This window comes from Mauremys mutica, chromosome 9 (assembly GCF_020497125.1).
Source record: "Mauremys mutica isolate MM-2020 ecotype Southern chromosome 9, ASM2049712v1, whole genome shotgun sequence".
In the NCBI taxonomy this organism is placed as follows: Eukaryota; Metazoa; Chordata; order Testudines; family Geoemydidae; genus Mauremys; species Mauremys mutica.
The window spans coordinates 380,327-450,749 of NC_059080.1; the positions used below are offsets into that span (position 1 = coordinate 380,327).

At 48.7% G+C, this 70,423-nt stretch overlaps 2 protein-coding genes across 5 annotated transcripts; both read right to left on the minus strand.

Moving 5' to 3' along the window:
- Positions 1-7,857: 7,857 nt before the first annotated feature.
- ITGB1BP2 (integrin subunit beta 1 binding protein 2) lies at positions 7,858-35,991 on the minus strand. 3 transcript variants are annotated; one of them, XM_045030443.1, is made up of 11 exons: positions 35,817-35,991; positions 26,318-26,367; positions 26,039-26,095; positions 22,058-22,206; positions 21,807-21,925; positions 21,459-21,517; positions 20,359-20,429; positions 19,800-19,902; positions 17,031-17,150; positions 14,606-14,668; positions 7,858-8,816 (listed from the first exon to the last, which is right to left on the minus strand). In XM_045030443.1, the coding sequence occupies exons 1-11, from the start codon at positions 35,878-35,880 to the stop codon at positions 8,562-8,564; spliced, it is 1,110 nt and encodes a 369-aa protein (XP_044886378.1). In that variant the 5' UTR covers positions 35,881-35,991; the 3' UTR covers positions 7,858-8,561. The 3 variants fall into 3 exon arrangements, with proteins under 3 accessions (XP_044886378.1, XP_044886376.1, XP_044886379.1); XM_045030441.1 differs by having other exon boundaries at positions 17,031-17,210; XM_045030444.1 differs by lacking the exon at positions 35,817-35,991 and having other exon boundaries at positions 17,031-17,210; positions 26,244-26,335.
- Positions 35,992-38,703: 2,712 nt separating this feature from the next.
- On the minus strand, positions 38,704-58,266 carry LOC123377476 (mitochondrial ornithine transporter 1-like). Of its 2 annotated transcripts, XM_045030445.1 has the most exons (6): positions 57,099-58,246; positions 54,231-54,489; positions 53,749-53,889; positions 52,357-52,529; positions 40,539-40,697; positions 38,711-39,624 (listed from the first exon to the last, which is right to left on the minus strand). In XM_045030445.1, the coding sequence occupies exons 1-6, from the start codon at positions 57,166-57,168 to the stop codon at positions 39,497-39,499; spliced, it is 930 nt and encodes a 309-aa protein (XP_044886380.1). In that variant the 5' UTR covers positions 57,169-58,246; the 3' UTR covers positions 38,711-39,496. The 2 variants fall into 2 exon arrangements, with proteins under 2 accessions (XP_044886381.1, XP_044886380.1); XM_045030446.1 differs by lacking the exon at positions 40,539-40,697 and having other exon boundaries at positions 38,704-39,624; positions 57,099-58,266.
- Positions 58,267-70,423: the final 12,157 nt, after the last annotated feature.

The following is a 70,423-nucleotide window of genomic DNA, read 5'->3' on the forward strand; positions in this document are numbered from 1 at the left end:
AAAGCCAGCACCAGTCGGCCGGGAGCCCTTTCCTGGAGGGGTGCCTGGATACAAGGTAATCAGGGCTGAGGCAGGGAAGCCAAAGAAGCATACTTGGTGCAGAGTAAGTGTTGCAGGGAAGTGCCATAAAGAGGGAAACCAGGAACCCAAAGAATCATCAGCCACAGTGACCCAAAAAGCAGAGTCTAACTAGGTCTGGGGAAGGCTGAGAATATACTGGCAGAATCATGGGACAACCAGGGGAAGGGGTGGCAGAAGCCTCCAAACATCAGGGCCAGTTACACCCTCAAAATCCTCCCAAATGAGGATGTTTGTCTGATGGAGCATACATCCCCTACTACTCCAATCCAGGACCCAGGGCTCCCTACCATCAGAGCTGGAGCTCAGGGCTTGTGCTAAAGTGTCTCAATGTCTTGACTCAGTTGGGACACCTTGTTCTTCTGGTTCTACTGAGCCAGATTGCAGCATCTATACTGTAGGGTATGCAGACCGCAGCTTCTGGGAGGGCCTCAGAGCAGGCTGGGTGTTTAATCTCTGCTGTGAGCCAAGGTCAGTGGAGCTGGAAGGCACCAATAGAATCAAGGACAGCATTCTGGCTCGTGGGGTATGTGCATCCACGTTGAGCCCCTAGAAATGCAGGCCCCTTTGGAATCTCATAAATTAGAAAGACTTGAGGCCATCACTGGTGCACCTCTTCATGGTCCCTTCCTTCCTTCCCTTCCATCCCCTCTCCCCAGACTGCTTCCCTGCTTCTTGTCTCTGTTCCTCTCCTCTCTCCAGCTATAGCTTGAATGCATGCTTGTTTTTCTAAGGCTGAGCTGTGCCTGGGATGCTTCCATGCTCTGGGTCTCCCAGTGAGGTTGTAACTACACCAACAGTTTTCTTCCCATCTCCCTCATGCTGCAGCCATTCCGCTGATGTGCAGCTGTGCGTGTAGTGACCAGTGTTTTGCTCAGAGCAGGGGTAGACTGCAAGGTGGCTAAAATGCCCATCTACACTAGCACTCCTAAAGCCATTCCCAGGGCTGGACCTATTGAGTTCTCAGGAGCTTGCACCCACCCACATCTGAAGACCCATCCCCTAGCCCAATGGGAGGAGACACTAAAACCAGGGCTCCAATAAAGTTTGGAGACAACAAATGATAAAACCAGACAGAAGTGAGAGTTACAGCCAGAAGGGGACACTGAGCAGAAAATTCCGGACAGTGCCCACTGCTCCTCGAAGGCGTCCAGGGAGCCAACAGTCACCGCCCAGAGGAATGAGCGAAAATAGGCACCACATCCCTCCACCTCCACTTGGTATGGTGGACAGTCACCTTGGCCAGCACCAGGAGGAGGTTGATGAGGAAGTCTCGCAACTTAATGGGGCCATGGATGGAGTGAGTGTAGATCAGGAGGTGCAGGGGAAAGTGCAGCCAGAACCAGAGGAGAAGGCTCTGGAGGAGCCAGAAAAGGGGCTGCAACCTGGCACATTCGATGTAAATGTGCACCAGGGTCTCCCTCTCACCACAAACGGGGCAAGTGCTGGGAAGATGGGTGAACCCTGCCAGGTACACACGTGTGCTCATGGCTCCATGAAGGAGTTGCCAACCAATATTCCCAGCAGGTTGGGGGACAGGGTAGAATACACACTGTCCCATCAGGGCTCCTCCCCCTCCACAGGTGGTAGATGCTCCTGCCACTTGGTGTCGGGGCGGGAGATGAGGGTGAGGAAGTGAAAGGAATGGAGCACAAGTGTGTACAGCTGTTTCCTAGGTATGGTTCAGAAGTGAACCATCTGCAGGTCACGCAACTGGCTTGGGTGCTGCTGGGGAGGTTGGCTAGGGAAGCTCACAGTGCAGGGGCCCAAGGGCAAGTCTGGAGGGCCAGGAGTGAGGGGCAAGTGGGGAGCACCCTCCTGCAGGATCTGCTCAAGAAAGGCCTGAGAGTAGGGTTGCCAACCCTCCCAGATTGGCCAGGAGTCTCCTAGGAATCGGCCTCGATCTCCAGTGGCCATTGAAAGAAATCTGGGAGATTTTTAATAGGCTGCTAAAAGTCCAGCTGGCAGCACAGTGGGGCTAAGGCAGGCTCCCTGCCTGCCCTGGCTCCGCACAGCTCCCGCAAGCAACCAGCACATCTCTCTGGTTCCTAGGCGCAGGGGTGGCTAGGGAGTCTCTGTGCGTTGCCCCCGCCCCGAGCGCCTACTCAGCAGCTTTCATTGGCTGGGGTGGTGCCTGCAGGCACGGGTAGCGCGCAGAGCCCCTGTGCCTAGGAGCCAGACATGCCAGCTGCTTCCGGGAGCCACCCAAGGTAAGTGCCGCCTGCCTGGAGCCCACACCCCACACCCCAAACCCTGGCCCCAGGCCTGAGCCCCCTCCTGCACCCAAACTCCCTCCCAAAGCCTGCACCACCTCCCACACCCCAACACCCTGCCCCAGCCCAGTGTAATGAGTAAGGGTTGGGGAGAGCGAGTGACAGAGGGAGGGGGATGGAGAGAGTAAAGGCGGGGCCTTGGGAAAGGGGCAGGGCAAAGGTGTCTGGGTTTGTGCAGTTAGACAGTTGGCAATCGTAGCTGTGAGATGGACAGTAAGGCTGCCCTCGCCTCCTAGAGTATGCGGGGGTGGAAAGACCCATGCACTGGCCAAGCACCAGGGGATTCACCCAGTCCCTCTGGTCATAGTCCAGGAGGGCTCCAAGCCGGGGGGCACCTGCCAGGACCAACCTCTGGCACACGAAGGAGACGGAGGAAGGGTTCGATGGCCAGACTGTACAGTTGGCCTGACAGTGTGCAGCCTTGATGCACCCGTTGCCTGAAGCTGACGGGTTTGGTCAGGGTCCAGTTGAGCTTGGACTGGACTTGGACTCCCAGGGCTAGAGCTACAAGAGCAGGAGGAGGACATGTGAAGAAAAGTGCTGGAAGCCAAGGCCCCTAAGCAATACCACCCAGGTACTGTCTTAGCCACTCTGCAGCACAATCTAAACAGCAAGAGCTTTACTGCCAAGCATTCTCCTGCCTCACTGTGCTCACACTTACTCTGCCTCTCAGCCATACTGCTGAGAGAAAGGGGAGGCAACAACCCACTCACCCTTCTCACCACAGACAAAGGACAGGTGAACCTGGAGGAGCAACAGCTCTGCGGCCCTGAGCAGGAACTGAACAACAGGCTCAGGGACTGCTCCAAACACTTCCCAGCTGGTGATGAAAAGAGAGTGACTAACAGAAGCATCTCTTACTGAACTGGGAGCTACTGGATGGGTCCTCACTCCCCTTCTCTGCTGGGGAGAACATGCTCATGGCTTCTTCTGCTCTCTGGGGCTAGTCCCTTCCATCCAGATTCTCTTTGCCCCAGCAACTTATCCATTAATGGGGGTTTCTTCAGCACAAACGGTAGATCTACACTGCTACACTTTTAGAGAGAGTGCGCTAGAGATAGCAGTCCAGGTGTTGCAATTCTGGCAGAGACCTGTGGTAGCTACCCAAGCTCAGACCAAGGGGATTGCATGGACTTGAGACCTGCTGCCTGAGTCATAACATGCACCCTATTTTTAGCACATTAGCTCCAGACCCACTAATGCAAGACTGTCTACTTGGGTTGGGAGGCTTGGTCCCAGCTGCAGTGTGGACATACCCAAAGAGGGAAACCAGAGCAGGGAGAGGCACCTCATGCTGCCTGGGGGAAGGAAGGGAGAAAGAGGGGCAGAGGTGCAACTACAGTCTGCTGGGAACTGGGGTCGGGCTCCTATTGGTGGCTTGTTACAGTCTCTGCCCTATGTGAACACAGAGCCTGGGGCAGAACCCACTTTGTTGGTGCTGGCCCACCTCTAATGACCAGATGGCCTGTGTCTAAATGTGCTCACCAAACGTAGCTTACGCAGTAAAAACAAAGGCAATGGGGGGCAGTGGAGAGGAGGGTTGGAATATGGCAGGATAAAGAAACTGAACGTCATAACTTAACCCCATCCCATGGCAGCAGTCAGTAGCCCCAACACACCCTACCCTTCTGCTGCTGGCAGAGATGCATTTAATCACAGACTCATAGAAGCATAGGACTGAACAAGACTTCAAGAAGTCATCAATTCCAAACACCTGCACTGAGACAGGACCAACAAAACCTAGACTACCCCTGACAGGTGTTTGACTGACCTTTTCTTAAAAACCTCCAGTGAGGGGGATTCCACAACCTCCCTTAGAATCCTGTTCTGGAGCCTCACTACCTTATAGTAAGAAAGATTTTCCTAGGCCACGTCTATACTTACCCGCCGGGTCGACGCGGCGAGTTCGACTTCTCGGAGTTCGAACTATCGCGTCTGATCTAGACGCGATAGTTCGAACTCCGGAAGCGCCGCGGTCGACTCTGGTACTCCACCGCGGCAGGAGGAGTTGCCGGAGTCGACCTTGGAGCCGCGGAGTTCGCTTCTGCGGCGTCTGGACGGTAAGTCATTCGAACTAGGGTAGTTCGAATTCAGCTACGTTATTCACGTAGCTGAATTCGCGTACCCTAGTTCGAACCAGGGGCTATGTGTAGACCAGGGCCTAGTGTCCCTAACCTAAATCTCCCTGTCTGCAGATTAAGTCCATTACTTGTCCTACCATTGATGGACATGGAAAACAATTGAGCACTATCCTCTCTCTAACTGCCCTTAACATATTTGAAGACAGTTATCAGGTCTCCCCTGAGCCTTCTTTTCTCAAGATCTAACATGTCCTGTTTTTTTAAACCTCTCCTCACAGGTCAGATTTTCTAAACCTTTAATCATTTTTGTTGCTCTCTTCTGGATGCTCCAGGTTATCCACATCTTTTCTAATATGTGGCACCCAGCACTGGACATCATATTCCAGCTGAGGCCTCAGCCGTGCCAAGAAGAGTGAGATAATACCTCCTGTGTCTCACAAGCAACACAGGCAGAGAATAGCAGGGACTGAGGCGCACCCATGCCCCTGCAATGGCAGGGAAATGATTAAGTAATGGTGCTGAATGTGAGTCAACAGTAAGTATAGGCAAGACTGAACCATGTTCAGTGCCAGCTCAGAAACTTTGGTTAACTCTTGTTCCAAGCTGAACTACTGTTGATTGTAATTTGGTCCTGTCTACACTTACAGTTAAACCACAATTTGCATTGGCTTAGCTGCACTTGCTGCCTCAACAGCTACATTCCCTGGTGTAGACCAAAATTTTTACTAGAAGATTTGGAGAGCAGGTCGGTGCTTCATGAACATTGGAGACTGCAGGCTGCTTCCTGCCCCATTGTACATGTTCCTTTCCCCCTCTACTGCACAGCCTTCTTAAGCAATGGGAGAGAAGGACCCTAATCCTAACCCTAACCTTTCTTGCCTATGTGTGACTTGCTTTAGCTGTGCCCAGAGCTCCCGTTAGTCATCTGCTCTTCAGATGAGTGTTGCAGGGCTGCAGCCCTCACTGATTTCCTGGGGCCCATCCAGAGTTAGCTCACGCTTCATGTATCCCTCTAATGCAGCTTTATGGTGCCCTTTGTGTCAGCTTCTGGCCTGTTTCTTGGGGCTTTCTGTGTTGCTGTTCCCACTGGTGACACACTCTCCAGGTTGAGAGGGCAAGGCAGGTCTCACCAGCCACCTCTTTTTTGATATCACTCTTTGTCGTGTCTCTGGGTGTTCGTTTTGAGGAGAGCTGGTTTTTTTCCCAAGTATCACTGTTCCTGTGTGAGGGATGGGGGATGCCGTCTCTTGCTCTGAAGGGATGGGGGATCAGGTGTTTGACTAGTACAGGCTACTCTTTTGTGGGCAGGGAGCTCTGCAAGCATGGGAACCAAACCATTGTGGGAATCTCCACAGACCTTAGTAACAGCAAAGCTCTTGGGCCCAGATTCACAAAGGTGTTTAGACCCTTAAGTTTGGGGTTTAGGCTCCACTGCAACCCACACAATTGCCACCAATCCCTGTAGGTGTCTAAACTCACTCAGCACCTACATTGTCAGGGTAAAAGTTCCTTAAGTACCTAAGTTTCTGCCTCTGGGCATGTGCACTGCTGTCTCATTCTGGGTGTCCAGTCACCTGCCTCCCACCTAAATGCCAGAGCGATCCATGAACCTGCAGAAACTAGGTGTTCACCCACCTAACTCGGGTGTGAGGGCCAATCCAGCAGGCATGGCCAGAGGCCACCACTAGATTGGGTCCCATTCAACATGGAGAAGGAGGAGTTGCTGCCACTTACCATATAACTTGTAGTCATAGATACATCCATGTTGTGATTTGTGCCTCTCCTGTCAAAAAAGTCACATCCCACCACTGGTGGACACTAGCCTTGGACGCAGTATTCCAGTAATGGTCAGACCAGTCAGGGGCGGCTCCAGGCACTAGCATGCCAAGCGCGTGCCTGGGGCGGCAAGCCACGGGGGGCGCTCTGCCGGTCGCCGCGAGGGTGGCAGGCAGGTTGCCTTCGGTCGCATGCCTATGGAGGGTCCGCTGGTCCTGTGGCTTCGGCGGACCTCCCGCAGGCGTGCCGCCAAATCCGCGGGACCGAGGACCTCCCGCAGGCAAGCCGCCGAAGGCAACCTGCCTGCCGTGCTTGGGGCGGCAAAATACCTAGAGCCGCCCCTGAGACCAGTGCCAAATACCTGGTAAAATAACCTCTCTGCTCGTACTTGAGATTCCCCTATTTATGCATCCAAGATTCACATTAACCCTTTTGGCTACAGCGTTGCACTGGGAGCTCATAGCCAGCAGATTAGCCACCATGACCCCACTCCCCACTAATCTTTCTTAGAGTCAGTGCTTCCCATGATAGAGCCCCCATTGTGCCAGTACCGTCTAGACTCTTTGTTCCTAGCTCTACACATTTACATTTAGCCATGTTGGATGTTCTTCTGAAAGCTCTGCTCTCAGAATTACTTTGGGGCAGTTCCATGGGCTGTGTTATACAGGAGGTCAGACTAGAAGATTATCACAATGGTCCCTTCAGGATGGTCACCCCGCTCCAGCCCTGAAGGGGTTAAAGCAGCCCTGGAGAGGGCTGCAGGTGGGAAAGCAGCCACAGCTGTGGCCAGCTTAATAAGGGCCCAGCTGGCCCTTATAAGAGGGCTGTGGGCCAGAAGCTAACACCCATACTCTCTCCAACTTCTTGAGAGAGAAGGGCCTGGCTGCCTTGGAGTTGAGAAGGGTACCTGAGGTGGAGCAGTGCTGGGGAAGGGCAGAGGGAGCTGTGGAGCTCCATCCAGGAAAAACCCCAGGCTGCAGGCCTTGCTAAAAGGGCCAAATAAGTACTGGAGCTACAGAGGGGTAGCCCAGAGATAGGCAAAGGCAGCAGGTCCTAACCCCCTTGCAGACAAGGAGTGGTTTACAGGCTGCAGTTGGCCCCAGGGGGTGGGGGCTAGATGATGACTGGCAGTAGCCACTGAGGCAAGGTAGGTTTAGAGGGTTGGGGGTTCCCCAGGGAGGGAAGACCCAGAGCAAGGGGGCACTGCTGGGGCAGAACTCCAGGGTAAAGGGCACTGGGGTCCGGGAGGGACCTGGGGGCCAGTGGCAGGTGAGACACTGCCTGCAGAGGGTGCTCTGGGCTGGAAGAGCTAATTCCCAGGACAACCAGCAGGAGGCGCCACACTGGTGAGTCTCACCTTGCTACAACATGGAATCTATGAATATTAAAATATATATTGTTTGCTTGCACCCAGTTTACCAAGCAATGCAAATTACTCTGTATCAGTGACCTCTCCTTTTCATTATTGACCACCATCCCCAATTTTTGGGTCATCTACAAACTTTATCAATAATGGTTTTATGTTTTCTGCCATGCCATTAATAAAGATATTAAATTGTGTAGGGCCAAACACTGATATTTGCACGACCCCACTAGAAACACACCTGTTCAATGATGATTCCCCATTTACAATTAGATGTTGAGACCTATCAGTTAGCTAGCTTTTAATCTGCTTAATGTGTGCCATCTTAATATCATTCCAATTTTTTTAAATCAAAATGTTATGTGGTACACTATTACCTTTATCAACAAAACTTGTAATCTCATTCAGGAAAGATACCAAATCAGTTTTGACAGGATCTATTTTCCATAAACCCATGTTGATTGGCATTATTAATAAAAAAAAATTAAAGGAGAGTAAGAGAATTAAAGTCCCATATCAGCTGCTTCTTTATCTTTCCTGGGATCAATGTCATACTGGCAGGCCCATAATTACCCAGGTTATATGGTTTACCCTCTTGAATACTGTCACATTAGCTTTCTTCCAGTGTTTTAGAACTTCTGGGATTTTTCAAGACTTAATGAAAATTAACATTAACGGTCTAGTGAGCTCCTCAGCCAGCTCTTTTAAAACACCTGAATGCTGATTTAAAAATGTCAAACTTTAGTAGCTGCTCTTTAACTTCTTCCCAAGTGTACAAGAAATATCCCAGTATAGACACTGCCAGAGAGACATAGGTGAGCTGAACGCTTTACACTTGGGAGGCAGTGTCTCTAGCAGCTTTAAATCCAGAGCTGGCTCTCAGTCTCCAAGGAATTCAATCTGCTCACCTGGAGATGGTTCTGGGGTCCCACATGCTTGTCTTTGAAAGAAAGAGGCTTCAATCTCTGTTTTGAAGACACTACATGAATGTCATTTGCTTACTGCTCCTTCCTCCCGCTCCTCATCTGCCTCCTCTGACCAGCTCAAGCTGTCATCTGACTCCTCCCATTGCACTCCTTCGGGGTCCTCATCATCCACAGGATCTTTCTCGGTCTGGTCTTGTCTGGGCTGAGAGCTGCTCTGGAGATGCTCCAGTTTGGCCCAGGTCATGGGGCTAGCCTTTCGCAGGGTGATTTCCACCTTTGTGGGCACCATGTTTACAAAGCTCTTCTGTACATCAATGACCTAGAGAGAATGGGGCAGGCATGTCACAGTAAGGGTTCATCAGACACACTCTCTGGCCAGACATTTAGTATTAGCCATTATTTTTGCCCATGGTGCTTTCCTAGAGAAGCAAGAAGGCAGTGTAAAGACGAGGCAGAGCAGAATGAAAACCAAAGCGTTTGCATGGAGTTCAGTACCTGGGACACTAACACCATGATTCCTCAAGGATTTTCTGATGCTCCATTGTAGGGGGGCTGATCACATCCCCACCCCCAATTTCGTGAGCATTCATGGCCCGCCATACAATTTCCACACCCAGATGTGGCCCTCAGGCCAAAAAGTTTCCCCACCCCTGACCTAGATACTCAGGAGCTAGTGGGGCAGGAGGCGCAAGAGGTTACCAAAGAGAATGTTTCGGCTACATATTAGGATTGAGCCAAGAGCTGGGAGTCAGAGGCCCCGAGTCTAATCCTGGCAGTACTAGACTTACCATGTGACCTTGGTTTAGTCATGTCACTGCCCTGTGCCTCAGTGTCTCTCACTGCACAAGAGGAGGAATGACAGACCTGCCCAAGGATTAGTTACTTACTGATTGCAAGAGTACAGAAGGAAGCTGTGAATTATGAGCAAAATCGCACCCTGGCTGAAATGCATGGCAGGTTAGTGGGCATGTGGGCACTCTGCTGCCCGATGCAGGAGGAGACGGGGTGACCCAAGGATGCTGTATGATTGCACAGAGAAGAGATAAACAAAACATGTTACAGCACACCAAGAGACGTGTAAATGGTGTAGCTACAGGCCCCGCTGTCACACTCAGCCAGTTTCTGGCCTTTTACTTGTTATTCACTGTCTGAATTACAGGTAGAACTGGGCATGCTGGCTATACATAAGATTGGCCAACACTCTCCAGCATAAGACCCTGTTTTCAGCTGTATATAACCAAATTGTATTGTATTTGCCAAATTGTAACCATTTGGGCTGAAATGTTCTCTGCCAAGTGTCTGCATCAGGCTTGATGTTTATCTGGTTGTTTAAAGTTTCAGCAAAAAATGTTCTTAGAATGAGCTATGGGAAAATATACGTTGTTTTGCCCAGGTTAAAAACATTCATACAGTTCTTTGGTTGAGAAGTGCAAACACGTCTCTGCAGTCTGCAGGGACGGACGGAGCAGGGCAGAGGGGTTACCCTGGTGTGAGGACGTGCCTTTTGCAGTTCCTAGGAAACATGCCCACATTTGGTCAATGTCTGTGTCTTTGAAAGCATCTCAGTCTGCAGGTGCTCAGCAGAGACTTGCTAGCGTTTGGCAGTTAAATTCACTGAAAATTAACTGCACTGAGGCTGGTTCAGTCCCACACGGCAGGGACCGAGCAGGACGTTCCCTGCAATTGCTACTCCCTGCTGTTGTGGGCTGCTCTGGGGCTCGGTATGAGCACTGAGAGCATGAAGATGTTCTCTCTCTCTCGTGCTCGCAATGCCAGGCAGTGAAGGAGAAATCAGACAGACTCAAACGTGGAGGGGACAAGAGAAGGCCTGAAGGTAGGGTCGTCAGACTGAAGGAGGAGAGAGTAGAGTGGGCCAAGGCACCTTGGACTATGAGCTGGGAGGGGTGAGACTGGGAGTGGCTGGGCCAGGAGAGTGGGAGCCAGTGGGGGATGGAGGGGCAGGCAATAGATTGGATGAGGAATGGGAGGGGATACTGGAACTGTCTGGGGAAGGAGACCGGGCCAGGGAGTGTGTGTGTATGTGGATACTGAGATCAGATGAGGAGCCTGGATTGTGGGGGGGAATGGGACTGGCTGAGCAAGGAGCCAGAAGGGGGACATGGAGACCCATGCATATGGGTAGTAAAGCATCAGCTTCAACCCAACATGTAGTTGTCTCCAGATCACAGACCTTGTTGCTGGCAGCCATTAACCCCTTCTCCAGTAAAATACCCTCCCCATTTCTGCTCTGCCCACCGACCCAACACAGGTTTAAAATAGAAACAGCCTTAATGATTTCTTTCTCAGACAGGAGAAAAGCAATGAGGGGTGGAAGGGAAGAAGAGGGTACCCTGGCAAGGGGACACACTGAATCCCTTGCAGGACAGGTAAGGGGGGCACCCAGAGTCCTTGGCATGGGGGGGAGAATGGGAGACCATAGTATGGGGGAAAGGAAAGCTGGGGGATACAAAGAGTTCCTGACATGGGGGGGACTGGAGCAAAAGACGGGAGACAGAATCCTTGGCATGTGGTGAAGGGGAGAATGGGAGACACAAAGGCCCAGACATGATGGGGGGAAAGCATTGCTGTGAGTCCCTGAAACACTGGGGGATGGGAGGGTGGCCCACAGGGAGCCTGTTGTAGGGAATGGAGGAATGCAGGGAACTCCTGTTGTGAACATTGTGTTCATGCTCAGCCTACAGATACTACAAAGTGTATGGCCCTCTAGCAAATCGGGCACAAAAACGGTGTTAGCAGAATGCTAAGATTACAAAGTCAAGCATTCCAAAGTTAGGAAATGCTAGAAATAAGGCTGCCAGTGCACCCTTAATTTGGCCCCTTTGTGGGGATGCTCCATGATACAGTCTCTAATTACATGATCACTAGTATTTTTTCCACATGACCCATGACATTCAGTGCAGAGGATGCAGCTAGTCAATTAAAGTTAAACTCTTTAAAGCCAACAGGACCAGATAACTTAAACTCAGGACTATTAAACAATATAGCCTAGGAGCTCTCGGCATCATTAATGTTGATTTCTGAAACTTTCCCAATGTTCCAAGACTGGGAAAATGCTAATATTGTGCCAATATTTAAAAAGCATAAATAAGATGACTTGAATAACTATAGGCCACTTAGCCAGACATTGATCCCAGGGAAATTGATCCCATTGTTGGAAGGGCTGATGTGGGATGCCATGAGTATAGCATATTTGATGCCACTGAACATGCTTTGATGGAAAATAGGTGCTCCTGGGATGAATCGGAGCTGGGTGGATAGTACAATGAGTGCCATAGAAAAGCCTATGAGAAAATTAAATTTTATTTGGAGCAGAGTTTGAATAGTGTGCTGTAAAAAAGGCCTGGGGTCACACATTAGACAATGTGGAGAAAAACTGTTGAATGAACACCGGCCATCCTTTTGTGCACCGAATGAGGCAGGAACCCTGTGGAAAAAACCAGTATGTGATTGCGTAATTAAGATGGTTTCATAATGTGTGCACCCAAGAGGGCTGAGATAAGGTTGCACAAGCACCCTTTATTCAAGCATTTCATAACTTTTAAGTGCTTGACTTTGGAATCTTAACATTCTTTTTTTTAAATTGGCATATAGGATCTTTTTGGGCATGGCCTTGCTCTTTTCTTGTTTCCGTGAGCCACCCAGCACACTTCTAAACACTTTATAAATCATAGCAATAAAAGTCCAATGGATTTCCTGGAGCTCTACAAAATGGCAGCTGAGAAACCTCTTCCAGGAAACTCAGACTGCCTCAGCTAGCACAGCACTTGCAGCTGCCCATATCCCTCCAGCTACAAATGAAAAGAAAATTAAATATCAAAATCTGAATGGAACAGGGTCTCTTCTGGCTCCAGGAGAGATGGGCTCAAGCTGGATGGAACTGGGCTCAGCTCTTGGGCACCGCTATGGCCCAGGAACAAGTGTGCCACAAGGCAGCTGACCCCAATAAGCAGAGCTGGTCTAGGTCCCTAGTTTCAGAGCATCAGGGGCCCGTGAAGCCAGTCTGGTTGGTCGGAGTTAAACCTGGAGCTATGAAGGCCCATCAGAGGACAGAAATGGGGTGAGTTACTGGAATGGCTAAATAAGGGTTCCTGGAGAGAAGCCACCAAAGCATGCTGCTAACTCCTGTGGGGTCCCTGCAGCAAGAGGCAAGGTGCCCAGCAAGGTTGCTCTGGAGTTGCTGTTCCAGAGGAGTAATAAAGCTGGCTGGTGGCAGCTGGCTGCAGACCTGCAAGGAGCACGAGGCGAAAGTGGCCACTTGAGGGAGAAGTTGGCTAAGGCCCTGGAGCTGGCTAAATTACAGCCTAGCCCAAGGCAGAGAACTGGGCTTCTGCCAGAAGGAGAGACAGGGACTGTCTGAAGTACAACCCAGCTCCAGGAAGGTGAATGGGGTGAGAGGTGTCTCCTGATCTGGGACAAAGACCTGACCAGGACTCTTATAGGGACACAGAGCAGAGTGACCTGGGGCAACTAACATAGCAAGTTACCTCTATAAACAACTGAATAAGGCTGGCCCCAGGAAGTGGGTGCATGTTCTGGAGCCAGCTTATGTCTGGTAATTGACTGAGAGTACCTGACGGGGGCGCACAGTGCACTGGCAAGGCCACAAGGGGGTATGCTGGAGAGGCTCAAACCTTGACAACATGATGTCCCCTTGCCTTATGAGAAGGTCCAGGGTAAGATTCTGGGATGCCAGCACTAGAGGCTCTGGAGAGTTCACATTTGTACTTGGCGATGCTTCCCCAAGAGCACTGACCAACTCTGTATCCAGTACAGGTGTCCACAGTTCAAGAATGCTGCTAAATCAGAGGTGCCATGAGAATCATTAAAGGATTAGAAAACATGCCTGATAGTGAGCTCAGCTTCTTTAGCTTAAAGAAAAGGTTAAGGGGCAACTTGATCATGATCTGTAAGTGTAACAGACCCCAGTCGGCAGCAGGCGGGATTAAACCTGAGACCTCTGGAGCTTAGTGTATGAGCCAAAAGCCAACTGTCTCAGCTAAGGCTGCGGAGCAGACTCCTTTCACCTCTCTCTCAGTCAGTGGTCCCCAACCTTTTTCAACGAGGCATGGAGGACTGTGGCGGCGAACGAGCATCCGCTGAAATGCCACCGACAAGCGGTGTCATCCAGAGGCGTCGCCACCGAAATGCTGCCGAAATTTGGCGGCATTTCAGTGGATGTTCATCCGCCAATCAGTACATGGATGCACTTAGATGCCCCAGCGGGTGCCATGGTACCTGCGGGCACCACATTGGGGACCCCTGCTCTAAGTGGTCTTGAGGCCACTAGACAGGACAGAACACCACGTCCAGGAGGTGCGTGAGTTACATAAGCATCCACATGGGAAACAAATATTTGTTAATGGGCTTGTCAGTCCAGCAGAGAAAGGTCTGACAGGCTCCCATGGCTGCAAGTTGAAGCAAGACTCATTCAGACGGCAAGTAAGGTGTGAATTTTTAACAGTGAAGGCAATTAACAGTTGGAACAATTTACCAAGGATCATGAGAACAACAAGGAGTCTGGTGGCACCTTAAAGACTAACAGATTTATTTGGGCATAAGCTTTCGTGGGTAAAAAACCCACTTCTTCAGATGCATGGAGTCATGGCAAGGATCATGGTAGCTTCTCCATCACAGGCTACGTTTAAATCAAGATTGGATGTTTTTCTAAAAGCTCTGCTCTAGGAATTATCTTGTGGTAGTTCTATGGCCTGTGTTACACAGGAGGTCCAACTAGATCAGGAGTTCTCAAACTGGAAGTCAGGACCCCTCAGGGAGTCACGAGGTTATTACATGGGGGCTTGTGAGCTTCCAGCCTCCACCCTAAACCCCTCTTCACCTCCAGAATTTATAATGGTGTTAAATATATTAAAAAGTGTTTAGTTTATAAGGGGGGCCGCACTCAGTGGCTTGCTATTTGAAAGGGGTCACCAGTACAAAAGTTTGAGAACCACTGAACTAGATGATCACAACGGTCCCTTCTGGCCTTGGAATCTGTTAATTTATATCTTGGCACCTAAGCCCAGCTTCCAGTCCCTTTCCATCCACAGCTTGCTGGAATAAGGGAACCAAGATAAAAAGAAATCTTACACCCCAGAGATCCAGCTTTGCCTGGAAAACCTTGTCACCTTCGAACATGATATGGACATCAATCTGAAAGAAAGAAAGAAAGAAAGAAAAAGTCTCTTAGCAAGTACAGAGGGACCAACTCTGCAGAGCCGGTGAGTGAGTGAGCATCAAAGCCACACAGCAAGAGAAAGGTGTCACCTCTAGGACCTGCCTTTTGGGATAGTGTAGCTGCACAGAATCATAGAAATGTAGACTGGAAGGGACCTCAATAGATCATCTAGTCCATTCCCCTGCACTGAGGCAGGACTAAGTACTGAGACTAAGCAGCCTGATACTGCGGTGTTTGTGTCCCCACACAACAGCCCCCACCCACCCATTTCAGGCTTCTGTAGTAATGATCTGATAATCCATCTCCTGCCTGCCCTGAAGCTTTATGGTCAAAGTCAAACTCCTCATCCTCAGCTCCCAGGCCCTGCAGCATCTAACCCCCATTTGTGTGTTCTGCAGAAGGAGGTGAGGCTGAGAAGGGGAACCATAATTAGACAGATGCTGAATTATGTAATTGGTTATTGTTTTGTTATTTACAGATTGCAGCAGTGGGATATGGAGCCTAATGCTCTTAACTCAAAGTTATCAAAGACCTTTGTGGAGGAATTGTAATAATACTGAATTAACAAACCATCCAAAGCCAAGACCATAATTAGAGCTGATGTGGCAGTTAAATGAAGAATTTCTTTCCTTGCCACACCTAAGAACTGCAAATTAACTTTGCTCCCTCCACCTTTCCCACCAGCCAAAATCTAAAGTAAGTGAGATTTGAAGCCTTCAGGAGATTTTAGAGATGCCAAGGCACAGTCACTAATCCCCAAGATGCCAGATTTTTGTGCTGATTCAGGGTGGTCAGGGTTAACCCTTCAGCTTCACTAACAGACTCCCCACTACTAACAGAGGACTTACAAAACAGTATTGCTCATGTGGAAACTAGCTGAGAGGCTAGAAGAGTTTCAGGACACAGTGATGCAGAGGAAAGAATATGGCCACGTGGGACAGAAGCCACTAAACTCTCAGTGCAAAAGGAGAAGGCCGCAGATGGGGTGCACTGAGCGTGTTGCTGTAGGGTTACATTAAATGGACCAAAAGAGGCTGAGGGTCAAAACAGGCTCCACGTTATCTCATTATTATTTCTGGACTTAACGGGAGAGAGAGATTTCCCAGTGCCACTAGCAAAAAACAATCCAAACTCCATCCAGGAGCTCAGTGCAGGTTGCGATATGCAAACTACTGTGCTGTCAGGCTAGGGAACCAATCCTAGTCTGTGCAAGGAGGAGCCGCAGAACTACTTAGATTCCAGGACCCTACTCAGTAAATATTGCCAGAGTTTAGTTATAGATCTAAAAATATATCAAATAAAAGGCACCTCACTCTTGCTCCAGGTGTCTTTCGGGTCCACCCTGTTCCCAGTTCAATGACCCCTCTCCTCTTCCCCCCGATAAACAATATTCAAGAAGGGGGGGGGGCAACCTCATCCTATTAACATTAACCAATCAAAACATATTTTGAAAATTTTTAATTATAAGCATTTCTTCCCTTTTCTAGACTCTTTTAACCCATCATACCAACCCATGACTTTACCTGGAGCCCTCAGCACAGATTGTGTTTGATGCAAACAGTCCAGTTTGTACCAGTCTATTTGTCTCCAACTTTTGCTAACTTTGGTAAACAATTTAATGTAAGAGGGTGAGCTGGACTTTTGTGACCCTGAACAACTGCGAGTACAGGCCTCTCTTTGCCAGGAGCTGGGACTGGATGACAGGGGATGGATCACCCATAACTGCCCTGTTCTGTTCATTCCCTCTGAAGCACCTGGCACTGGCCACTGTTGAACAGGATTCTGGGCTAGAGGGACCACTGGTCTGACCCAGGTTGGACATTCTTAACACACCTTATCTACTCTCTACATAGCTTCATTCGCACAGTGAGAGTCAGTGACAAAACTGCTCCCTATGGCTGCAGCTCCATAAAGGACAGTCCAGGGAACCTACACCACAGAAATTAACAAAGGCAACCCTCTGCTGCCCAGCCACTCCTCAGTCAGGGCAGCAATATTCTGAGCGACAGTATCTCTAAGGCAGATAGAACACTGTCAGCCTGAGATGATGTCTCACCCCTTCAGCAGGAAGCAGGGTAGTCCTATTCATATCGGGTTATCCCACAACAACAGAGACAGGTGGCAACTCCCTGCAGCAGATAGAGATGGACAGAGCCAAGGGGAATTGTCTAAGAGTCTATATTAGAAGTGGGGTGTTTAAGCGACTGTTCTGGAGAACATCAGCAGGCATACAAAGGGCACTGGCTGGCTTGGACAGCCTGCACGGGCCTCAAAGACTAGCACGCAGCAGGACAGCATTTTGCATTTCTAGGTCTGTTAGCCCTGGACCCCACCTACCACAGTGCGACTGGCTGTCACAGAGCTGAGTGCTGGCAGAGGATTCTTGGCATAAATTGTCACCACCACTTGGCTGCTGGTTTGATGCCAGTCTTGTCGACAAGACACCAACTTCGTATCCTGGTGAGGAAAGGAGCCTGTTACTGAGGCCAGCCTCCAGCATACATGAGCCTGTATCTCCTCCCCCATTGCAGAAAAAAAAAAAAGAAAAAAAAGAGATTTAGCCAAGGAGCCCTGCACCGTTCCTCCTGGCTGATATGTTAACTAAAGGCTAGAGTCCCAGCACAGCGCTAGAGGCCAAGCTGGCCCAGCACGTCAAATGTAACACTGGGTTCTTTACATTTAGACTAAAGCCATTTCCAACCCAGTCTGCAGCCCAATGAGACTAAAGACGGTCTCACCATTGTGTGCAGGAGGCAAGGTCACCAAAGCAATTACATCACTTTTAATATCCATCCTCCTCCCTGTTCCAAAGCAAGATCCTCACCAGGTTTTCCTAAGCCCCACAGTGATTCCCCAGGGAATCAGACAGGCCTGGCTCCCAGGTAGCAATTCAGTCTTCCAATCAGTGCTGGTCCTTCCTCTAAAACTAAACCTCTGTTTCCAGCCGTGAGCTTGGTTGAAGAATTCTCTCTCTCCTCTCTCTGACCTTATACTGGCACTCATCACCCCAGAGCTGGAATGCTTTGGGGGCAACACTTCTGAACAAAGCCATCTGAGGGAGCAAGTGTAATTCAACTCAGACTGACATTGGCACTGGCAAGTATCTAATACAGAAATGTTTGGTGCTAGGAATATTTTGAGAGGCTTTTCCTGCATTCAGAAGTTCAGCTGCCTGTGTCATCCTCACGCACAAAGTCCGGGTCAGTGTGAGGCTGCCTGTCTAGGAAAGGTTTGAAGATGAACCGGCCCATAAATGCTACGTCCAATTCAACTGTTTTAAATGTCCCTCTTAACCTGTTCTGTACCTCAATCAGAGCCTTCCACACCCAAACTGTTACAGCCAGAGAAACGTTTCCTGCTCGGACTTTCCCTTTGAAAGCCAGGCAAAGGCTTTGGGCACTTGACAGTGTAGACACTGGGCTAGCTGATCTCTCTCTCCTAGTCACAGGGGACATTAATCTCCAGAGAGGGGAGGGGAGCGGACGCTTGGGCCAAGAGACCTTCCTCCCTAGCCCACTGCTGCTTATACTTACCCACCAGCCCATCTAAGCAGCAGGGCCTTGGCACTCAGGGTGGCTGGGCTCAGTGCCCTGCTCTGGCTAACTAACCCTGCTTAACTTTTGTATTTGTCACCCACCAGTGGTTTTTAAGGTGTTAAAACCAAGGGCTGCACTTTCAGCCTGCCCCATCTGCAGGAAGCTGTGCAGTAGCCAGGCAAGGAGAGCAGCATTCAGTTAGGGGAAATGAGAGCTGTGTACAGTATCTCGTGTTATACCAGTTGCACCAGACACAATTCTGTAAGAATGACCCAGTTCTGTGTTGCTGCCTGCTTTAGAAATGGGCAGAGTAATAACCAGTTGTGCCAGTGAAGATGACTACGCTGTAGCAGTCAGATGGGTGTATGTAGGTAATAGCAGGATATTTCAAAGGGCAGGCTTGTGCTGACCTGATTTTGTTGTCTCTCATGGTTTTTTTAACAGCTAAGCAGGGGTGCGTCTGGTCAGTCCTGAACTGCAAACCTTCAAGGGAAAAATCCAGGTGGGCCTGGGGACCCCTTTGCACTTGCTGACAGGAAGAGCAGACTCTGTGTTAGCTGGGAAGTGCCTTCAGACTTTGGGTGCAGCTTCCCTAGCCCCTTTGCCTCCCGTGGGGAGACTGTTCATATTCTGCACTGCCGGTGTCATGTGTATTTAGTTTTGCTACCATGCCCTGACTTTTTAAGCTCATTTCCATTAGGCCTGGCTGAGATGGCATTTCTTTCTATGCATCTGTCGCTAGCAGTTTGAAACACCTGCCTTCTGAGATAAAATGCTCAGGCCTGGTCTCAGACAAGAGGGAAAAGTTTAAGAAAAGTTTGAAAAAGGATCAGAGATTCAAATACATTTTAATTTATCCTCAGTTTAAAAAAACCCTCAAGAAAGTGATATGCACGAGCCCATGTGAAGGCAGCATGTGGCGAAAGGGCTGCATTCACTAAATGCCAGAACTGCAGCTAAGGCCCGCACAGACTGTCATGCGGCCCCCATCTTCACAGGCACTGCAGTATGGCTTATCCCACGCCATCATACAAAGCGTAACAACACCTGTACGGTGGTTTCCCTCTTCAAAGCCCTGTGCTGTATAAATATTGTTGGAATCGTTGCCACTGGGCAAAGTGACGCATTATTCAGCAAACAGACTAAAATGGAGAGGACTTTAATTTCTCTCCATCCTGGGTCTGCACTAGCCCTTTAAAGAAGGGACACAGAAAGCAGTCCTGGCCCAGTCCCACTCTCCCTACAAGGAGGGATTATTTGCGTAAACAGCACTAGGCATGAAGAGCCAAATCCTGCTCCTCTGCCCCTTTGCCTAGCATCCTGATGCTCCAATGCAGGCATTTGTGTTTCTAGGAAAGGAGACTCGGGTAATGCACACACTCAAGGCCTCAGAATTACAATGGTTTCAGCCATAATATTTTTTGCATGTGATATTTTAAGAATTCATTTGGTCTGTTGTGCCCCAGTGACGAGCAGATGCCACAGTTACACGCACAGAGTGAGCAGCAGTGACAGTTCAGGATTCCTTTGCTGTCTGCTCACTGCTCTAAGCCTTGTGGCAGTGGCATACCTCCTTCTTTAGCCAGCTGTGTTTCCCAGTGCTGCAGCCCTCTTGCTCCAGAAACGCACTGAAGTCTGTAGTTTTAATGCCACAACAACTCCAGTACTTCATACTGGGGAAAGAGCAAGAAACAAATTAATCTAGGAATGCCAGAAAGGGACACGAGTCCAAGGAAGGTGGGTGCTCTAGGGGTTTAGGGGTAGAGCTAGGTGGAGGCAAGGAGACCTGGGGCACTCAAGATGCTGAGCATGGGGGATATGGGACTGATGGTCCCTCTGAGTTTGTTCAGACTGGAGCTAAGAGATGTGGCCATCTGCTAGCCTGTCTGTGTGACATGAGCTGGGGTGTCACATGGCCACAGGATAAAAATAACCAACACAACTGGCCGTGTGGTTGGAGGAGCTGCAGACTGAGTGGGCCCCCCAGGGTGAGCGTCTCTCCTTGTGGGAAAGCTTGCTGTGCTGCTGACTGGTCTGCCACTGAAGAGCGGAGTCAGGGTCCAAGGCGGGTAGGCAGTTTTCACAAGTATGGGGATAAAAGTCTCCTGGTTCCAAACAATGTTTCTTACCCCTCATGGAAGACAGGAATTCCGGGGTGGAAAATACAAGCCTCTGTCTCATTCTCTGCCCCCTTGTAGATCTGCCAGGGAAGAGGCAGTGACAATGATCAGCACAGCATGCTGCTGAAAATGAAACCTGACCTGAAGCTTTAGGGGAAGGCGGGAGGAGAATTCTTCTTTGCTTAAAGTGCAGCTGGTCCCCGCTGTGTCCTGCAGGACATGGCTGGAGCCTCAGGACCCTTCACTGACTGTCCTTTCCTGAGTTCTCCCCTCAAACACATGCAGCATGGGGTGGGAGGCTCAGATACCAAGGGGATGGGGACAGAGACATACACTCATTATTAGCTGGCTGGTCTCAGTCCCCACGCCCGTCACCTTTCCCTCTTTGCCATTTCCATGCTTCCCCACATTGTGTGTTTGCTCCCTGCTGGTTTTGCTACCCCTCCCGCTCCTGCCAGGCACTCCCTGTGCTGTGCTCTCCCTCCTTCTCCCTGCCCTCTCAGTCTCTCCCTACACCCTTCAATCTACTTCCTTCTGGATCCCTCCCTCCTTCCAGCCCCTTGAATCCCTCCCTTCTCCCCATGGTTACAGGCTTCCCAGCTGCACTGGGCTGAGCACCCCTGCTCCAGGGTTCTGGGGTTGGAAGGTTACACGCCTACACAAGCCATCAGTGTGCAATGCTGATGTGATGGAACTGCTGTCTGCCATGCAGACCATTCCAGGATCCTGCTCTCCTGGCAGTAAGAGCTTTTTGGGAAGCCTGTTGGATTTAGGTGAACAAAGTGGAGATGCCAGCTTTGCTGTGGGGCCAACAGATTCCACCCGAAACCTTCACTGTGGCTGAAGAAAATGTAGCTAGATGTTCCTGTCATAAGTCCCAGGTGCTGACACTTATTATTTTTGGTGGGCACTAGAGAGATCGTGAAGACCCTCTCCCCCCAGTTCCCAAACAAATCCAGAAAGCTGGTCTCTGCCAGTGCGGGGCACTGAGCCAGAATCAGCAGGGAAGGGAGCATGTGTCCACAGAGCTACGCTCTGAGATCTGATTCCCCAGAGCCTGGGACACCCTGACCTGGAATTTGGAACACAAAGCCAAGGGTGCAACTCACCGCCTTACAGCCTGAGTTCTTACAGGTGGTGCCAGTCCTGACCTCTGGAATGGCCTCTGCTGTAATCAACACACATAGCACAGAGCTCTTTATCAGGCTTAGACATTCACCCAGGGGTTTCACTCACATGCCCGTCAGCCAGGACCATGAGCCACATTATTTTTCACCAGAATACCCGTCCGTAGTCCCCCCGTGCACAGCTTCATCTTGGGATACAACCCCACAGCCTGCCACAGCCTGCAGTCCTCTGCACGACACACATACCTGCTTCTAAGTTGTGCACCCTCCATGCTTCCCATAATGCACAGCTCAAGACCACCCTGCCAGGCCCATCCCCCATCTTCTCACCCCTGCACAAGGAACCTCCCTCTGGGCATTGGTTTTTGGAGGCCAGCTTCAGCTTCTCCAGGGTCTGCTCCAGAGACCTGGACACTTTAATCAGCAGTGGCTGTCTTGGCTCATCAGAGCTGGAAAGAAAAAACACACACAACATAACAAAAACCGGCATTGTTTCCCCCAACACTCAGATTAACCTTCCCTGCCCCATCTTGAGAGGGAAGCAGGGGCAGGGCCGTCTACATGGCCAGTGCCTGACTCACCTTGGCCTTTCACGCTGCATCTTCTCAGCTGATTTTGGGCTTTGGACGATGGGTTCTGTGCTTGGCTTGGCCTTCAGCTTGTCTGAGGTATCCTCTGGCCGGAAGGGCTCGGGGGGCTTCTCATTGCTGTGACACCCCTTCATGCAGCCCTAAGGGGAGGGACCAGAGACAAGCCTAACACTCCTTTTGACCTCCCCATGCAAGGGGCTTGTAGTTCATGGTCACAAAGCCAGGACACTAAGCACACTATTGTGTGGGGCACTGTGCAGGGGACAGTCCCTAACCTCAGCAGCCCAAGGGAGCAGAGCGTCACGCTGTGCCCAGCTGCATTAACTGCCTGGAAGTTGTGCCAAAAGCATCCCAACAGCCTAGCACTACAGTGCAGCAGGAGGGGGTGGTTCAGGAACCTCTTAGTGCCAATGGGCCACGGGAACAGAGGGGGTGCCTGGGTGACAAGGATTTCCTGGGTCTGGGACATACAGTCTATCTAGGTCACCAAAGAATGTCGTCTGAGGTCTCAAAGAAAAGCCAGTGTCACACTGGTCATCAATATAATCACAAACGGCACATACAGATGCTGTGTAAGGAGTTATGTATATACACTGGCAATTATGTACTTAACGTCTGCGTCTAGGGCTGACCACCAGCAAAGGAGAAAAAGCGGTTTCTGTCAGATAAGAAGTGTCTGGCTGTTTAGACCTAAATTAAATACTGTATGGGTCACAGCAGGTCGCCTCTCCCTAGTCTGAACTGAATGCTAATGAAGCACTGTGAAGTGAGAGAAAAGTGACAGGAAGAAGCAAACAGCTAGGGAAGAGGGATGGGAGAAGAGAGACCTCATCTTGAGGTGCACGTCAAAGATTTTCTCTAGACTATTTGGGGGACAAAAAATGACACCCTAGCATCCTTCCCTGAGGCAGCAAATGGACAGTCAATTTGCTTTGTGAAAGAGGGGTCTCAGCCAGGCTTGGCTGAAATGCTGGTGAGAACGATGGGTGAAATAAGATATTAAACAAGAGGATAACTTGTTTTAGCCTCTAGAAAGCATGTTATGATTTTGATTTGTATGTAACCCATTTTCCCAGTATTCTCACTATCACATGAATCTCGGTTCTCTGACAACAAACACATTCTTGTTTTCATTATAACTAGATCTCAGTGCTGTGATGTTAAGCAAAGTGCTGAACCTGAGTTGAGTCTTACAAGCTGGAGTACGGTTCCTTAGGAACTGCAGGCCTGGGAGCCCTGTGAGTGTTCAGTGGAGGGGGCTAGACACTACAGGGAACACTCCAAGGATCTGGCAGTTGGTGTGTCCCTATTGCTACCTGAACAGAGAGACCCAGGCCTGAAGAGGCCTGGAAGGCTCTATGTGTGCTGCCAGAGGCTGGTGGTTTCAAGGTTCTGATCCACATCAGGCACAAACAAGACTTCTTCATGATGAGGGTAGGTGGTGGTGAGGTGCCTCACAACCCTGGGTACCTCTGGGGAGCATCACAGAGAGGCCTCTGGCTCTTCTTCCTGTGTACCAGTCCTTTGCTGGTGAAGGGCAATGTGCATAAGAGTTAGCCAGAAAGGCAGACATTGCAATAGTCAACACGGGAGATCCCAGGGCCTGAGCAGGAGTGTTAGCTACTGGGATGGAGACGGGTGGGAGATTTTGATACGTTGCAAATGAAGAAATGGCAAAATTTGGGCTTGGCCTGGATGTGATGGGAGGCATGAGAGACAGCCCCCAAGTTAAGTGCTTGAGTGAGAGAAAAGAGTTGTGAGTGAGGAAGGAGAGAGAATTTAGGAAGGTAGGTTTTTTTCAGCCATATTAAATATGACTGGTAAGCCATCCAGGAGCAGTCCGTGAGAGACTGAGAAGCAGGACTAGGCAGAGAAAGTCAGATCTATGCCCATCAACCAGTATCTAGGACTCAGGTGAGTAACATCATTAGGCTGAGAAAAATTCCCACTAGAATAGGGGAACCAGGGAAGCTGGGTGGGACTGGGATGGATCAGATGGTGGAGAGGGAATTGGATGCGGGGGAGACAGGCTGGATGGAGACAGGGAACCAGCCGGGAGAGGGACAGACTGGCCAGGGCAGAGATGGGGAAACAGACAGGGTGGGGACAGACCAGGCAGGGATAAGGATCTGGCCAGGGAAGTGAACAGGACAGGGACAGACCAGCCGGGAATAGGGATCTGGCCAGGGAAGTGGATGGGCCAGGGATGGACCAGCCTTGAATAGGGATCTGGCCAGGGAAACGGACACAGTAGGGACAGCAGGGCCGGCACTAGGTTTTTTGCCACCCCAAGCGAAACATTTTTTGCCTCCCCCCCACCCCAGCCCTGGGCTCCCCCATGCACTCCCCTGCTGCCCCAGCCCTGGGCTCTCCCCTCCCACACCTGCACCCCCTACTGTCCCAGCCCTGGGCTCTCCCCCCCCACACACCCTGTGCTGCCCCATCTCTGGGCTCCCCCTTCCCCCCCCAATGCTCCCCCACCCACACACCCCCTGCCGCCCCAGCCCTGGGCTCTCCCTCCCCCCCGCCCCGCCCACTCCTTCCGCCCTAGCCCTGGGTCACTGGTAACTTGCTCCCAGGGCGGGTCATTCAGCAGGAATTTTGGATGTGTACAGAACAGACAGGATTGGTTCCCATATGGTTACAGAACTGCAGTAAAGTGGAACAATTTTCAGCTTGTGTTATTGGAGGATATCTGGATGCATATTATAAGACTGTCCTCCATGAATGAGGAAAAGTTGAGGTGCCTTCATTATTCTTTTGTTCCACACTTTGTTTCTATGGGGCATTTGCCAATGCAATATCACTGTCTTCCTTTTAAACAAATAAAACTAATAATAATAAAAAAAGGCAATGGCTGTTGAAAATAGCAATTCCTGTCCTAAAAACCACTGGGAAGCATTTCTTGCTCAATTTTATCCTACTTTTTCTACAGCAAATTACAGTGGATCAGTATATTTGATTTGGGAGAAATGAAATAAGAGCTGCCCAAATTGAGCCTGAGCACTCCTGAATTTTGAGGTGTTCAAATCTGGAAGGCGGGTGCTAGATTCCCTTTCTGAATATTAGCTAAATCTGGAAAGGAAAAGTCAATTTCTGCTTCCATGGCTCAGAGGTGGAAATCCTCCTACGTGCCTGGTACTGCATCTAAAGCTGCCCAGGTCCAGTAGAGCCTCCCCTCCCTTACTTTTCATTTTAAATTCTCCTAGTGGGGTCCACATACCTCCCTTGCTAGGCTCCCGATAGAGAGGGGCACCGTCCAGTTAGTCCACCCAATTCCTTCTTTGGGGGCTGCAAGGTGAGGTCACACCAGTATCCCTAATCCAGTCTGGGGATGTCTTCTGAAGGGGATATCTGGGCCAAAGCCTTCTACTCCTTGGCCACACTTGTTCCCCATTCACAGTGCCACCCCGCTCTAGCAGTGAGCTCTCCATTCACAGCAAGCTGCAGCATGAGTATCAGAGGGGTAGCCGTGTTAGTCTGGATCTGTAAAAGCAGCAAGGAGTCTTGTGGCACCTTATAGACTAACAGACGTTTGGGAGCACGAAAGCTCATGCTCCCAAACGTCTGTTAGTCTATAAGGTGCCACAAGACACCTTGCTGCTTTTGCAGCATGAGGTTTCAGCTACCATACTCCCTCCCCCTCCCTTTCCTGTTGATAGCGGCCAAAGGAATGCTGGGAAATGTAGTTCTTTCCCTGCTCCAGGGCTGGCTCTATAGGCAGGGAGCTAACCAAGGAACTACAGCTCCCAAGGCCCCCTGTTGGTTCTCAGCTCCCAGGCTGGATCCCTGCTGGCTGCCGCCCCTGCAAATGGGCTGCCCCAAGCACCTGCTTGCTTTGCTGGTGCCTAGAACTGCCCCTGAGGGACAGACGGGCCAGGCAGCCAGAGGATTCTGGTATTTTGTTTTGGGGGAAGGGCGTCTGGGAGCGGTGGAGACTGGAGCGCCTGTAGAGGTGGGTGGGTTACATACCTTTATGGAGAGGAATTCTGAGAAGTCTGTGGTTCGTTTCTTGCAACAAGACCAGCCCTGGACACAAGAATAGGATGTATATGGTCAGGTATGGAAAACCGCACTGACCTCTCAATCCCCACATCAAACACACACTTCCCTGTATCCTGGATCTCCCTTTGTCCTGGATGGACTGTCACCCATACACATGGACTGTCATCCATACCTCATGAAGACAGCTGTTTCTGGCATCTGGTTCTGAACTTATGACAAGAGCTGTCCCTCTACCGCTGCACTCACCTTCAGGGCATCATGGAATATGGGAACACCTGGGTGGTACACACAGGAATCTATGAGACAAAAACAAGAACATAAGAGTGACCAAACTGGGTCAAACCAAAGGTCCATCTAGCCCAGTATCCTGCCTTCCGACAGTGGCCAATGCCAGGTGCCCCAGAGGGAATGAACAGAACAGGTAATCATCAAGTGATCCACTCCTTGTCACCCATTCCCAGGTTCTGGCAAACAGAGGCTAGGGACCCCATGCCTGCCCATGCTGGCTAATATCAATTGATGGACCGATCCTCCATGAATTTATCTAGTTCTTTTTTGAACCCTGTTATAGTCTTGGCCTTCACAACATCCTCTGGCAAGGAGTTCCACAGGTTGACTGTGCACTATGTGAAAAAAACACTTCCTTTTGTTTGTTTTAAACCTGCTGCCTCTTAATGTCATTTGGTGGCCCCTAGTTCTTCTGTTATGAGAAGGAGTAAATAACATTTCCTTATTTACTTTCTCCACACCAGTCATGATTTTACAGACCTCTATCATATCCCCCCTTTGTCGTCTTTTTTCCAAGCTGAAAAGTCCCAATCTTATTAATCTATTCTCATACGGAAGCCATTCCATATCCCTAATATTTTTTGTTACCATTTTCTGAACCTTTTCCAATATATCTTTTTTGAAATGGGGCAACCACATCTGCACACAGTATTCAAGATATGGGCGTACCATGGATTTATATAGAGGCAATATGATACTTTCTGTCTTATCTATCCCTTTCTTGATGATTCCCAACATTCTGTTTGCATTTTTTAACTGCTGCTGCACATTGAGTGGATGTTTTCAGAGAACTATCCACAATGATGCCAAGATCTCTTTCTTGAGTGATAGATAATTTAGACCCCATCTCTCAAAACAGAGAGTATCAGCGCTTCAGGACACAAATCCCTATTGGTCAGCCAGCGCTCCTGCCCTGCTCCCTAGAGCATCCCTGTGACATACCTGGGGCACAATCCAGACTAATGAGTAGCTTTGTCACCCCTTCCCCTGTAACCTTGGGTGCTTTATGATGCCTTGCTGTGGGAGCTCCCACCTGGGCCACTCACAAACAGCCTTCCAGGGCTTGCTGCTTCCTGTTCATTCAGCTCCATGGCTTCCAGCCGCTGCCCTTATGCCTGCTTTTTTTTGGCTCACTTTCTCTGTCTCTCTTCTTTCTCCAATCTGGCCAGCTCTAGCTTTGAAGTTCTGTTGCTGCTGCTCATTTTTATGATTTACTGTTTCTATTTCCCTTACTCGAAATAAGCAAACAGAAAACAACAAGCTGTAACCTCTCTGTGACTGTTTCCAGCCACCAGTGCTATCCCAGTGCTTGAAGTGTAACAAGCTGTGCACAAACCCTAGTTCGCTGCACCACTGTGACATACCAAGGTACAATCCAGACTAACGAGTAGCAGTGTCTAACCTGGGGTGCCCTTTACCATGCCGTGCTGCTGTAGCCTCCAGTCTGGCTTGCTCACAAACAGTCTCCAGCGTGTAAGGCCTGGTCTACACTAGGCGTTTAAATCAGTTTTAGGAGCGTAAAACCGATTTAACGCCACACCCGTCCACACTAGGAGGCACCTTATATCGATTTTAATGGCTCTTTAAATCGGTTTCTGTACTCCTCCCCGACGAGAGGAGTAGCGCTAATATCGGGATTAACATATCGGAATAGGGTTAGTGTGGCCGCAAATCGACGGTATTGGCCTCCGGGTGGTATCCCACAGTGCACCACTGTGACTGCTCTGGACGGCATTCTGAATTCTGATGCACTGGCCAGGTAGACAGGAAAAGCCCCGCGAACTTTTGAAATTCATTTCCTGCTTCCCCAGCGTGGAGAGCTCATCAGCACAGGTGACCACGCACAGCTCATCTGCACAGGTAACAATGCAGTCTCCTGAGAATCGAAAAAGAGCCCCAGCATGGACTGCACGGGAGGTACTGGATCTGATCGCTATATGGGGAGAGGATTCAGTGCTAACAGAACTGCGTTCCAAAAGACGAAATGAAAAAGTATTTGAAAGAATTTCTAAGGCTATGACGGATAAAGGCCACAGCAGGGACTCAGTGCAGTGAAGAGTGAAAGTTAAGGAGCTCAGACAAGCCTACCAGAAAACCAAAGAAGCAAACGGAAGGTCCGGGGCAGGTCAAAAAACATGCCGCTTCTATGCTGAGCTGCATGCAATTTTAGGGGGCTGCGCCACAAGTACCCCACCCCTGACCGTGGATTCCGAGGTGGGGGTTGTAATCTCTGCCATGGCTGAGGATTATGCAGACAGGGAAGATGAAGATGAAGAAGAGGAGGACGACCTAGCAGAGATCACACAGCACTCCGTGAGCCCCAGCAGCCAGGAGCTTTTTATCACCCTGACGGAATTACCCTCCTCCCAGCCCTCCCAAGCAACTATCCCAGACAATGACGCCATGGAAGGGACCTCTGGTGAGTGTACCTTTGCAAATAGCAAACATTTTTTTTTAAGCAAGCGTTTTTTAATGATTGATTTGCCCTGAGGACTTGGGATGCATTCGCAGACAGTATAGTTACTTAGAAAAGTTTGTTAACATGTCCAGGGATTGAGAGGAAATCCTCCAGGGACATCTCGATGAAGCGCTCCTGTAGGTACTCCAGAAGCCTTTGCAGAAGGTTTCTGGGTAAGGCAGCCTTGTTCCGCCCACCATGGTAGGACACTTTACCACGCCATGCATGTAGCAAGTAATCAGGTATCATTGCATGGCAAAGCATAGCAGCGTATGGTCCCGGTGATTGCTGGCATTCAAGACGCATCCGTTCTTTATCTCGCTGTGTTATCCTCAGCAAAGTGATATCGTTCAGGATAACCTGGTTAAAAATCAGGAATTTAAGTAAGAGGGATGGCCATTTTCCTACTGGGTTCGTGGACTGCAGCAGCTTAAAAAAAATCCTTTCCTGCACGTAGCCAAGCGGGGGGAGGGGAGGAGTGAAATGCCGATGATCTTTTTTGTGTTTGGTCAGCGGGGCTTCCCCAAGCTACCAGCCACGCAGTGGGTGTGGGGGTGGGTGGGAAGGGTGTTGATTAGCAGGGAGCTAGTATTAGCCATGCGTTGGGGGGAGGGGTAAATCACTACAGACGCCGAAAGACAGTGGCTTACCATGGCCGCATGCAAGCTGAATTCTGATGCCCGGACCTGTGTCTGTGAGATCTGTAACGCTAGAGCTGCAGGCACTCAGTATTAAGATGAAAAATGTGACCTTGTAGGGAAATCACATGTGCTATGTAAGGTGAATAGTGCTGTTCACTGTGAAAGAGTATAACCATTGTTCTGTAAAATGTATCTTTTTAAATATTTCTCTCCCTCATGCAGCTGCAAATTTTTCGAGCATCCCTCCTCCATCCCAAAGGCTAGCACAGATAAGGCGGAGGAAAAAGAAGACGCGAGATGAAATGTTCTCGGATATTATGGAAGTTACACGCAATGAAAGAGCTCATCTGAATGAGTGGAAGGACGTGGTATAAAATTACAGGAAAGAGGCCAGTGAACGTGAGGACAGGAGGGACACCCGAGATGAGAAGTGGCGGCAGGAAGACCGGCAGGAAAATCAGCGGTGGCAGGATGCAACTCTGGGGCTGCTGCGTGATCAAACTGACATGCTCCGGCGTCTGGTGGAGCTTCAGGAACGGCAGCAGGATCACAGAGTGCCGCTGCAGCCCCTGTATCACCACCCTCAACCCTCACCATGTTCCACATCCTCCTCACCCAGACATGTAAGAACGCGTGGGGGGAGGCTCCGTGCACCCGCCCACTCCACCCCCGTGGACAGCCCAACCAGAAGGCTGTCATTACTGTGAAATTTTTTTAATGGCCTTCTCCATCCCTCCTATCCTCCTCCCAAACCACACCCTTAGTTCTCTCCCTCTTTTTATAATGAATTAATAAAGAATATATGATTTTTAAACGAGAGTGACTTTATTTGCATAAGTAAGCTGTACTCGAAGGGGGAGGGTGAGTTGCTTACAGGGACTGAGTCAATCAAGGGGGTGGGTGTTCATCAACAAACACAGCAGTCACAGTGTACCCTGGCCATTGATGAAGCTCGTTTTCAAAGCTTCTCTGATGCGCACCGCTTCCAGGTGTGCTCCTCTAATCTCCCTGGTGTCTGGCTGCGCGTAATCAGCAGCCAGGTGATTTGCCTCAGCCTCCCACCCCGCCATAAAGGTCTCCCCCTTACTCTCACAGAGATTGTGGAGAATACAGCAAGCAGCAATAACATAGGGGACATTGGTTTGGCAGAGGTCTGAGCGAGTCAGTAATGTCCGCCAGCGCGCCTTTAAACGGCCAAATGCACATTCCACCACCATTCTGCACTTGCTCAGCCTGTAATTGAACAGATCCTGACCACTGTCCAGGCTGCCTGTGTATGGCTTCATGAGCCATGGCATCAAGGGGTAGGCTGGGTCCCCCAGGATAACGACAGGCATTTCAACATCCCCAACTGTTATTTTCTGGTCTGGGAAGTAATTCCCTTGCTGCAGCCGTTTAAACAGAGTAGTGCTTCTGAATACGCGAGCGTCATGAACCCTCCCTGGCCATCCCACGTGGATGTTTGTGAAACGTCCCTTGTGATCCACCAGTGCTTGCAGCACCATTAAAAAGTACCCCTTCCGGTTTACGTACTGGGTGCCCTGGTGCTGCGGTGCCAAGATAGGGATATGGGTTCCATCTATCGCCCCACCACAGTTAGGGAATCCCAGTGCAGCAAAGCCATCCACTATGGCCTGCATGTTTCCCAGAGTCACAACCTTTCGTAGCAGCAGCTTAGTGATTGCTTTGGCTACTTGCATCACAGCAGCCCCCACAGTAGATTTTCCAACTCCAAATTGATTCCTGACTGACCGGTAGCTGTCTGGCGTTGCAAGCTTCCACAGGGCTATCGCCACTCGCTTCTCTACTGTGAGGGTTGCTCTCATCTTGGTATTATGGCGTTTCAGGGCAGGGGCAAGCAAGTCACAAAGTTCCATGAAAGTGCCCTTACGCATGCGAAAGTTTCGCAGCCACTGGGAATCGTCCCACACCTGCAACACAATGCGGTCTCACCAGTCAGTGCTTGTTTCCCGGGCCCAAAATCGGCGTTCAATGGATAGAATCTGCCCCATTACCATCAGGATCTCCAAAGCGCAGGGGCCCGCGGTTTGAGAGAATTCTGTGTCTACGTCCTCATCACTGTCATCGCCGCGCTGCCGTATCTGCCTCCTCCTCACCTCGGTGTGAAGGTCTGGTTCACCATATACTGCACGAGAGTACGCGAGGTGTTTAAAACATCCACGATTGCGGTATTGAGCTGAGCAGGGTCCATGCTTGCTGTGCTATGGCGTCTGCACAGTTCACCAAGCAAAAATGGCGCGAAACGCTTGTCTGCTGCTTTCAGGGAGGGAGGGGTGAGGCTGTACCCAGAACCACCCGCGACAATGATTTTTGCCCCATCAGGCACTGGGATCTCAACCCGGAAATTCCAAGGGGCGGGGGAGGCTGCGGAAACTATGGGATAGCTACGGAATAGCTACCCACAGTGCAACGCTCCAGAAGTCGATGCTAGCCTCGGACCGTGGACGCACACCACCGATTTAATGTGTTTAGTGTGGCCGCGCGCACTCGATTTTATACAATCTGTTTTACAAAACCGGTTTATGCAAATTCGGAATAGTCCCGTAGTGTAGACGTACCCACGGTCGCTCCCAGCTATGTCTGTGTGTGAGCTGCAGCCAGCCAGCCACACCGTGGCTCTTACCAGCCTTGATTATACTGCAGGGTGACCCCAGCACACCCCCAGTCTTAGGTTTTCCCCTAGAAATAGGTGTCCTGTGATCCCCAACGCTCTCCTGCACAATACAAATATGATAAGTCTGTTAGTTTTTAAGATAATTATATGCCGTCTTATTATTTTAAATAGTTCTTCAAACACTTAAATTTAAACACATTGGATTCGATATAACAATAAAAAGTTTATTAACTACACAAAGAGATTTTAAGTGAATACAGGTAATGAGGTATAAAAGTCAGAAATGTTTTACAAGAAAAATAAAGATAAAATGCAATTAGTGCTGAACTTAACGACATTAAATTCAAAGCAAAGTTCTTCTCAGCACAAGCTCTCAACAGTCTTGCTGACCAAACTTTTAGGCCAGGACCCCTGCTTCCTTTGTCCCTTCTCACATGGTGAATCAATGGCCAGAGAGGGAGGGAGCAGGGGGAGTGTTCCTTGAGGTGTTTATCCCTCATTTGTATAGTGTTAGTCCCCCTCTTGAAAACATTTCCAGCTGAGATTCAGGACAGAGCAGGGTTACCCAACTTACTGACCCTCCGAGCCGCAAGCGGCAATCTTCAGAAGTTCGAGAGCCAGGGCACACCTGCCAGGTCTCAGTGCTTCACCCCCATTGGAGGCGCCTGCTGGGGCTCTGGATTTCAGACCCGCTCCTGCTGAAGCCCTGAGACTTCTCCCTCTCTGCTGGGCCGAAGCCCCTACCCCACTCCCCTGCTGCAAGGCAGAGGTCCTGAGCTCCCCCACGAGTCTGATAATCGGAGAGTGGGGATGTTGTGGGGAACTCCGGGAGCTGCACTTGAATGGTAAAATAGCCGCATGCAGCTCACAAGTCACAGTTTGGCCACCCCTGACATAGAGATCCTATGGGGAAGGATGTTCCCTGCTGCTCTTCCTCACTGGTTGGAACATCTTTTGTTTCCCTTCCTGCTTGATGACTCTGTTTATTGCTTAAATGCAAATTAAGCAGAGCACACAATCCTTTGTTTGACACAGACTTGTTTGCCAACCTCAGTTTGGAACATATATTAAGATCATCATAAGGGGAATCTTATAATGTCACAGACAATGTTGCCTCACATTTTATCAGGACAATACAGACCAGCAAATTATGAGTTTTCAGATGGTACCTGTAACGGGTTTGGACTCACCCCTGCGGCGCCTCCTGCTGGTGATCCCGGGGAATTAGATCGGTTCCCAGCCCCATAGCGCCCTATGCAGGCCAGTGATCCGCCTGGTCCCGAGTCCCTCCCTGGACCCCGGTGCCCTTTCACATGGGGTGCTGCCCCCTGGCAGTAACCCCTTTCTCTCAGGGAACCCCCACCCTCTATCCCCACCTTGCCTCAGTGTAAGGCCACTGCCAGTCATTGTCTAGCCCCACGTCCTGGGGCAGACTGCAGTATCAGCCTATTCATCACTGGCAAGGAGGGTTTGGACCTGCTGCTTTGGCCTACCCCTGGGCTGCCTCTGCAACCCCAGTACCTGTTAGCCCAATGCTAGGCCGCAGCCTGGGGCTTTCCAGGCTGGAGCTCCCCAGCTCCTCTGCCTTTCCCCAGCTCTGCTCCACTCAGGTACCCGGTCTAGCTCCCTGCAGCCAGGCCCATCTCCCTCTGAATACAGAGAGAGACTGTCTTAGCTTCCGGCTTCCCTGGCCTTCTTATAAGGCCCTGTGGCTCAGTTTGGGGCGTGGCCCCAGCTGCAGCCACTTCCCCACTCAGCCCAGCCTAAAGGCTGCTTTCTCCAGCCACAGCCCCTTCCCAGGGCTGTTTTTAACCCCTTCAGGGCAGGAGCAGGGGTCCACCCTGCTACAGTACCTCACAAGGCATACTCTATACAAAGATTATTACAACAGTGAGTAGGGTGTGGACACAGGGGTACATTCTGTCATGGCCACCCTGCTGGGAGAGGCTGCAGCAGGAGTAGCTGGGTGCTCCCCTCAGAGCCAGTGCTCCTGCCCTGTTCCCTACATGAGAGGCTGTGACTGGAGTAGCTAGGACATCCCCCATGCATCCACAGCCAGTACATCTGCCCTGTTTCCTACAGGGCCTCCTCCTGGGAGAGGCTGGGAATGGAGCAACGGGAGCTCCCACACAGCCAGCACCCCACCTTGATCACTGTGGTGGACCAGCTAGGAACTATTGGGACTAGAGCGCTGAGTTTCCCTTCTGCCGAGCAGAGTGTGCATTCTTGAAGCCTACTCCAGCCGTCAGTGAGGTGCGTGTCCTACAGGAGTGAGTCAGATTGCAATGAGGAGTGCCTGCTGCTACCCCTTTCTCTAGCTCAAGCAGTTGGGCCAATCAGGCTATTAGTAGGAGGCCTATTAGAATGAACATTGCCAGCAGATCAAGGGAAGTGATTATTCCCCTCTATTTGGCACTGGTGAGGTCTCCTCTGGAGTACTGCATCCAGTTTTGGGCCCCACACTACAGAAAGGATGTGGACAAATTGGCGAGAGTCCAGTAGAGGGCAATGAAAATGATTTGGGAGCTGGGGCACATGACTTATGAGGAGAGACTGAGGGAACTGGGATTGTTTAGTCTTCAGAAGAGAAGAATGAGGAGGGATTTGATAGCAGCCTTCAACTACCTAAAGGGGGGTTCCAAAGGGGCTGGAGCTCGGCTGTTCTCAGTGGTACCAGATGACAGAACAAGGAGCAATGGTCTCAAGTTGCAGTGGGGGAGGTTTAGGTTGGATATTAGGAAACACTATTTCACTAGGAGGGTGGTGAAGCACTGGAATGGGTTCCCTAGGGAGGTGGTGGAATCTCCTTCCTTAGAGGTTTTTAAGGTCAAGCTTAATAAAGTCCTGGCTGGGATGATTTATTTGGGTTGGTCCTGCTTTGAGCAGGGGGTAGGACTGGATGACCTCCTGAGGTCTCTTCCAACCCTCATCTTCCATGATTCTATTTCCAGGTTTGGTCCGCAGGGTAACACTTCTCAGATTTGCATTTTACGCCCCTATGAGATACTCAGCTTGGGACAGGCACCTGCAGATACCCTCTGGACAGTCAATGCCTTACCTGGTTCTCATGCACCTCAGGAACCAGAGACTGTTCTGGGCTTTGAGGAACCCAGCCTAGCTAAAAGCAGAGCCAAGACTAGCCTCCCCTCCTCCCCTGCCCCCAATGTACCTGGAACTTCATCAACAGTTGCTATGACCCTGACCTCAGTGATTCAACACCCATCTGGAAGGGAGCTCTCATTGACACCAGTTGCCTCCATTTACTTGAACTTCACTAGACCCCTCACTTAGGCTCCTGGCTTACTCGGAGAATTGGCCCTGGAAAAAAATATTAAAATGCTGCCAACTCAATGAAAAACTTCCAGGGGATTGGATAGGGGAAGGGGGCTGAATTTATTTTCATGCCTAGGGCCCCAGGTTAGCTTAATCCCACCATGCAATTCAGTGCAGTTTGGTATCAGCTAATGGGCAGAATTTGCATCCCCTTCCACATTTTCAGGCACCATCTATTAATTGGCTATGGTTTTCTACATGCAGCTGAATGCTGCTGACTCAGGCTGGCATTTCCAAGAGTCGGGGAATCAGCTAGAGCAACTGGCTCACTGGAAATCCCAGTAGTTCAACTTCTGTTACCTGACACAAGGGAAAGGAAACGTTGTAACAAGATTGAGGAAAACAGCTCAAATCTCAGCTCACTAACTCCTAGAAAACAAATCCACTTACCCTCAGCGTTCTTATTGGCATCAAATCTTTGCCCACAGCCCTTGTTGTAACACAGCAAAGCCATTTCCAAGGCTCGAACAATTGTAACTCCTGCCTTGTGGTGCAAAGGGCCTGTGCACACTTTCCTGTCCCTGCACTGATTAATTACATTGCTCTGCCTTGTTGCTCTGTTAAGGCTGCATCAGAGAGAGGCTGGAAGGAGAGATGGGCTGGGTCTATCTTTAGGCACAGCCAGAGAGGGGCGGTCTGGGAATCAGAGAGCAGCCCAAAGATGGGCACACAGGCCCAGCAGCTGAGCTGGCTGGACATGTCTGTCAGCTTCAAGTGTCACTGTCTGAGCAGACATTTCTGTCCTGCCCCCCTCCTGAGAGGGGAGGGCCCACAGCAACTGCAGGCGGGGAAAGGAACAAAATAAGAAAGAAGCCAAATTTATCCCTAGTGCAAGCCCACAAACTTCTATGCCCTGGTGTGAAGAATGACATAATCCCTGTGCTAGGAAGGCAGCTGCTGCAGCTAAGGTTATGTTCAGTCAAAAGGCCTTTCTTTGTCCTAATCAGTGACTCCACTGCACAATCACTCATCTTGCAGCAGCACAATTTTTCCAATGATCCACTCAGTCTGACTTTTGGGAAACCAAGCTGGGTTCTTCTTCTCCCTGCCCCGCCACCCCTGAGAAGAATGTAGCTAGTGAATCTGTTGTGGAGTCCAGCACATCCATTTATGTGAATGTGAACAGTAAGCAACGGTTGATGTTATTTATTACACGTACCGTGTCATTGGTGGGGGGGTGGAGGAACATCCTTAGACTAGCAGACAAACAGTTTAAATGACCTGCTTAAAGCACAGGTTCAATCCCAGTGCAGGTGTGTAGCCAGGCAATATTAGAACAAGGCTTAGGCAGGTGTTACTTTGACATTAACATTTTCTAATCATATCCCTACTTTTAATTCCTTACACAGCGACAAGGAAGAGACTAGGTTATGAGGCAATACATTTAAGTATCCTGAACTTTACTAATAGGGAAAAGAATATTTCCAGCAAGTGATTCTAAGTCTCAACCGTGGTGTATGGAAATATTTGGCCAAGGACACGGCAGGGTTCAGATAATCCAAACGCTACAGAAAGAACCAAAGGTTTCTAGCAAACCAAGGGAAGAGACATTCCAGAAGGTCCCAAGAGCATGCGTCGAGCCTCCAGAGAGACACAGCTGTTCCAATGATTAAGGAGGCTGGGGGAGGAAGGTGCCGGCTATTACTAGATACATAGATGTCAGTGTACAAAGGCACCAGATGGACTTTAGCAAAGCACCTCAGACAGGGTCTCGTGAAATCCAGCCTGGATGGAATGTGCTGTGATAGAGACGGCAGTGTCCAGCATGTGCTTGGGAGACCTCACTGAATTCAGTGTAAGTATCTTTGGGGTTCATTGTATTAAATGCAAAGTTTATGTATTATTGTGGGCCAGGATTGTATGTAACCTCTTGTAAAGGATTCACTCACTGCAGGAGCGCTGCCTCATGGCCAGACATGGCATAGCAACTGTCTTCCCATATGGCTGCTCTATCACTGCAGTGGTCTCTCTCCCCACAACTTGTCCCTCTGGACAGGTCATGCTTTAGTCCACCCCTCCCAGGGTAAAGGAGCATCTAATGACCTTACAGCAGGTCTTCTGTCTGCCTCTGGGCTCTTTATACCCCTTACCTCATGGGGTTTCACCCCACCTTTCTCATTGGTTGGTAGGGGAACCCAGGCCCACCCTCTGCTCTGGGTTGCAGCCCAGGACCCGCTGGCTGGCAGCCAAGGGTCCCTCAGAGTCCTTGCTGCCCCCCAGGACCACTTCCTACCTCTTCTATACCCCACTGAGTGACTGAAGACTCTCCCACTGCAGCTCCTTTCTGCTGCAAATTTCCTAGCTTTTTAAGCACCACCCAGCCCCTCCCCAGCTGTGCTCCATCATCAGTCAGGCCCACATTAATCCATTCAGGGATTGTGTGGAGTACACACCCCATTGCACCTCTCTAGGGGGGAGATATGATCTGAGGCCTGCAAGTTCAAAGGACTACCACTGAAAATGTGCCAGACAAGAATGGACTTTTGGACAAGAATAGACAATAAGCGTTAAGTGGGTTTCCTGTGGAGTACCTGGAAGGCGGGGGGAGGGTTGCTTAATGCAAATTCCCCACTTCTGGTTATGCACAAACCCTGCCTTTTGAAGCTATGCCCTGAGAGGCGGGTCTTTGTCTGCTGGTTACCTGTTCCCGAAGATTAGAGATCAAAGGCCCAAGCTGTATAAAGAAACAGATGAACTGCCCAGCTGGTTGTTCTGGTTCAGAATTTGAGATAGTCATTAACTTGCAGCCCTGTGCGTTTTGAAAGACTGATGCCCACCAGAACTTGCAGCTGGAGACGGAGGACTGCCGTTGAGCATTTAGAATGTGTGAGGGTTTTTTATTGTTTTCTCTGTAATGCTTTCACCTTAAGAATAAATGTGCTTGCTTAGAAAGATCTTTGTGGTGACTGGTGATTGCTGGTAATTACTCTGTTCGCAGCCTCAGGAGAGGAAGCAAAGCACAGATGCAATTTAGGAAGTCTCGCTTGCTGGGAATATCACAGTGTAGGCAAGGAACTCTGCAGCCTGGAAAAACTCCAGTCTGGAGGGAGAGAGACATGAGTCTCCACCCAAGAGAGGTGATAGATGATGATCTGGGAGCCTAGAGTGGATCCCTTGGTGGACCACAGAGGGGAAATACTGGTGCAGTTGCCCTGAACTGAGGGGTCCAGACAATCCAAAAGTTACAGAAATAACCAAAGGCTTTCACCAAACCAAAGGAAAAGACATTCTGCCTTAAGCATCTGCACTGATATGTAAGATCCAGTGAATAGGGGTGGCTGCTAGGAGGCAGGTGCTGTCTACTGATGGACATGCATACATCAGTGTACTAAGGGAACATATCTGGACTTCAGTAAAGCATTTCATACAGGTTCTCATGAAATCCAGCATGGGAGTATACTCTCTGGAGCTTCTTTGAACATTCCACTGTCATCACTGAGGTCACAGGAGAAAAGAGCAAATGTTATACAATGTTCTACAAGTCCCAGACTGAGTTTGCTCAGATTCTTCCTCCTCCTGATTCTCTAGTCCCAGAATCCCACCACTCTCCCCCATCAAAACAGAAAAACCCTCTCCAGATTAGAGATTTTAATTTATTGCTACAAAAATCTAGGAACATTTTATTTTCATTATATCTATGTACATAAAGACAAACATATCATATTAGACACCATTGCCTACTGGAGCATGCTTACTTCTCTGCTCCATTTCAGCAAACACAGGTCACCTGGGTTTGATCAGAAATGCAGATTAAAGAGTAGACTGTTAGAAAGGAGGCACACAGGGAACCCACTAGAGAAGTAAATCTATATGATTCAGTTTTGCATTGTCCAGGGGTTGAACCCTGTCCCCATCCCTTTGAAATGCCTGTGAACATAATATTACTCCTTAAATGCCAGCCTGCTGAGTGCCTGCTGACATCTGTCCTTCCCAGGCTGGGAGGTGTCAAAAGTCCAAAGGCACTGCGAACCATCCAGAAAGATTTGGCCACAGCAGGCAGAGAAAAGTCCCAAACTTAGTTCATGTTGCTTTATAATGCCACCTTCCAAATCAGGCCTTGACCTCTGACCTCAGGGTGTCCTATCAAGCAGGCCGGTTAGCTTTTTCCTCGTCATTTCATAGGCTAGGAAGAGGGCACCATTGGAGGGGAGAGCACGTATCACTGTGGGCACCAGTCCACAGTAAAGAGCCATGAAACCTACAACACAAACACCACAATCAGGTGAGCTCACCATGCCTGTGACAGACAAACAGAACGTCCCCTATGGAGCCCACAATGGCCTCAGCTTGGTGAGATTCTCAACCAGAGCAAGATATCAAGGGAAACCCTCCCAGGCAGGGGAGACCGAACCTGGGAAATGTCTACAGGCGAGTCTCATCTTACGCGGGGGTTCCGTTCCGTGGTTAGAGCGTAAAGCGAAAACCGTGTATAGTCAAAATTACATTGAGTTGAATGGGGCAGAATCGCCTGCACTACAGGTATAGTATTAAAATTGTTATTTTTCTCTTTTTTTGTTTTTGCCAACCGCGTAAAGCTGAAATTGCGCATGTTAAATGTGCGTAAGATGCGACAGACCTGTACATCCCCTTTTCGAGAACCCTAGGAGAACCAGAGATTCCAAGGCCAGAAGGGATCATTGTGATCATCTAGTCTGACCTTCTGTGTGACAATTCCCAAAAATAATTCTTAGAGACGATCCTTTACAGAAACATCCAATCTTGATTTAAAATGGTCAGTGATGAAGAATCGACCACCTTGGTAAGCTGTTCCAATGTTTAACTGACAAAATTTACACCTTATTTCCAGTATGAATTTGTCTAACTTCAGCTTCCAAGTGTTAGACCTTTCTCTGCTAGACTGAAGAGCACATTATCAAATATTTGTTCCCCATTTAGGTATTTATTAGACTGTAATCAAATCACCCCTTAACTTCTTTGTTAAGATAAATAGATTGAGCTTATTGAGTCTTGAAAATTAATGTTACTGGTCCAGAAAACTCTTTAGCCAGCTCTTTCAAAACTCTTGGATGCAAATAATTTGGACCTGCTGATTTTAAAATGTCTAACTTTAGAGATGGATTCAGTGAATGAAGCTGTCTGTGTGTCAGCTACCTTCTGTCCTCAAGATGTGAAGAAAGGAGAGCAGGAAGCCATCTTGCCGCCCTGCCATGGAAAGCACCTGGATCCGAGACTTCACTGAGTCAATGGGATAGACAGCCAGCCAGAAACAGGCTCCCCCCATCCCACCGCTCACTGTTAGGGGAAGAGAACCTAAAATTCAACACAGGGAGAGAGACCTCAGTGTGGAGAAGGGGAAAGTCATTGGGGAACTCCCAGACCCTGCAGAGAAATGCAAGCAACCAGCAGCACTGGGACTCAGGGGAACGAGACCAGGCCAGGCAAATTAATTACATGATTAGTGGCTGAAAGACCTGTCTGGAGTTTAGCTTTTGTCTTGGGGACAGGGAGTGGAGGAAGCAGTGCTAGGGAGCCTAATAAGTGCTGATGCCTCACCAAAGAGGTACTGGGCTTCCCAGGTCTCATTTCTCTGAGGTGCTTGTCTGGCCTCCCTCACTGTCGTGTCGGAGCACCTCACAATCACTAGTGTATTATCCCCACACACTTCTGAGGTATTGTCCCCACTGTACAATGGTGATTGAGGCCTGAGAAACGAAATGACTTGCTCAGGGTCTCACAGGAACTCTGCAGCAGAGCAGGGATTTGAACTCAGATCTCCCAAGTCCTAGGGTAGCATCTTAATTGCTGAACCAGCCTTCCTCTTGAACCACTGGACAATGCTTCCATCCCAGGACACCCCTAGAACCCTGCCCCCCTACCTCCTCAGTCACCCCCTGGTGAGCCCCATATCCTTGCTCACCCCCCGTAGTTACCATGCAGCAGCTCACTGGAAAGCCCAAGGGAAGTGAGTGTCTGTGCGGAGAAGCAGGGTTGTGTGTGGCTTGGCCTGGGAATGGCAGAAGGAGGGGGAAGAGAGCAGTGTGGGTGAAGCTCTTCTCTGATGACCCGTGCACAAGTTCAGCCCTGTGTCCCTCACGGCACCGCTTCCCTTCCTGGCCCCATTGCAAAGCTGTGCTCCTCCCATGTCCCCTCTCATAGAGCTTCATTCTTCCTGGGCTCCCCATGGGGCTTCTTATAGCTGCTTTCAGCAACTACCAGGACGGAGCAACAATTACCAGGTCTGGCAGGGGAGTCCATGTCAAAGCACAGGGGAGGTATAAAGGGGGTGATACATAACAATACAGATCACTCTCCATGTGACTAGCTATCAGCCATGCTACCTATTTATTAAATATGCTTTGAGGCGCATATCTCATCAGTGCAAACCATAAAAAGCAAGGAAATCAGCAGTTACATCTTTCCACAACTCCTCAAGTTCACCTTGTGCCTCTCAGTTTTCTTCTTTCCATCATCTGCAGCCCAGCCTCATCATGGGAATATATGTCATCCATACATCCAGCACTGAAACACAGCAACCTCTGAGCTAGAGCCCTGTGTGGGACAATTTTTAATCCTGCTCCTGTCCCACCTCGCAATACCCACTCCTACTCCCACCCACTCCCGCTATTATGGCAGCGGGTCCTGCGGGACCCATGGGATCCAGGTCCTGCTGCAGGGCTCTACTCTGAGGTGGAAGACCATAGATATTTAACAGCCCACAGCAACCCTTCAGCAAAGGACAGGAAGCAAAGAGAACTCCTGTATCCATTTGATACAGTGCAATTTAGGGTAGCAGAAAAAATGGTTATCTACCTTTCGTAACTGTTCTTTGAGATGTGTTGCTCATGTCCACATTGTGGACATTCTCTGTAAATAAAGAGGACTGAACAGAAGAAGTACCTGACTCATATAAACAATTTCTTGTTCAAATGGAAACAACTCAGCAAGGCCACAAATATTGGCTAACCACTTGGTCAAATAGGCAACACTGGTGTCAGCACTGGGATAGAATTTCCAAGGAGAGAAATTATGAGTTCATATTCCTGTGGAACCAAGATGGAAGAAATAATGGAAGTGCTTGCAGAAATCAGAGATGGCCAAAAGGAATTAAAACAAGATTTACGACAAGAGCTGAAGATGTCTCAAAAGAATTTAAAACAGAAGCTGGAGATTTAGTGAAAGGAATTAAGTGACATCTGGAGGTTGCCTAGCAATGACTGAGAGATGACCTGCTGCTGGAGATAAAATGTTCATCAGGGCAGCAGCTACAAAGTGTCTTGGCAATTTGGCAGCCCAACTACAGAAACTCTCAGTCTGGACTGGCAAGGTGGATCCAGGATGTGACCAGCAAGAGGAGAAGGAGGAGAGGGTATTCCGGGAACCAGGGAAGGTCAAAAAAGCTTTGGCCAACTTAGAACTTGCTAACACAGATAAGCAGCACTGAGGACTTTAGGAGCTAAAAAATTAGCTTCAGAAGGGAATCAAAAGGTCACAGGCCACAGGAAAAGCCATGTCGAGGAATCAGGCCAGCCAGAGAACTTGAGAAAGACAGGATATTTACAACAGTTCTCGATCCTGTTTGTAGCCCACACAGCCCCAGACAGGAGAGGTTGGATTGTTCCAACTCAAGTGGTACAAAATCCCACTATTTGTGAGGGGAAAACTCCCTGGGAGGCTTATGTAGCTCAGTTCAATTTCACAGCCCCAATGAATGGCTAGTGAGATCAATAGAGAGGGTGATTTCTAGCAGCCAACTTGAATGGCCCATCTCTGATGGTGCTGGAGGATTCACTCCCAGAAAATAAATGGAGTTATCTATATCTGGTGCAAGCATGGACGCCAGGTTTGTATAATTTTTGGTGGTGCCCAGAATGGGTCCAAGTCCCGCCCCCCCCACCACATTGTATGCCAATATATATATTTTTAAATAATGTAAAAGTGGACTGGAAACAGTAAGCATTTAACAGTTTCCCGATATTGCACAATGTGGTGTGTGGGTGTGTGGGAGATAAGGGCTCTGGCTGAGGGTGTGGGCTCTGAGGTGGGGCTGGGGATGAGGGGTTTGGTGAGGGGGGGCTCAGGGATGGGGCGTGGGGGGATGAGGGCTCTGGCTGGGCCTGAGGGGTTTGGGGTGTGGGAGGGGCTCAGGGCTAGGGCAGAGGGTTGGGATGTGGGGGTGCAGGCTCTGGGGTGGGGCCTGGGATGAGGAGTTCAGGGTGCAGGAGGGGAGACCTGACCCTGAACATTGGTGGAGCTGGGCCCCCGTGCTCTGAATATTGGTGGAGCATGGCCACCACAGGCCCATATAACTTGCCGCCTGTGGGTGCAAGCCCTTGACATCAGGTTTGGAGCTAGTCATCAACCTGAGCTAGCCAGGCACAGCTAAGAGCTAGAGGGAGTGTGGGGGAAAGAGACCACATGTAAGGAGATTAGTGTTCCTGGCATATCTAGATGCCAGGAGGACTTCAAGAATACATTAGCAATGCACCAAGTTATAGATGCTCAGATGGACGTGGATTTGCAGATCAAGATCAGTGAAAGAAGGCCAAGGTCACTCTGAGAGGTTGTGGAATTTGCCTCTGAACTTGACTCTTTCCTTGCAGCAGCCCACCAGAAGAGGAAGCAGAAGCTGGTGAGAAGGATGGAAGCTGATCACCAGGAACCCTGTAAGTGCAGCTTTGTGTCTAATATGCGTGATGGAAAAGGGGATTCTAATGTGGTTCATGACATTATTGAACAACTGAAAAAAATGCTTAATGTGGTTTATAAAAGAAAGGAAATTGGCAAAGATGCAAAAAACAAGGGAAGCCATTCAGTTAAATGCTGGTACTGTAAAAAAATTGGCTGCTAAAGGAAGGATTATTATACATCTAAGGCAGCCCAGGACAGAGCATCCTGAGAGTCTAATGAAAGTCCCTTATCCAGTTTGGGAAATGGGGGGACACCAAGCTGAAAGTCAAGTATCAGGGGGTAGCTGTGTTAGTCTGTATCCACAAAAACAACAAGGAGTCCGGTGGCACCTTAAAGACTAACAGATTTATTTGGGCATAAGCTTTTGTGGGCAAAAAAACTCACTTCTTCAGATGCATCAAAGTGCTGAAAGTGCAAACCTTGGAGGAACAAGAACTACTCCCACAGTTTTTTATTAGATCTGGCCAGTTGAACAACCACAATGGGAGTTTGGCTATTGATAGTGTAATAGGATCTGTGAAATGCACAAGAATAGCGGACACTGGCTCACACATAACAGTTATTAGACTAGACAAGCTGGTAATGTTAGGGAATAGGGAACCAAAAACTGATCTCAAATGGAGACAGTGATGGGAACATGCACTTATCCAAAAACGGGGAAAACTCGGTTTGAAAATTGAACCTCTGCAATTTGAGCAAGATGTTGGGTAGCTGAGCTAGTGAATGAGTGAGTTGCTGTTTTGGATTTTATTATGTCCAACAGCTGGAATCAATGCTAGGAAAGGAGTCCTACAAATTCAGTTTGGAAAGTCCCTTCAAAGAGGTGGCCCAGATTTTAAAAATTGTTTATAAACAATTAGTTTGCAGTGAACAAACTGTTCTGCCTCCAGGGAGTCAGAAACCATAACAACAACTACATGCTGTGGTAGCTTTCCAGCAAGGAAAGATGGGGATTAGTTGAGACCTGCATTAAGACCTATGATCTTGGGGGAAATTTTAGCTGCTAAAGTTATTGTGGATCTGAAGCAGGAATGGATTCCTGTTCATTTGCTAAATGCTTCTGACAAACAGTAAAAAAAGGGAACCATCATTGCAAAATGGGAACCAGCAGATCTAGTAAATGTGACTGTAGAAGAAAACAACAAGGGGAAGGAGATAAAGGTAAGTTCCCTGAATTTCAACTGGACTTGTTCCAATGCAGTACCTCATATTTAAATGAGAAGCAGTAGAATGATCTAAGACACTTTTTGGTTAGAAATCAGAGGTTATTCTCCAGTTCCATCAAAGGTAGAGATTGTAGTGCACTGGTCCAGCACAAGATTGATACTGGGGAAAACTGACCCATTATCAGCCACCTGACTATTTATCAGTTGCTAAGAGGGAAGAGGCTTTGCAGATCATTAAGGAAATGTATCACAAAGACATAATGGAGCCTTCAACCAGTCCTTGGGCTTCACTCATGGTTCTGGTTAAGAAAAAAGATGGCAACATCACATTCTATGTGGAATATAGAAAACTAAATTAAGTAACTTTGAAGGATTCTTACTCATTGCCACAAATAGGTGATAGTATGCTGCAGCAAATTCAGTCTGTTTTTCCGTACTGGATTTTAAAAGTGAGTATTGGCAAGTGAATCCAAAGGACAGGGAAAAGACTGCTTTCAGAACAGAACAGGACTTGTGGCAATTTAAAGTGATGGCTTTCAGCTTGTGTAATGCATCAGCCATGTTTGAGACACTTATGGAGAGGGTACTGCATGGCATGCCTCTCTCAAAATGTGTGTTATACCTAAATGATATCCCGGCACATGGAAAGACCTTTGAATAGAAACCAGTACATTTACAATTGGTCTGTGATAAGCTTAAAGCTGCCAGTCTGAAACTGAACCCAAAGAAATGTGAGTTGTTCCAAAAAAGTAACCTACCAGGCACACGCAGTCAGTGAGGGGGGAATTTCCACTGACAAAAAGAAAATTGAGGCTATGAAGAACTGGTCAGTTGCCCAGACACTAACAGATGTGCAGAGTTTTGAAGGACTTTTTGAAGGACTTTGCTCCCATTAAGAGTAGGGCTGTCAACCAATTAAAAAAATTAATTGTTAAACAGTAGAATACCACACTGTTAAACAGTAGAATACCATTTATTTTAAATATTTTTGGATGTTAACTACATTTTCAAATATATTAATTTCAATTACAACACAGAATACAAAGTGTACAGTGCTCACTTTATATTTATTTTAGATTACAAATATTTGCACTGTAAAAAACAAAAAAAAATTATTTTTCAATTCACCTCATACAAGACCTGTAGTACAATCTCTTCATCATGAAAGTTGAACTTACAAATGTAGAATTATGTAAAAAAACCCTGCATTTAAAAATAAAACAATGTAAAACTTTAGCGCCTACAAGTCCACTTAGTCCTACTCCTTGGTCAGCCAATCACTCAGACAAACAAGGTTGGTTACAATTTGTAGGAGATAATGCTGCCCGCTTCTTGTTTACAATGTCACCTGAAAGTGAGAACAAGCATTCACATGGCACTGTTGTAGCTGGCGTTGCAAGATATTTATGTGCCAGATGCGTTAAAGATTCATATGTCCCTTCATGCTTCAATCACCATTCCAGAAGACATGCTTCCATGCTGATGATGGGTTCTGCTTGATAACGATCCAAAGCAGTGCAGACTGATGCATGTTTATTTTCATCATCTGAATCAGATGCCACCAGCAGAACATTGATTTTCTTTTTTGGTGGTTTGGGTTCTGTAGTTTCCACATCAGAGTGTTGCTCTTTTAAGACTTCTAAAGGCATGTTCCACACCTTGTCTCTCTCAGATTTTGGACGGCACTTCATATTCTTAAACCGTGTGTTGAGTGCTGTAGCTATTTTTAGAAATCTCACATTGGTACCTTCTTTGCATTTTGTCAAATCTGCTGTGAAAGTGTTCTTAAAACGAACATGTATGGGCCATCATCCAAGACTGCTATAACATGAAATATATGCAGAATGTGGGTAAAACAGAGCAGGAGACATACAATTCTCCCCCCAAGGAGTACAGTCACAAATTTAATTGACGCATTATTTTTTTAACGAGCATCATCAGCATTGAAGCATGTCCTCTGGAATGGTGGCCGAAGCATGAAGGGGCATACGAATGTTTAGCATATCTGGCATGTAAATACCTTGCAATGCCTGCTACAAAAGTGCCATGCAAACGCCTGTCCTCACTTTCAGGTGACATTGTAAATAAGAAGCAGGCAGCAGTATCTCCCATCAATGTAAACAAACTTGTCTGTCTTAGCGATTGGCAGAATAAGAAGTAGGATTGAGTGGACTTGTTGGTGCTAAAGTTTTACACAGTTTTATTTTTGAGTGCAGTTATGTAACCAGAAAAAAAAATCTGCATTTGTAAGTTATACTTTCACAATAAAGAGATTGCACTTCAGTACTTGTATGAGGTAAAACTGAAAAATACTATTTCTTTTGTTTATCATTTTTATAGTGCATGTATTTGGAATAAAAATAATAATATAAAGTGAGCACTGTGCACTTTGTATTCTGTGTTGTAATTGAAATCAATATTGAAAATGTAGAAAAACAAAACAATTTTAATAAATTTCAATTGGTATTCTATTGTTATAAGTGCGATTAATTTTTTTAATTGTGATTATTATTTTTTTAGTTAATCGCATGAGTTAACTGCGATTAATTGACAGCCCACATTAAGACTTATTTGTGGGTTTGCCAATATTGTAAAACCATTGCATAAGCAGGGAGAGAAAGTGAAACTATTTCATCAGCAGAGTATGAGGTAGCATTTTCTGAACTGAGAAGAGCTCTTGTGTATGCTCCTGTCTTAGCCTATCCATGTTTCAAAGCCCCTTTCATGTTTGACACAGATGCCAGTGCTTATGGATTAGGAGCGGTATTGGCACAAGCACAGAAAGGACTTGAGAGGGTGGTGGCTTATTACAGCAAAAGTGTAAGTTCTCCAGAAAGAAATTATTGCACCAGCTGAAAGGAACACCTGGCAATGATTAACTGTATAGAACATTTCCATCACTATCCAGATGGGAGAAAATCTGTGGTCAGTGCAAACCTGCAATAGCTATTTAGACTCAGGAGCCCTGAGGGACAACTGGCCAGGTGGTTGGAAAAGCTGCAATGTTATTGATTTCACAGTCACACCTATGCCTGGGCACAAGCATGACAATGCTGATGCTTGTCCAGACAGCCCTGTTGGGTGGATAACTGCAAACACTGCCTAAGCATGACAGCAAGGAATTAGTGGCTCAAAGGTCTGAGTGTGCTTAGAAAGACAAGGCTGTTTCCTCTCTCCCATCATCTGAAGAAGTCCTAATGTTCCTGGTCCATCCACTAGGATAGTGGCAGTGGGCTGGAATAGACTCCAGACCAGTTAAAGCCTTTTGAAGAGAGACTCCTGATATCAGAATAATGTTTGATTGGAAAATCAATTGGCAAACGCAGCCACCGTGGAATGACTATCACAATAAAGGCTTTATGATGATACTAGGAATGCTGGGAGTTCAAAGATGAAATATTGTCTAGGAGACAGGAGAAACCAGTGGTGGTTGGTTCGGGTACCAGATGCATTGGCAAAGGAGGTTCTGAGGGTATGTCATGATTTTAAAGTTGCTGGACATTTTGAGGTTACAAAAACTTTGGCTAAACTAAAAGAGAATTTCTCTTGGGCAAAATGCAGGCAGGATGCAGGATACTGGTGCAGGATATGTGATGCCTGCATTACAAAGAAGGGTCTCCCTAAGATAGGGAGAGCCCCAATGCAGCCGTATCTCATAGGCCCCAATGGAACACATTGGTGTTGATGTGCTGGGCCTGGCCTGGGGCAGAGGCTGGCAATCACCATGTGTTGGCTTTCACAGACTACTTTACAAAGTGCCCTGAAGTTTATCCAATAAGGAACCCAAGGGGCTGTAACAGTAGCAGAAGTTCTAGTAAAATAATCCTTCACCAGATTTGGGGTTCCCAGTACTGCTGGGTGAATAATTGAGTTTTGGTTCTTGGCAGGTCTGGAAAATCTAAACATTTTGTTTCTGGGCATTTTAAAAGGGCTAGATTCACAATCATCATCATCAGCAGCCACTATTGCTGCCTCCATTATATATTTTAACCAGTTGTTTAGAGCAGTGGCTCTCAACCTTCCCGGACTGCTGTGCCCCTTTCAGGAGTCAGATCTGTCTTGCATACCCCAAGTTTCACCTCACTTAAAAACTACCTGCTTACAAAATCAGACATAAAAATACAAAAGTATCACAGCACAGTATTACTGGAAAAAAAAATTGGAGATATACCTATCTCCTAGAACTGGAAGATGACCTTGGAAGGTCACTGAGTCCAGCACCCTGCCTTCACTAGTAGGACCAAGTACTGATTTTTGCCCCAGATCCCTAAGTGGCCCCCTTAAGGATTGAACTCATAACCCTGGGTTTAAGCAGACCAAAGCTCAAACCACTGAGCTATCCCTCCCCCTTTCTCATGCTATTTTCTCATTGCTACCATATAACTATAAAATACATCAATTGGGATATAAATCTTGTACTTACATTTCAGTGTCTAGCATACAGCAGTACAAACAAGTCATTCCCCGTATGAAATTTTAGGTTGTACTGACTTCACTAATGCTTTTTATGTCGCCCATTGTACAAGTAGGCAAATATCTAGGTGAGTTGATGTAACCTCAGCAGAACTCTGCATATCACCACAGGTACATGTGCCCCTGGTTGAGAACCACTGAGCTAGGGCACTTACCTAGGCTGTGGAAGACCTGGGTTCAAGTGCCCCCTCAGCCTGAGGTGGAGCAGGGACCTGAATTTAGGTCTCCCATATTGGAGTAGTGTGTCCTAGCCAGGGAGGGTTCTGATGTGGCTCTCTCCTGCTGAAGTTGTTCCACTGTGGATAACTAGTCACTGGAGTAAGGACATGATCCCACATCTGCCAGCTCTCAGGTGAGTGCCCAAACCAGCAGGCTAGAGTCATTCTCACTCTCCTTCCCTGGCCCAATGATGATTACATTATTCCCCTTCAACAAGGGAGACAGAGGGATTCACCCCAGATTATGCTATACATAACATTGGAGGATAGCTTATGACAAAATAAAAAAACCCTGGGATGTAAGGTCATATGGGGAAACTTTTAAAAGAGAGGACCTGGTCTGGTTCCACAATCCTCTGAGAAGAAAGGGTGGGTGGTCTAAGCTAGATATACCTTGGGAGGAACCCTATACGGTACTGGGAGTGGGACCCAGGACTAAACCCAAAGTTATCCATAGTTGCCATGACAGAAGGCATCAGGGAGACAGAACATCCACTTGGCTGCCCCAGAAAGTGAGAATGTAGCTGTGGAACCTGAGGCTGGAAGAGTTGTGATAGAGAAGAATTCCCCATTAGAACAAAATTAGCAGAGTCTGTCCCAGCCAGCAGACTCCACAGAAACACAGATGCTTGTCAGAAGCTAGCTGGAAGCAGCCCCTCCTCAGTGTCTGAGAGGAAATTGGGCAGGGTGAGAAAAGCTCCAAAGAGCTTTATATGGGAGTAGCACTGATTCAAGTCACTGCTGTGAAAACCTCCTGATGGAAAGACAATATGTAAAGAGTTAAGATTGTATCATTTGTACATGTGTTAAATTGTTTCTTTTCCTTCTGTCTGGTATGGGTCATGCCAGACCTTTCATTTTGGCTTCCATTGGGATGATAGGTGATGCTGAAGGCTCATCTATACTTAAATCGCTGCTGTAGTGCTTCAGTGAAGACTCTACCTACACCAATGGGAGGGCTTCTCCCATTGGGACAGCTAATTCATCTCCCCATGAGAATTCTCCCATCGACCTAGCACTGTCTACACCGGGGGTCTGGTCGGTTTAACTGCGTCATTCAGGGGTGTGGATTTTTCACACCTCTGAGCAACATAATTATACCAAGCTAATTTCCTAGTGCAGACCAGGCCTGAGATGAGGTGGTATGCTGGAGGGCTACGGGGGCTGCCGGCTGGCATGTTTGATCTGTGGGCAATCATAGACATTGCTGAACCTGATTAACATGCTAGCTACTTTTCATTCAGGCTAAACTGGAGAAGCATTTAAGCTCCTTTGTGAAGTAAGATAGCTGGAACAAAAGAATCATAGAATCATAGGACTGGATGGGACCTTGAGAGGTCATCTAGTCTAGTCCCCTTCACTCATGGCAGGACTAAGTATTATCTAGAGTAGACCATCCCTGACAGGTGTTTGTCTAACCTGCTCTTAAAAATCTCCAATGATGGAGATTCCACAACCTCCCTAGACAATTTATTCCAGTGCTTAACTACCCTGACAGTTAAGAAGTTTTTCCTAATTTCCAACCTAAACCTCCTTTGCTGCAATTTAAGCCTATTGCTTCTTGTCCTATCCTCAGAGGTTAAGAAGAACAATTCTCCCTCCTCCTTGTAAAAACCTTTTATGTACTTGAAAGCCACCAGCCAAGGTGCTGGACCATGTAGGAAGGCCTGAACAAGAACTAGTTCAGGGAAAATAAGAGGGGTTTCCCTTGGACTGATTGAAAATACAAAGATTGTGCCATTGATTGGTGGAACTGTGTGTGTTGTCAGGAGAAAACCAGAGAAACACTGTTAGCATGACCCTGAGAGGGAGCAGAGAAAGAGCTTCTTTTGAGCACAGAACTCTCTGGAGAAACAGGATTGGATTTCTGGGCAAAGAAAGTGCCACTTATTGTTTGATGCTATGGTGTTCAGGGAAACATGACTTTCTAGGCAATCTTTGTAAATAAACAGATTTGCACCAAAGAAATCCCTGACTTGTATAATCAATTTCTCCTCCTAATGAAAATACTTGGTTAAGAACCTGCTTGGGCCGAGGGGCAATGTTATAAATAAAAACCTGGGGAGTTAAAATCTTCCAGGAGGGTTGGAACCTGGGATTGTGACATGTATGGATTGCTTCTGAAGTTCCACATCCTCTCCTTCAAATTGATTTGGTGTCCATCTACTAGTACCAGGGACTCCCCCTTGTCCAGTCTGCATAAAGTGTTTCTGCTTCTGTCACCTGTCTGAAGCGCATAGCTCTGTAGCACAACACTACCCCTGGAGTGGTCAGAGCTGTATCGATATTGGTCACTATTTCATTGCGAAAACAATCAGATCCTAGTTCTGTCCTTGCTCAAAACGATACAATTCCTCACCACTCCTCTGCAAAGGCCATAAGGCTGAAACTCCCTTTATCTTGCCCACATCCAACTCTACTCACCCAGATCCTCCTTGCATTGGCCAGCCTGGGTGAAAAAGCTTCTACTGACTTCATAGCCACCAAAGAAGAAGAAGTAGCCAGGCACCTCCCGTAGCCAAGTACTGGTCAGGCCCTGGAAAAATCCCAGCAGGCCCTCAGATTGAAAGATATTTTTCACAGTAGCCCAGGTAGAGCTGCAAGAGAGAACACAGGCAATGTACCCAAACAAGGACCATCACGGCCAGAATGAAAACATAACCACACTCAGCATTACCTTTACCAACCCAAGATGATCAGTCAACCTAGAACCATGCCATATTACCCCAAATTCTCACGGAGAGTGAATCCCAGATTCGTTTTCCAGGCCAAACTGGGCACATTCCAGCATGTCCTGCTAGAGGCAGAATTTGAGGTGGAAGGAAGAAAGGAGCAGGGGGACTTGGTTTAAACTAATGTATCAGAGTGGGCTCTGGCATATCATCCACTGACCTCCCTTGCTCCCTCATCTGCAAATGTTCTCCACAAATTGTCCTTTGGAAACATGGGATTAATTTGAAACATAGGCACAAAAATGGGGAAGCTGGGTAGCCTGGCAACTGCAGCAGCTATGATCTGCACTGTGCCATGGGAGAGATGTTGGCCGACAGCTCAGCCACAATACAGTGGCCAGGAAGGAGAGGAGGATGTTTGGTTGTGATAGAGCAGGGGTCGGCAACCCTTCAGAAGTGTAAAAAGCAGCAAAGAGTCCTGTGGCACCTTATAGACTAACAGATGTATTGGAGAATAAGCTTTCGTGGGTGAATACCCACTTCGTCAGACGCTACCCCCTGATACTTGACCTTCAGAAGTGGTGTGCCAAGTCTTCATTTATTCACTCTAATTCAAGGTTTTGTGTGCCAGAAATACATGTTAATGTTTTTAGAAGGTCTCTTTCTATAAGTCTATAATATATAACTAAACTATTGTTGTATGTAAAGTAAAGAAGGTTTTTTAAATGTTTAAGAAGCTTCATTTAAAATTAAATTAAAATGCAGAGCCCGCCGGACCAGTGGCCAGGGTGAGTGCCATTGAAAATCAGCTCACCTGCCGCCTTCGGCACACGTTGCCTATCTCTGTGATAGAGGAAGGTTTCGGGTATGCTGTGTCATGCAGACCCACAGGCAGGCAGTCTGGCCAGGAGGGACAGAAGGAAGCTGCAGGGTCCCGCCCAGTAAGCACCTCCTAAGGAATGTGTTTACATTGTCTGGGTTTAGCACCAAGCCAGCTCTAGTCAGCTGGGCAGTGTGACACCCTCATCTTGCTGGGAAAGAGGAAATTCAGACCTGCTGCCTCACTCACAAACCTTCCACCAGGGCTGTGTGTGACGCGTGTAATTCACCAAAGCCTGGTCTGCTTCCCACGGCTGTGACGTACCTGTGATGGGCTAGTGCTGTTCGCCTGGTGACCTTCATCTCATGTAAGGCCTGCATGCGGCATTTCACTAGCTCCGCAGGGCACAGCACCATAGAGGAAAAGACAGAGGAGAACGAGCCGGCAAGCGCACTCTGCAGGTCACTGGCACCACAGGGCCCGAGAACACAGCTGTTAGAGCCGAAGCTCACCCCACACAGGCCCAGGCTCTGCAGAGGGCAGAGCAGAGGCCCTCATCACCACTACCCTAGAGGAGGAGCGTGACCTGCCTCCCCAACCCTGACTATCCCCTTGCTCAGGGACATCCCCACAGCCTTCTCCTGGCCTATCACAGATGGAAAACGTGGGTGACTCGGCTTCCCCAAATGGCGTCCCCCCAAATGCTGCCCAACTGGCGCCCCCCCGGGGGGCTTACAGCAGCCTCGCCACACAGCCCCACCCCCTCTGGCGTCCCCATGCCGCACACCCACAGGGCCAGGCCATACCTCAGCTCCAGCACACTGCTCAGTCCAAACAGCTGCCTCACCAGCTGCTGGCAGAAGCCATAGCAAGCGAAGAGCACTGCATTCTCTGCCACGCTAGCAAGCAGGGCGGGGGTGGTGCCCTGGTACAGCCCGGGCAGCCCTTCCTGCTGGTACGTCCGGACTGAGCAGTCAAAGAAACCCCGGTACATGGTGGGGAAGGTCTGCATCTTCACCTTGATTGTGTCAAAGGGCTGCCCGCTCACCACACATGCCACCCCGCCTGCAGAGACAAACCCACAGTCACCTCAGTGCCCCCTTAGCCTGTAGATAAACCTCAGCATTAAGCATCTTCGCATAACGGTGTATCATTTTCATCTGACTTTGTATTGTGCCTCTTCATATAACCTTGTATTAAGTCTTTCCATATGTAACCTCTACTTTCATACAATTTTGTATCAAGTCCTTTGATATAGGAACTTTGTATCAAATCTTTATATAGGAACTTTGTATTGAGCTTCGGTATAATGTTATCGCCCCTAAGGATAGTTAAGGTAGAAGAAAAATGTCTTTTCGCTAGGAGTAGAATAAGATCTCCCCACCTTGTAACGATTGCCCTGTTGAATGAATAAGGGGTGAATGAGCAAGGCAGTGGAAGGCAGCACCTCCAGACAGCTGCAATAGTTGGAGAGGGGATAGAAGCCAGACCCAAGAACAATAAAACTTGTCAAGTGGGCTCATTAAAGAAGCGAGCACCTTCTTTTGAAAACACCCTCTTTGAAAATAAATGTGGCAGCATTAAGACAACACCAAGAAGGAAGCGCCACAGCTGACCAACTGACACAGACACTGATTTTGCATCTGGTATAGATTTGCATGAGAGGGAAGCTGCTATAAAATGTGAGGTGTCTTGCAGAGGATCCCAGGTTTCGTCTTGTCAACATCGGAGCATCAATCTGGATCGACAGAAGCCCAGCTCCTCCCCTCCCCCATCTAACTCACCTGGCCTGTGAAGTTAAAGGGAGCAACTACTTGGTAACAACAAGACAGAGAGAGAGAGAGAGTGTGTGTGTGTGTGTGTGCATGAGTGTAATATAGAGCATATGCCTATGCTACAGTGTTGGTTGATACATGTATTACCAGTAAATGTGGCACTTTGCATTATTGCCCCTGAAAAGATCCTGTGCAGCACTTTAAGTACAACATTTGCCCCTGCCCCAGGGGTAGAGCCTCAGAGCACCTCAGTGCCAGCACCTCACCCCCAGCCCACAGGGAAAATCCCCTGGGTACCTCAGTGCCCCCTTAACCCCTGCGTGGGGCAAAGCCCCCGGGTACCTCAGTGCCAGGTCTTCACACCCCCAGGGCAAAGCCCACGGGTACCTCAGTGCCAGTTCTTCACCCCCCCCCAGGGCAAAGCCCCCGGGTACCTCAGTGCCAGGTCTTCAGGCCCCAGGGTACCTCAGTGCCAGGTCTTCACACCCCCAGGGCAAAGCCCCCGGGTACCTCAGTGCCAGTTCTTCACCCCCCCAGGGCAAAGCCCCCGGGTACCTCAGTGCCAGTTCTTCACCCCCCAGGGCAAAGCCCCCGGGTACCTCAGTGCCAGTTCTTCACCCCCCCAGGGCAAAGCCCCCGGGTACCTCAGTGCCAGTTCTTCACCCCCCCAGGGCAAAGCCCCCGGGTACCTCAGTGCCAGTTCTTCACCCCCCCCGGGCAAAGCCCCCGGGTACCTCAGTGCCAGTTCTTCACCCCCCCCGGGCAAAGCCCCCGGGTACCTCAGTGCCAGTTCTTCACCTCCCAGGGCAAAGCCCCCGGGTACCTCAGTGCCAGTTCTTCACCCCCCCCAGGGCAAAGCCCCTGGGTACCTCAGTGCCAGTTCTTCACCCCCCCCAGGGCAAAGCCCCCGGGTACCTCAGTGCCAGTTCTTCACCCCCCCCCGGGCAAAGCCCCCGGGTACCTCAGTGCCAGGTCTTCACACCCCCAGGGCAAAGCCCCTGGGTACCTCAGTGCCAGTTCTTCACCCCCCCCCCAGGGCAAAGCCCCCGGGTACCTCAGTGCCAGTTCTTCACCCCCCCCGGGCAAAGCCCCCGGGTACCTCAGTGCCAGTTCTTCACCCCCCCAGGGCGAAGCCCCTGGGTACCTCAGTGCCAGTTCTTCACACACACCCCCAGGGCAAAGCCCCCGGGTACCTCAGTGCCAGTTCTTCACCCCCCCAGGGCAAAGCCTCCGGGTACCTCAGTGCCAGTTCTTCACCCCCCCAGGGCAAAGCCCCTGGGTACCTCAGTGCCAGTTCTTCACCCCCCCAGGGCAAAGCCCCCGGGTACCTCAGTGCCAGTTCTTCACCCCCCCAGGGCAAAGCCCCCGGGTACCTCAGTGCCAGTTCTTCACCCCCCCAGGGCAAAGCCCCCGGGTACCTCAGTACCAGTTCTTCACCCCCACCTAGGGCAAAGCCCCCAGGTACTTCAGTACCAGTTCTTCACCCCCACCTAGGGCAAAGCCCCCAGGTACCTCAGTGCCAGTTCTTCACCCCCACCCAGGGCAAAGCCCCCGGGTACCTCAGTGCCAGGTGCTGGGGGTTGTAAGTCTCCTCTTCCCACAGCTGAGGCGCCCAGGATTGCAGGTGTCCTCTGAGCTCGAATTCCTCCCTCCGATAAGTTTTAACTTGCTCCTGAACCAGGTCCTGCCTTATTTCAGGGATTCAGGTCCAACTCCTGCTGCCTTCCAGGCCTCCCCCCACTTCCTGTTGGGGCCTTGACCATGCATTTGGCTCGGGGTTCCCCTTCTCCCCAGCCGGGTATCTTGTCCTTCTGAGGAACCCAGATATGCTCCCAAATGATTCTACCAGCCAATGCCCTCCGCCCCTTGCAGAGGACGGGCCCCAGCTCCCAGACTCACCTGCTGCCCCTGCAGTGAGGTGAACCAGTGCCTGTACCAGTGGGTGGGACTTGGCTGCGTCTGCAGACATCTCAGCAAACTGGACCACGCTGGACCCTAGAGCAGGAACCAGGCTGCATATCAACCCACTCCCAGCTCAGTGATGCAGGGAGCAGGGCGGGCAGCAGAGAGCAGAAGCAACAGGCTTAAGAGGTCACCCTGCTGCAGAACCATATTGCTCGAGTCTTCCTTGTCCCCTTGGGAATCAAACAGCAACTCAGCGATATCTGGGTATTTGGGGTTGAGGACCGGGTGTAGTCTTTAAAGAGGGATTCGAGTTAGGGGTATAGGGATTGGGAAGTTTGTGGGGCTGTGAAGGAGGCTATTGTGGGTGCTGGGAGAGTACAAGGGCTGTGGGGTATGGAGGCTATTGGGGAGATTGTGGGAGACACAGGGACTGTGGGGATATGAGGGGGCTGTGGACACAGAGGCTGGAGGGCATGTAGGGCAGCTGGAGGGGGCACAGAGGTGGGGGGAGCTATTGGGTGGTGGGAGAGCATTGGGGAGGCTGTGGGACACAGAGACTATGAAGGGCATATGGACTGAGGCAACTAGGGAGGTTGGAGGGGGGCACAGGGCTGGTGGGAAGAGGCCTGGATGGGGGAGCAGGTCTGCCCCACTGACCTGGGTCTGAGCTGCAAGGAGTGGGTCAGGAAGTGGTTGTGGGCAGAGAAGTAGCCAGGGGCCCTGGGCACAACTCGGGATTGCTGAGGGGTGCTGCACTTCCCCAGTGCAGCTTGGGGTGCTGGGGCAATGGGTGAATGTAACAGGGTACCAGGGCGGATGGTATGTGTGGGGGTATCAGGGCAGAGGAGGGTAGTGGGAACCTGTGTAAAGGGGCAGCAGGACAGAGGGAGAGTGTGCAGCATTGGAGCGGGGCATAGAGGGGTTGTGAGTGTGTGTATGGGGTGTAGTGGGGCAGAGGGGGGTAGTGGGAGTGTGTACGGTGTGTAACGGGGCAGAGGGTGGGTAGTGTGTCTGAGTGTGGGGGGTGATATCGGGGCAGAGGGTGGGTAGTGGGAGTGTGTACGGGGTGCAGTGGGGCAGAGGGTGGGCAGCGGGAGTGTGTACGGGGTGCAGTGGGGCAGAGGGTGGGTAGCGGGAGTGTGTATGGGATGTGGGGCAGAGGGTGGGTAGTGGGAGTGTGTATGGGGTGTAGTGGGGCAGAGGGTGGGTAGTGGGAGTGTGTACGGGGTGTAGCGGGGCAGAGGGAGGTAGTGTCTGAGTGTGGGGGTGATATCGGGGCAGAGGGGGGTAGTGGGAGTGTGTATGGGGTGTAGTGGGGCAGAGGGTGGGTAGTGGGAGTGTGTATGGGGTGTAGTGGGGCAGAGGGTGGGTAGCGGGAGTGTGTATGGGATGTGGGGCAGAGGGTGGGTAGTGGGAGTGTGTATGGGGTGTAGTGGGGCAGAGGGTGGGTAGTGGGAGTGTGTACGGGGTGTAGCGGGGCAGAGGGGATAGTGGGAGTGTGTACGGGGTGTAGCGGGGCAGAGGGGGTAGTGTCTGAGTGTGGGGGTGGTGTTGGGGCAGAGGGTGGGTAGTGGGAGTGTGTACAGGGTGCAGTGGGGCAGAGGGTGGGTAGTGGGAGTGTGTATGGGGTGTAGTGGGGCAGAGGGTGGGTAGCGGGAGTGTGTATGGGATGTGGGGCAGAGGGTGGGTAGTGGTAGTGTGTACAGGGTGCAGTGGGGCAGAGGGTGGGTAGTGGGAGTGTGTACGGGGTGCAGTGGGGCAGAGGGTGGGTAGCGGGAGTGTGTATGGGATGTGGGGCAGAGGATGGGTAGTGGGAGTGTGTATGGGGTGTAGTGGGGCAGAGGGTGGGTAGTGGGAGTGTGTACGGGGTGTAGCGGGGCAGAGGGAGGTAGTGTCTGAGTGTGGGGGTGATATCGGGGCAGAGGGGGGTAGTGGGAGTGTGTATGGGGTGTAGTGGGGCAGAGGGTGGGTAGTGGGAGTGTGTATGGGGTGTAGTGGGGCAGAGGGTGGGTAGCGGGAGTGTGTACGGGGTGTAGCGGGGCAGAGGGAGGTAGTGTCTGAGTGTGGGGGTGATATCGGGGCAGAGGGGGTAGTGGGAGTGTGTATGGGGTGTAGCGGGGCAGAGGGGGGTAGTGGGAGTGTGTATGGGATGTGGGGCAGAGGGGGGTAGTGGGAGTGTGTACGGGGTGTAGTGGGGCAGAGGGGGGTAGTGTCTGAGTGTGGGGGTGGTGTTGGGGCAGAGGGTGGGTAGTGGGAGTGTGTACAGGGTGCAGTGGGGCAGAGGGTGGGTAGTGGGAGTGTGTATGGGATGTGGGGCAGAGGGGGGTAGTGGGAGTGTGTACGGGGTGTAGCGGGGCAGAGGGAGGTAGTGTCTGAGTGTGGGGGTGATATCGGGGCAGAGGGGGGTAGTGGGAGTGTGTATGGGGTGTGGGGCAGAGGGGGGTAGTGGGAGTGTGTATGGGATGTGGGGCAGAGGGGGTAGTGTCTGAGTGTGGGGGTGATATCGGGGCAGAGGGTGGGTAGTGGGAGTGTGTACAGGGTGCAGTGGGGCAGAGGGTGGGTAGCGGGAGTGTGTATGGGGTGGAGGGGGATAGTGTGTCTGAGTGCGGGGGGTATTGTGGTAGGGAGTAGTGTGTGTTTGTGTGTGAAGATGGGGCAGTGGGCGTGTGGGCAGATGGGGGTTGTGGGGGCAGGGGTATCAGGGTAGTGAAGATGTGTGCAGTGGGGGATCCAGGCAGGAGCAGGGAGTGGGGATGTATTTACAGGGTATTGGGGGAGTGCAGGGTTGTATAAAGAGGTAGCAGGACAATGGATGTGTGTGTGGGGGTGCATTGGGTAGAGTGCCTAGTGGAAGTGTTGGTAAATGGGGTGTCAGGACAGTAGGGGGTATGGCAGGTATTGGCAGTTGGGTGCATGTAAAAGGCTACCAGGGTACTGGAGGGATGTGTGGTGGGGGATCAGGGCAGAAGGGAGCAGTGGGGATGTGTTTAAAGGGGCACCGGCAGAGGGGGGTAGTGGGTTTGTGTACAGGGAGTATCAAGCCAGGGGATCTAATGGGGGTTTGTGTAATGGGGAAGTGGACAGATGTGCAGTGGGGATTGGGGAGAGGGAAGTGAATGAAGAGGTATCGGGGCAGTAGCGGTGTTTCAGGGCTGTACTGGGGCAAAGGGGAATCATGGGGGAGGGGGTGCATGAAGTCCACTAGAGACTTTGCTATTGCTTTTACCTGGGAGCTGTTCAGATTACTCTGGTGATGGGCAGCAGTATAAACTCTTTAGACAGTGAGATGTAAAGGGATATTGGTGGGGGCTGTCTGTGCAGGCTGTCAAGGCAGAGGGTTGAGACTGAGAGTGGGAGGGAGGATAATTTGTCAGACACCACTAAATTCCAGCTCTGTTTTAATCTGCAGACTTCTCCCCACTTTCCAGCCAAACCTGATGCCCCAGGAGGCCCTGGAACATACTTCAGGCCCATTTACTCAGCAGTGGCTTCCTGATGCCTGCCCTTTTTGTGGTGTGAGGGAGACCCTGGTGCATGTCTATCTGCAGTGTGCCAGGTTGCAGCCCTCTTCTGGCTCCTCCAGAACCTCTTACTGAGGTTCTGGCTGCACTTTTCCCCGCACCTGTTTATTTATGCACACCCCATCCATGGCCCCACGAAGTCACGGGACCACCTTGTCAATCTCCTCCTAGCCATGGTCAAGGTGGCCATTCGTAAAACCAGGGAGAGGAGGTTAGCTGAGGGGGAGCTCTGTGACTATGGGGCCTGTTTTCATTCCTTTATCCATTCCTCTGGGCCACGTCCGCTGGCTCCTTGGATACCTTTGAGGAGCAGTGGGCGCTGTCCAGGGTTCTCTGCTCGGTGTCCCCTTCAGGTTCCCTAGTTTTGGCCCTTTGACACTCATGCTTGTTCCTGTTTTTTTTCCTTTGTTGTCCCCCAAATTTAGTTGAGTTCTGGGCTCAGTAGCTCCTCCCCAGGCTGGGGAAGGGGCTTTTAGCTGTGGGTGGGTTTATGCCACCTGCTTCCCAGCACCCAATAAGATACTCAGCAGAGACCAGTAAGTACAGGGCTCAAGTGAGAGACGTGTCCCTGAGGAGAAAAGTGCAGTCTGCACTAATCCTTCTAGTACCTGCCCACACATGGTGAAATGGCTATCTCAAAGCATTAAAACAGTGGGTGCATTCTCCCTGTTGGAGACTCGCAGAGCTTTCCCTGCTGTCCCCAAGATCTGGCCTGCACTTCACCGTGGGCTTCAGTGCAGGAGGTGTTTTTTTCTTAATGTCCCCATCCTTCCCTCTTCCCCCCCCAGTGTGTGAGCCCTATCATAGCTCAAAAGTTCCAGGTATACTAACCCCTGAGAAGCAGGTTTGGGAACAGGGTGTGGGAATCTTGTGTATCTGTCACATTTCAAAGCTAGCAAGTCTAAAGCCTGTTAATGACATGAGTCTTTAACATTCTTTATCAATTTGGTTTTAGATTAATTCCTACTGTGTTTTTAAAGCAAGAGGTACAACATCATGGGCCTTCAAATATCATTATTTTGTAATACTTGTGCTAAGAGTCCTTTGGCTCTATACATATAGAAGGCCAAGTGAGAACCATATTTTCATGAGCACCTGAAATCTCTATAAAAACAGCAGAACTCAAAAAGGGAAAGCAGTTTAAATAGACAAATCAAACAACTGAGGCTAAGATCCCATCCTATTTCAGAACTTTGGGTAGGTTCCCATGACTTCTAGGAGGAAAGAAGTTTAATGTGGCAGTTTGTGTAGATTCAACATCTTTACATGGTTGAACTGTTCATTTCTAAATACAGACTGTTCTCTTTCCCTGACCAGCGCTACCTCTCTTCATATCTAGTAGGTCTGGCAGAGGCCTTTAAAAGTCTTACAAGATAATTGTACTGCACGGTATCAGTCAAGTTAGTTCAAATAAGTCCTTTTTCTCTCTGTAGAGCAGATGTATAAGGATGGTGGAAGCAGCTTCCTCAATGCTCGTTGGAGGAACTTGACATTCCTAAACAGGTAACTACTATTTGTTGGAGTGCATCAGTCTCTACCTGTCCCAGCAGCCGGATCCCTCCCAAAATATGGCACTAAGTTCCAGCTAGGAGGTTGTGCAAATGAGAGAGACAGGACAGGGCCAACTGTGAGGTGTCCTTCAGCAGACATGTTTACAGGGCACAAGCATTGCTGTTCAGGCTGATAGCTGCCATTAAATAACTTGAGCCCTCTCAGTATATGCTCTTGAGGGTCAGTCAGAAAATAACCCAACAAACCCAAAAGCCCAATAACAAAGTACCCTAGAACATCCATAACCCCCAACTCAGCCTGTAGAAGACCTGCTACAATTAAAATCACAGCTAATGTAAAAACAAAGAATACACATGCAAACTTGTAGTAAGATGAGTCCCTGAAACATAAACCCTTATATCAGAGGCCTAGTATGAGGCCTAAGGCCTGAACTAAAGTAATAGTCAAGACTTTGCTAATATAAAGCAAAGTTAAGTTGCGAGCAAAAGGCAGGCCCTGCTCACAGAAGCTGTCAAGAAGAGGGCTGATGTTGCAAAAATACACATCTAAAAGGTACCAGAACACTCCAATACTTGCACATTCCACACAGATAACAAGGAACAGGCTGACCCATCCCAGTGACAGGGCCAAAAGGGTAATATGATGGCTAGAGTTGTTTTGTTCGAACCAACACGTACAAGGTGAGAGGTGGCACCTTGCTACGTAGAGGGATTGCACCCCAATACATCAGGAGCGATGTATAACTTGTTTGTACCTGTGTATAAGAACGCATCCCTGGGGAGTTGTCTTGGTCTGGCCTAGGGGGCAGTGGTAAATCCCACCACTGACTGAGCCGGTCCATTGTCAGGGAGCACATATGTACTAGCAGAACTGTAGACATCTGATCCGGGGAGCTAGAGACTGTTTCGTTTGGCAATAAACCTGGCCGGGTGCCTTCGTACCTTATCGGACTCTGCGGTCATTGGGTGGTTTGCTCGAGATCTGCTGTGCCAGCTATATGCGCAGAGCTGGGACAGCACACAGAGAGAACACACATGACCCAGCTGACTGTTACCAACATTGGATAGAGCTGATCACCACACTGGTGACGTCTGACAACACCTTTGGCTGAGCAGAGCTGCAGGGCTATAGAGAGTTAATGACAAGGGTGCAAGCAGCCAGCTGTATTACAGCTGCTGTCATTCCAGTGTACAGTGAGTGGTGTCTCAATGACCAAGGCTCATTGGGTGAGTATTGGGAGGACTCTGATCATTTCAGTCCATGCCCAAGATGAAATGGGAGTGATAGCCAGACAGTGTGCACTGAACGAGTAGCCATGGTCATAGAAACACTGATGTGAAGAAGAGTCATTACAGGATAGAGACCCCGGAGCCAATACTGAGGCAGAACAATCAGTCCTGTCTGCCTCCTCTGAGTAATCATTTCGGGGAAAGAAATCTCCATTGATGGAAAAGTAAGGGAAGTGCACAACTAGGAGTAATGAACATGGAGACTAAATTCTCTTATCTTCCCAGAATACCTTCACAGTACAGTTGTGAACTTCTGTGGGGAGCAGTGTGGGTTGAAAGCCAGAACTGAATGAGCATGCAGATATCAATGAATGCAAGTAAATGACACAAAGGGAACCAGAGATTAGAATATTGCAGGGCTCACACAATCTATTTCCCATTAATGATTGGAAAGTTTCCCGGGTGAATGAGGGACTAAAATTAATTGGTTTAGGCAGTTCACTCTGAGGGACCATCTCTGCACTGGCCTGTAGGGCAGTAGTTGCCCCAGTCAGGGAGTTGTCATGGAGTGGACCATACCTCAATGTGCAAATTGTTTTATGGACATCTGCCCTCCCAGTCATTATGTAGACCCATCTCCCCTCCCGTTAGTGATGCAATATTATCCCCTGAGGATAACTGCTGACATGGAAGAGTGATATTAGGACAGTATTTAATGTGTTTTAGATTCTTTTAATGTGATTTGACATCTGGAGAAAAGGAGGCAAGCCAGTATCACATGGCTAGCCAGCATTCTGCAGACCAATTTGCAAACCATCGGCCTAGGTGATCTAATGTGAACACCTGGCCTACGTGATCCAGCTCTGATTTCTAATTCCAGAATTGACCAATAAAAACATGTAGTTATTTTCTTAGGCACTTGCACAACCTATAACCTGATATCCTGATTTTGGTGGCTTTGGACTCTATCCTAAAGCTGGGCTAAGGATTGTTAGGCTCCATATTTTCTTTTCCTTGGAACTGTAAGAATAAGGACCCATTCCCCTAGAGCATCATCACTATCAACACTTCCCTGCTCTAATTCACTCTTTCTTCTGTAGGTGGCTCCCTCTGTGTACAGAGAGGAGATTAATTTCTTCATCCTGGATACCAAGCAGAAAAATTAGTGTTTCAGCTTCCCTTTGTGGTGGCACTATTTAGACCTGCCTGCCTGCGAGCATGATGCTAAGGCATAGGGAGCGGATTATCTAAACACAGCCAGACTAAGAATATAGAACATAGAAAGAGTCATTCTGGCTCAGACCTCCTGTCTCTCTAGTGCAATGTCCTGTCTCTGACATTTTCCAGCGCCACGTTTCAGAAGAAAGTGTAAAAAATGAAGTTTACTTACCTGTAACCAATGTCCTTTGTACATCCCCTGCATATTCCCACTCCTGGGATGTGCCTGAACAGTAAAATTCTACTAGCAATAGCCGTTGGAGCATCCACGCAACTGCCTCCTTACCTCTCCCACACACCCCTGAACTCTGGACATTCTAGGGAAAGGGTTTAGAAAGGAGCATGCCGCTCCACTGCCTCAGTTCCATCCCCCAGGATCCCAAGTTCTTTGATAAGTAGTACTTCAAGGTAGTGGGGAAAGATGGGCAGGGAGTGTGAATATGCAGAGTCTGTTTCGAAGAACCTCGGTTACAGTGAAGTAACCTTAACTTCTTCTTTTAGGTGTCCTATGCATATTTCCATTCATGAGACAGACTAATAAGCAGTACTGTGACCCAGGATAATGGGAGCTGGAGTTCTAGTTAAACAAGGAATATACGATTGCCCTGCCAAACTTTGCATCCGATCTGGATTGCAGGTCTACAGAATAAGGTTTAGTAAAAGTTGAACAGAACACCAGGTTGCTGCTCTACATCTCTCTAACAGGGGAACATGTCTAGAGAAAGCCATGCAAGATGCCTTTGATCTAATTGAATGAGTTCTGATGCCCTGTGGAATGGATAATCCCAACAATTTAAAATTCATAAATACCTAATTTAACCCATCTAGAGAGAGAGTCTGTACAGAAATAGCTTTCCTTTGTTTTTTGGTCCATAAGCTATAAACAGCCTTGAAGACTGTCTAAACTGTTCAGTCCTAACTAAAAAGATAATGCTCTCCTCACATCTAATGTGTGTAATTTAGCTTCTCCATCTTGAGTATGGGATTTGAGGAAAAATTATAGATTGATATATGTGAAAATCAAAGACAATTTTTGGTAAGAACTTAGAATGAGTGCAAAGAACCTGTTTATCCTTATGAAACACAGTAAATGGTGGATCAGCCATTAATGAATGCAATTCACATGCATCTTACAGAAGTGATTGCTATCAAAAATACTGTTTTTACAGATAGACAAAATAACAGGTATCCAGAGGTTCAAAGGGAGGTCTCATTAATTGTGCTAGAACTACATTAAGATCCCAGAAGGGTATAGGAGTTCTTATTGAAGGATACAAATTATTAGGGCCTTCTATAAAACTCTTAACTGTATCATTAGTACAAACTGATTTTCCCTCTACAGATACATGATATTCTGATATGTCTGAGAGATTAACCTTAACTGAAGATAAGGAAAGAGGTGTCTTCTTAAGATACAATAAACACTCTAATAAATAATTAATTGTTGCCCTATATGAATCCACATTACACATGGAAATCCACAATACAAACCTTTTCCATTTAAGTCTATAGCATTTCTGTGTGGGTTCTTTTCTAGAATATAACAGTACATGCTGTACTTCTAATTAAAGGCTTTCTTCTAGTCTGGCTAAAGGTCTACTCCCCATGCAGTCCAGAGAAGGGATCAAAGGTCCGGATGATAGACTTTCCCTGTTTGTTGTGACAAGTCTGACATCAGTACTAAAGGTTCCACTAATCCTTTTGACAGATGTATCAAATCTGGATACCACTGTTTTCTAGGCCATAATGGTGCTATTAAAATCACCCAGGCTTTGTCCTGTCTTAACTTATCACTCTTTGAATAAGAGGATATGGGGGGAAGCATTAATTAAACCCTGATCCCAGTGTATTAGAAAGCATCCAATATTTATTCTTTGCCTCTGTCTGCCCTGGAACAATATCTCTAGCATTTCCTGTTGCTGCAATGGCGTTCTGTTCCCCTGCTACGTGAATTGCTACTGGATGACTGTCACACTCTATACAAAGACTCTTGGTCTCCCTGCATAATTTCACAGAGTAAGTGTCCATTTGCTTGTTTAGATATGACATTGTCATAGTCCGTTACTACCTAAAACTGCTTTGTTTCTGAGTTGAGGTAGAAAAGACCTAAGGGCTAGTCCAATTGTCTCCATTCTAAAATATTGATGTGTAAGTTCCTTTCCTTTGGTGACCAATGATCTCTGACCAACATTTTGATGTTCAGATAGGCTCCCTATCCTAGGGTAGATGCATGTATTACTGACAGTGTAGGGGGATTGAAAAGAACACCCTTTATTGCATTATGATGGTCTGCCCACCACATTAATGATGTTATGGAATTAGTATTTTTCAATGCATAATGTTTAAATCTGATTTGTAATTCTTTGGTAACCACTGCTGAAGGTTCTCTCATCTGGAGACGAGCATAAGGAATCAGTGCTGTGGTTGACGCAGCAGACCTGGCAACCAAAAGAAGAAAAGAATCGATTGTCTTAGTAACTGGTGGTGGTGATGTATACATCTTTTTATTTTGACATCTCTCTCCTCTTTTAGAAAAGCTCTCCCCACAGTTGAATCCATTATGACTCCTATAAAAAGAATCCTTTGACTATGGTTTAGGCATGACTTTCCCCCAATTTATATATAATCCCAGGCTGACAAATAGTGAACATATTTGATTTACATGTAGTAAAATCTGTTCCCTGGATGATGCTTTTGTTAACCCATTGTCTAGGTACGTGTATACATACACCCCCTGTCTTCTTAGATATGCTGCCACAACAGACAGACATTTTGTAAACACCATGGGTGCTGTGGACAACCAGAAAAGGAGGACCTTGTACTGAAAATGGTTCTCTCCAGTAATGAAATACAGGTACTTCCGCTGACATGGTCTTATAGAAATGTGGATGTATGCACCTTTTAAGTCCAGACCTGCGAACTAATCCTGGAGGGAAACAGAAGGTATTATAGAAGTTATATACAACATGCAGAAGTTAAATTTCTTTCTATAAGTGTTCCAACTCCTTCAATCCAAAGGTCTCTCATCTTTTTTTGGGATTAGAAAATAGTGCACGTAAAACCTCTTCCCTCTGTGATCTTGCAGAACTACTTCTATTGCACCTAATTAGTAAAGACAGAACCTCCTTTTTTCAACAAATTGAGATAACTTTGATCTCTGTCCAGATATGAAGTAAGTTGGTTGCTGAGGGAAAGGTTTTGAACTGAATTGTGTAACTGCATGAAATAATATTGGACAGATGAATACTACAAGTTAACTCCCACTGGTAATAAAAAAAGGACAAACTGTGCATAAATAAAGTCCAAAGGGACTGGTTTGAAGCTCTGTGTCCTTATGTCAGATTTGATGTCTTGGAGGAACCATAGAAGACACAGATGACAAAACTTTCCCTTTATTATTGCAAGGTTTAAATTTCTTCGTCTATTGTAGCTGGTGTTGTGAGGTATAATGTTGAGGTTGGCAATGATATGGCGTTCTCTGATAATTGTAATGAAGTGAAGGAGATGAAGAGGGAGGGTATTGCCTATGATACTTGGGTAATGGAGTCAAATACAGCCTCTTCCCTGTATTAAGGAAACCTTGGCAGTAGATTCTTATATTGTTCCTCTTCTCTAGTACCTCATCAGTCTGAATACTAAACAGACCTTCTCTTTCAAATGGACGGTCCTCAATCCTTCTTTTTATCTCGTGAAGGAGTCTCAACAATTTTACCCATCCATGTCTCCTTAGTGAGCCAAGCTACAGAACTTGCTGAAGTATCTGAGGAGTCAAAAGCCGCTCTCAACTGTTGCTTAACAACATTCTGTCCTTCAGTCAAAATGGCATTTGATAACTTTGTGTGTTCCTCTGGGAGCACATTAAGGAAAGAGGGCTTTTTCCTCCAGAGATGGTATTGGTACCTCGCTTTGACAACTTCATTAGTTGAATATGCGCACGTTTAATGTAGCTGAAGAAAATATTTTTTTCCCTAATGCCTTCAGCCTCTTCCTTTCCTTATTCAATGGAGCAGAGTGATCTTTGGCACCTTTTAATCTATAAAGTGCCACTTCAACCACCACCAAATTAGGAGGTGGATAAGTATGAAATACAGCAAGTCATTCTTGAGGGAACTGATATAATTTGTCTGCCTTCTTAGACAGGCTAAGTGGTTGAGGGAGTTTTCCAGACTGTCTTTGCTGACTGAAGCAATCCCTCTAACAAGAGAAGTATGACTTCTTGACTAGCCGCTGACCCTCAAATTTTGAAGATGTTGTGGAGCAATCATCGCATTCTAACAGAAGGAATATGGAACGTTTTGGACATTTACGATACTAACTCATGAAAGGCTACAGCATCTTCTGCTGGTGATCATACTGAGATGTCCTCTACATTTTCATCCAGAGAAGGCACATCCCTTAATTCTGAATCTTCCAGCTCCAGTTCCTCCTCCTCGGATAATATTTCACCTATTTCCATATGTGACTTGTTCTGAGTAAGCTGCATTGGCTGGTCCTTATCCCTTGGATCTGACAATTGAATGTCCTCTTCATACTGTCTTGCTGAAGGTCTGACCCCATATGTTGGTCCTTCCTGATAAGGTGCCAGAAATGGCCAGTGAGACCACTTTGCACAGGGAGGTACCTGCCACTTGGGTCAAAAACCCACTGATGGATCCAGCTGGCAGTACCTCTATGCCCGGGGATCCAGTGGGGCTGCAGTGAACTAATTATAATAATTTTTTCCTGGCTCTAACCTGCGATCTGCATCGCTCTTCTGGCCCCAATCCATTTGCGGCTCAGATGGGAACAGAGACAATAACCTTATTGAAAAAGGAGAGCAGAGAGAAGCTCTTCTCCAGGGGTCCTGAAGGGGTCTTAGGAGAAGACAGCAGCACAGGGCTCCTGACTCTTTCCTCTTCTTTGCTGGCTCTCAGAGAAGCAGTCGACCTGACTGGGTGTAGTACCACATGTGACGTGTGCTGAGACACAGTACTGACTCAACTGTCAACAGAGCCATGGATGGAGTTGCCTGATGAACTACTGCTTTAACTGTAATGCTATGCTAGTTAGCAAACCCTCTTCAGTTCTCTGAATTGGATCCTTAAATCTCACCCTCAGGACAGGCTCCTCCGGATCTGATATTGTTGGATCCATGGATGACTCCTAACTCTGCACTGAAATCTTGAATCAAAGCCTGGCTCCATTATGAGATTCCATCCCGGTAAGTCCTTATCCCTCTGAGTAGCTCTTTGTAATGAGGCCGACCCCAATGAGGGGTGCACATTTTTCCTTGGTACTGCAACAAAGTCTCTCTGAACCAGGATAGCTGTGGAAACACAGGCTGTCACTGATCCAGACCTTCTCTTTTGTCGGACCCTTAACTCTCTTGGATCTTGCATCTGACACAGAAGCAGAATCTTGCTTCTCCCTGGCTCATTTGGTTAGAGGCAGAGCAGAAGCTGGTCTCTGAGAACTGGCTGCCGCCATCAGCGCTTCCTGCAATGGAATTGCCTGAAGCCAGTTTTGTCCCTCTTTGCCCTTGTGGCAAACGTTGAGCAGATCAGACATTTAGAGGGAGAATGTCCTTCCCCAAAACATGGCAAGCATCTGGCATGTGTATCTGACACTGGGGATACTGCTGGGCATTAGCCACATCTTTTGAAACCAGACTCCTTAGCCTTCTGATCCAGCATGTTATATTTTAACTAACTAGCTCTAAATAACACTATGTATTTATATAACAACTACCCACCTAATCACAGCTGAAGGAACTGAGGCAGTGGAGTGCTTCTTTTTAAACTCTTGCCCTAGAACATTCAGAGTTTGGGGGGTAGAGGGGAAGAGGCCAAGGGAAGCAGGT

What these genes read in the sequence shown, in the direction of transcription:
- ITGB1BP2 (XM_045030441.1), bottom strand. Translation starts at nt 35,880, where the DNA reads ATGGCTTTGCTGTGTTACAACAAGGGCTGTGGGCAAAGATTTGATGCC. An exon ending in TGCCAATAAGAACGCTGAGG is followed by an intron (nt 26,368 to 35,816) that starts GTAAGTGGATTT and finishes TTTGTCTCATAG; the next exon opens with ATTCCTGTGTGTACCACCCA. An exon ending in TGACAGCCAGTCGCACTGTG is followed by an intron (nt 14,669 to 17,030) that starts GTAGGTGGGGTC and finishes TCTTTCTTTCAG; the next exon opens with ATTGATGTCCATATCATGTT.
- LOC123377476 (XM_045030445.1), bottom strand. Translation starts at nt 57,168, where the DNA reads ATGTCTGCAGACGCAGCCAAGTCCCACCCACTGGTACAGGCACTGGTT. An exon ending in AGCAGTGTGCTGGAGCTGAG is followed by an intron (nt 53,890 to 54,230) that starts GTATGGCCTGGC and finishes CTGTGGTGCCAG; the next exon opens with TGACCTGCAGAGTGCGCTTG. An exon ending in TCACATCTTGAGGACAGAAG is followed by an intron (nt 39,625 to 40,538) that starts GTAGCTGACACA and finishes TTTGTGTTGTAG; the next exon opens with GTTTCATGGCTCTTTACTGT.